Raw genomic sequence first — 71,729 nt, 5'->3', positions numbered from 1 at the left:
TGCACTGTGCCAAGGTCTTAGCATCATCACAGTAGCCTGTCAGCTGTATTTCCACTACTCGCCTTCCTCCATGACCCGTGCCTCCTACCAGCAGGTTTCAGCAGTAAGACGCTGCCTTGGCTCAGTCCTGATAAAGGAGAATAGTCCTGCTTGTTAATTATTTTCACCTAAATGGTGAACTTGAGTTAAACTGCACCTAACTTGAAACGTTATAATACCTGCCTCTCAAGTGTCATGAAGTTTATACAGATGAGACCTTTCTTAACTTGCACAATTGACTGCCCTGAGTGTGGGAATAGATTGCTAAAGTGGCAACCAGTCGGGACGTTTGAATAACCCACGGTAGGAAGTTGGAACCTCTACCCGGGGGTTTAACAGTATAAATACAAATAAAACTGCAATATAAATAAAGGGCCAAATCTACCATAAACATCCCCTTTTTAGCTTCAACTTCTGACAAAGCCAAGATTGGTATGAGCAGCATTACTTTTCCCTAAAACAGCATTAAAATGTATAAAATACTCCAAAGTAGAAGAAAAAGCAAGTCAGGGTTACTCTTTATTATTTTGTAGTTTTAATGCTGGAGAGTGTAAAGTTGATGTTAAAATTGAATCAGCTTAATCATAAAGCACATGTGTGTAAGTATAGGTACAAAGTGTTCACATTCAGTCAAAAAAATTCATCCTCACTGATGCAACACCATAAAATGTCACTGGGTGGCACTACATACACAGTTTCTATTTTTCCAGCCTGGAGGAAGACATATTTGCATAAACAACTTTTAAGTGATCATGTCCCACAATAAATCTGATTGCAGCGATGTTCTCGACCTTTTTCATTGTCTCTTGACAGATTGATGAGTGCGGAGGTGGTAATCCACTTCTCTATTGCAAAGTAGTCTAAGAGCTGACTTTAACGATTAATTTAGCTCAATAATTATAACTTGTAATGTAGGAAAAAAAATATATCTTGATGCTCGCCCACTCAGACAATGATTGGGTGTAATTGCGAGCTAACAGGGTTGTTGTGAGACAAGGGCACTGATCTTTTATGTATTACTTTCTTAGTGAATGTTATTAGTGAGTAGGTGGTCGTATAACTTTCCATATGAAGAACTTGATTATGTGCCAGGTTACTTTTAGGATAATGTCCTGTTTGATTAAATTGTTACTACATCACGTGTGTTTCTGCTGTTATCAGATAATTATAAAATACTAACTTCTATGTATCTTTAAACAAAGCCGTCCAGACTGTTGTTTTTTATACATTACTTTCACACTCTGTCTGTTTGACAGTGTTTGTCATCACTTTCTTGATGTGGTGCTATATCTGCCTGAAGTGGTCTTAAGTAGAACATCATATAACACCACAAGCTAAACAAATGTCCATGTGCTCTTCTTGTCTTTCAGGAGAATTATGAGCGAATGCAAGTTCTTGTCGATGAGCTGAAAAGCCGCACAGAGAAGGTTAAATTGGGTAGGTGTGGGCACATGAGGGATTACACACTACTTTAAGTAATTTGTTGTGTTTTTATTCAATATGTGCAAATTAGGGTCCAACATCCAGCAATCTGTGTATTGATGAAGTTGATAAAAAAAACCTTACTTGGCCATATCTGTCCTAGAGTTGCTCTGATACCGTCTCCCATACTGCCAAAGTAAATGCACCAATCCAATACCATAAACAGTTACCCCCCCAAAAATCAATTTGTTCTTTTTAACGCTTGACTATCCAAAGTGTTGCCTAACTGTTTGCTAACATGCTATTTAAATCGTTCAACCCAGGTGGTGGAGAAAAAGCAAGAAGACTTCACACTTCTCGAGGAAAACTCCTTCCTAGAGAGCGCATAGACCGACTGCTGGATCCAGGGTAGTTCCATCTACTTCCATCTTTGTTTTTAACAGATTCAAAATTCATTGCTGACTGACTCACACCCAGCAGAGCACTTACATAAGATTTGTAGTGCTCTGGTTTGGCGCCATTAAACAAAGCAAGAGGGCAGGGAGTCATAATGTCTTTGGGTGTACACACTTCCCTCTACACGGAGAACAGTGAAAGGAGGATAACGCTGCTGCCATCATACTGTTAACTGTAGACTTTTAAATTGTCACACCATCACGTTATGCTCCTGTGCACAAAACTTTGAACATCTCACATGAAAGAATGGCATTTTAAATTGCAAGCCAGACAATTTTTTTCCTCCTCTACATTTAAAAAAACTGTATTTGCTGATTTTTTAAAATGTTTTTTCCCTTGCAGGACTCCTTTCTTGGAATTCTCTCAGTTTGCAGCATATGAATTATATGGAAAAGAGGAAGTCCCAGCAGGTGGTATACTCACTGGGATTGGCCGCGTTTCAGGGTAAGCGCTATGAGCAGTGCTGCAATTTAACCTGAACATGTATTTTGATTAAAGCAGATGATTCTGTTTCCACTGATTTTGCTCATTTTAATACAGATTTCAGATTTTAAACTGGCTGCAGAAGAGAGTCTATTATAATAATTACACAGGCTGTTAACGTCATCTTCCTGAATTTAATTAGCTCTTTGTTTAATTTCCAATGACACTGACTACTCCAGGTGCACCTGACAGATCTCACTGTTCTCTCTCTCTTAGAGTGGAATGTGTGATTGTTGCAAATGATGCTACTGTCAAAGGAGGGACGTACTACCCAGTAACAGTGAAGAAACACCTTCGTGCACAAGAAATAGCTCAGCAGAACCATCTGCCATGCATTTATTTAGGTGAGTTTTATACATTTGTAACAGATTGGTAAAAAACAAAAGGGGACATCAACACGTAAATATGAAAATCATGCTGGACAGAAGGAGAAAAGTATATCTGTGACTTTATAAAATGTTCATATCAGAAGTTGTATTTTCACAGTATTTTCACTGGGTGTCTGTAATATCGTCAGAGGCCAGATGTAAATAATAATCACAATGTTCTTTTTTCAGTGGATTCTGGAGGAGCCAATCTACCCCGCCAGGCGGAAGTCTTTCCAGACAGAGATCACTTTGGACGCATTTTCTACAACCAGGCCAGGCTGTCTTCAGAGGGAATAGCACAGGTGATTCTCATATATTACGTTGATAAGATTGCATTTCACATGTTCATCATGTATCACGCTGTTTGTCTCTGTTGTACCGCAGCTGATTGTTGGATGGTTTATTTGTCTCCTTCGCAAAAAACTCCGAGTTGATTTATGGATCAGTTCTTCGAAGCTGAGAGGGTTGTCTGAAAATGATACCAGCGAGAGCAGAGAATATAAATTTAAATGAACTGCACTGCTCTGGGCTATTCATCTTCCCATTGTCTGCCAGCACAATATACTCCACCTTGCTATTGACTATTGAAGAAGAGACCTTCTTGTGTTTGAAAACGAGCATGCGTGAGGGCTGATAAATGCAATGGGTGCTGTAGAGACATCAGGTCTTGCACAGGTCTTGCTCTCACAGCTCTCCAGCAGACCCAGGAGTGATGAACATTGCTGAATATATTCCAACAAACTGAATGCCTATTAATTTATGCTAATATTGTCTCTCCCGATTATTAAAATGATTCATTATTCAAGGTTTTCACTCCATGGCATATATTCCTTTTTTTCCCCAAACCATATTCAGTATTGCCCCCAGACTCACCACTAGATTGCTGTATTACAAATTAAAGTCCAAGTTGCGAGTGCTCATTACATTTGTTTTTAATCAGATTGATAATTCAAATCTTTATTTATAAGGCCTTTTAAGTTAAAGGCCAAGGTAAAGCGTAAAATCAATACCGAGTCTGAATTTCTATTAAGCGCAAAACTACAAACTTTCTTGAAGTTGAGTTGACCTACAAGTTATATGGTTAAGTTCTTTTTTTCTTGCTGGTCATAAGAATCAGCCTTTTATTTCATATCAAAGCTCCCACATTGTTCCAGCTTGGATGTCTCTTGTTAATATTAGAAGACCTTTTTCTCTATTCTTTCAGATTGCCGTTGTAATGGGCTCCTGCACCGCTGGAGGAGCATATGTACCTGCCATGGCAGATGAGAGCATCATTGTGCGGAAACAAGGAACCATTTTCCTTGGAGGGCCTCCATTGGTTGGTCAAATCTACACTGTTAAATTGTAAAATAATAGCATGCAAGTTTGGCATATTAGATAGGCTCATAAATCTGTTATTGGATTAATGGTTAAAGTGGTAATCTCGAAGATTTCAGTTTTATTCTCTTTGGCGGCATCTGTGGCGATAAACGGTAATTGCGGGAGCACACTTCCCAGATATCCAGACAGTGCTGCATGTGTGACGTCCACGGTTGGCTCCGGTTCCTCGCTGACAGTCGCTTTCCTTTTTAGACTGTTTGCCTTCATCTGAACGTCGAGTTTTTCTTTGGATTTTCACTTATTTTTGAAGTTGTATCTGTAGTCATCGATCTTTTCTTTGTTTGTTCAGCCATAGTAGTAGAATGTCGCCACAGACACCCAGTCCATAGTCTATATACTGCAAATGCAAAGGCTCAATCACCATTGTGTTACCTCATTTGGCGATAGATAGACTTAACAGACATTTACCTCGAGATTATCACTTTAATATTAAAGGCTTTAGTTTTTAGCAACTTTACAGTTAAGCACAAGAAGAGAGAGAGGGAGAGAGAGAGAGAGAGAGAGAGAGGTGGTGAAAGACATCAGTGATATTGTGTTTGTTATTTCTGTTTGTTTGAGAGTCCTGAGATGACTTTCTGTGTTTACAGGTCAAAGCTGCCACGGGGGAAGAAGTGTCTGCAGAGGACCTCGGCGGTGCTGATCTTCACTGCAAGTATGAAAAAACAGCATTTTTCATTACATTGCATGTGTGGCTTTTACCAAGAGAGACTCGACCATAGTCCGTCTTGGTAACACATTACTTTTAAAAGTACTGCTGAAAACTTACTGATAGCCTTTATGTGGGCGATTAATATCCTGTGATATAAATTGTCTTACAAGTATTTTCCATTGGTGGGATTTACAATGAGTTTTAAAATGGACAGAAGGTTGTTCCACTCTTTGTAATGTGTAACCTCATAGACAAGGCAGTATATAAAATGTGTGCTTTAGATTCAGTTGTCAGGCAGTCCTCTACATCATTTTCATCATCTGTTTTTCACTTAACATATATTGGTATTTCTATAACAGAAAAAAAAACATATAGAAAATGTCCACTTTGGGGCGGCTGTGGCTCAGTGGTAGAGTCGGTCATATTTCAGTCGGAAGGTTGTTGGTTCGATCCCTGCCTGCTACAGTCTACATGCCGAAGTGTCCTTGGGCAAGACACTGAACCCCAAACTGCTCCCGTTGGCATAGCCATCGGTGTGTGAATGTGATGACTGATTGACAGTTGGGCACTTCACAAAGCAGCCTCATCAGTGTGTGAATGTGTGTGTGAATGGGTGAATGTGGCATGTTCTGTAAAAGCAGCTTTGAGTTGTCAAGACTAGAGAAGCACTATATAAGCGCAGTCCATTTACCATTTATCACATGACAGATTTAAATTATGTAGTTTTTGGAAAAAAAATCCATTCATGATTAAGAATTATCTAGAATAAAATACTTTTATATAATTTACATGTATGAAACACATGCGTCTATCAGTATTATTGTTATAATGTTCTTATTATTTATGAGCTTTCATCATTTCACGCTGATTTGTTGCTTCTTCTACAGAAAATCTGGCGTGACCGACCACTACGCTTTGGACGATAACCATGCGCTCCATTTAGCAAGAAAGACAGTGCGAAGCCTCAACTACAGGAAACACATTGACGTCAGTCCAGTGATGACAAACATTATCATTCACTATTTATTGTCCACCAAGTGAAGCTGTCTGTGCTTTCTGTTCTCATGCTGCTGTTTTTATTTTTCAGGTCACCACAGAACCCACTGAAGCCCCGCTCTACCCCTCGGATGAACTCTACGGCATCGTTGGAGACAACTTGAAACGCAACTTTGATGTCAGAGAGGTAGGTTGTCTCAGAGGAAGGAAATGATTAAAACATAGCAGAGCTTTTAGTATTCCTTCAGCTTCATCATGTGGGCGTAGTCATAGTTGTTAAGTACCTGATAAGCTATAAAATGGTCAATTTAAAATCCTTTCTTGGCTCTACTCAGACAGCTACTTAAATATAACTTTGCCATGACGACCTTCTGTATGTTTAATGTGTCTTTAGCAGAGCATTGCCATTTGTTTTAGATTTGTGTTATCACCAGTGAATAAGGATTATTGAACAAAGGCGCACTCGGCACCTCTGCTTTATATGTAAGATTTATGAATGCTTTAAAGGAACCTTGCTTTTACAGGTTCAGAATCCACTGTAAACTATGATTAGCTGTCAGGTCTGTATCAGGAGCCGAGTCAATAATGACAGCCGGCATCAATCACTCTGTTTCCTCTTCCTCTGGCAGGTCGAGCAAGATGTTTTCTTCTACTTTAAAGCCTGTGCCTTTGATTCTTGATGTGAGCAAGATTTACTGCTAACTCTTGAAATGTCAAACTGTTTGTAGTGTACAGCAGTATTGACAGTCCATTTAGGGTGCAAGATCAACTGGATGCTCCCTCTTTACAGAACAGCTTTTCAACTGTTAAAGCCTCTTTTATGAAGAAGAAAATCAGCAGCTGCTGGAACCAGTTATGTTTGACACTTAAGCAATAAACCTCGCTGCTGATGTGTGATGTGTACCATAAACATATGCATTGTAGTTTATTCTTGACTTGAGGTGACTGAATTCTTACCACCCGACTCACAACCAAAACAATGGCTCACAATAGTTCCCATCAAATACACATTTTACTCCTTTTTGAGTTGCTATTGCTTAAAACTGCTGTTCCTAGCCTATAGGAAACTTGGGATTTCTTGACAATAACAAAAATATAGAATATCACCTGGCTTACCCTTCATAACTTCAAAAATATTGTACTAAACAGACAAATCATTTGATTGCAGGTCATCGCCAGAGTTGTAGATGGCAGTAAATTTGACGAGTTCAAGGCCTTCTATGGAGACACACTTGTCACAGGTATGTTTCATTTTCACAAAACCAGCGTTTATGCCTTTTCCACACGAAATCTACTAACCATAGTGTTTGACTGTCAATGTGCATCTGTTTAGGATTTGCAAGAATATTTGGCTACCCTGTCGGAATCATCGGCAACAATGGAGTCTTGTTTTCAGAGTCTGCGAAAAAGGTAAATATTCTTTAGATTACAAAAACGTGGTTGTTCTCCTGATGCACTTAGATATTAACACTTGATCTATATTGGCCAAACTAGGCTCCCTAATTGAAATATCTGCATCTGAACCAAATAAACTATTCTGTACACACGGGCAGAAAAGTTCACACTTAGATCATGCGATGCAAGCTGTTGACTATTCTGGTGATCTAATGCAATTCACTACACACTCCTGTCCAAGAGCTTGCAGGGTGCACCTTTAAGGAATGTTGCATGAAAATGTACATGATCTACTAAAGCCGCTTTCCCACTGGTCAAAAAACTCACTAACACCAGGCTTTTTTGCTAAGTGGGAAAGGTTACAACCGGCATTCAGTCCCGCGTCAAATGACTCTGCAGTAGACCCGGGTAATTATCACATTAATGGGAACACAAAACCTGTCTCGACGCGCTAATCTCCGCCCCCTTTCCGGCGCAATGCTATGCTCCATCGGTAACTTCTGCGACTCCTTGTCATCTCAGCTACAAATTCCGCTCATCTCTCAGCTCCGAGTTTCATAAACAGACTGAATGAGTAATAGATACAATAAAGACATAACCACCGTAACATCTTCACTGTTTACTAACCCTGCCTCTGGCACATTTGGAACGTCAGACGGTGACGCAGCAGAAAAGAGGTCAACATGAGGATACTTCACTGGCAATGGGAATAGACACAATTGGCAACTATAAGCGGGTCTACTCGGGTCTGAAAAACCTGCGTCAATGTGCTAATTTCAGTGGGAAAGGGGTATCTGTCTTCATCACAATAAGAGAAGGTAAAATAATGTTGACTCGAGATTTTGTAAGACTTAATTGTATCTATAGATACGTCCATATATCGGTTTCTTATGTTGGCAAAAATCCAACATTATGCATCGCTCAGCTGCTAAAGAAAGATCCTTCAAGTCTTTTCAAAGTTGTTAGAAAACCTTAAAACTTGCTTGGCTTCAGAAATGTTTAGACTCATGTTACAGCTTCGATTCTGAAACATTGTGAACAGAGAGGCGACACTTATGTGGAGTGTAAAAAGCCGAGCATTAAAGTCATGTTGAATTTTCAAAGCAGGAAGCATTGTACTGGCACTGTGTCTCTCTAAATGTCAAGGACTAAAGCACTGTACTGAAGCAGTTCAGAAATGATTCTCCTCAGAGACTTGCTGCCTACATTGCCAGCCCACAATATTTCTCTCTTGAGGGAGCTTTAGTCTTTGTAGATGGTTTTTACTGACCTTCCACATCCAAGGTGCTCTCATACAATCAGCTCTTAAATTGCACTTGTCGGGGGCCATCTCATGAGTGCTCTGATGAATGGCATTGTAATAACGTCGCATTTAGAAACCATGGACGAGAGACAATCTTGATTTTCATTCAATATAATTCACTTAATTTGCAAGGCAATCTGCCGTGAACAGAGCTGAACTTTACGCAGGCTTATGAAAGATGAGGAGCTGAATTTGTGATTATAGACTAATACATTTTTCAAACACATCTTGAATTAGATAACAAGCCTGACCTGAAAAAGGTTTCTTGGATTCATTTCTTTCTGTGAGGTCTCAATGTTACAGTATGATCACTGGGTATCTCATCAGTGTAATTATGCTGCAAGGGACTGACACAGTGCTTCAGATGTGGAACAGACATGCTCAGAAAACATATGAAAGAAAAATCAATACAGCTGCTGCATTTTCAGATGTGTTTTCTAGACACGCCATCAACACTTAAGACATGCCTGCGCTTCTATTATGCTAACTGTTATGTTGTTAAAAGCTTCTCCCAGGCTATTTGTGTCTGTGAAAGGGAGAGCTCACAGAGAAAAGATTAGATTTCTGTTGTTGCGAAGCAAACTGATGGATCATTTCTCACCAAGTGACATTTTCCAATAGGCAGCCGTCTTTCACAATGTCTCCAACTTCTGTTTACGCTTTGCAATGCAAGGCAGGATGCTTTGTGAAAGAAAAAGCCCACAGACTTAACTGCCACAATAAAGAAAACACCTGAGTAATTCGGCAATACAAAGTATATGGAAATGAGATGCCTCCGCACGGGCCACAGCTTTTGTGCTTGTTTTCCTGTGCAACAGCTTCTGGCAGCTCTCTGTTGAGCAGGACGCCTTTTTTTTTCTGGCAAGGCTGCGGGCCTTTCAGCTCCTCCATATTCAAAGTCAAATACAAAAGCTGCAGTGAAGTCTGATGAGCTTCCTCCCAAGTTGATAAGTTTCCGTCCTGACTGATCTCAACTTGGGACGAAGATGATAAAGGTGAGGCCAGCTGCTCCCAGGCAGACTTTATGGATGTTTTCCTGAACATGAAGCAGTTTTTATGCTAAGTTTGATTTGGTCTTTCGAATCAGCTTCTCCACAAGTTTCCAGCGTTTTTTAAAGGAGCCATATCTTTTAAATGGATGTTCACATATTTTAATGGATTTCACATTTTTGGGTGTTTATTGTTCACAGTGAAAAAGTGAAAACTGCATAATTCCATGTTTTTCCAGAATGACATTTTAAAAAGGTCGCCTCTGAAATGGGCTGTTAAGAAGAGCTGCAGGTTACTACATAGAACCTTGCTCTCGCTGAAATCGACCAATCGTCATTCACCATCATTCAACTTACCATTCTGATACCTCCTGGCGATTCTGGCTGGTACATATAAGGCCGAATAACCGATCCTAGAGCAGCCATGTTTTCTACAACTTTGGAGTGACAGTGCAGTGCGGCTGGACGCTCCTCTACGTGGAATCGCACACATGGGGGAGGGGTTAACGCGGTCACTCCAAATACTGTCAGCCAATCGCGGCTAAGGTCTGACCTTTGAATGGCAAAACGGCTTGTTCGTTCCAGGAGGAAGGAGAGGCCCAGTAAATAATAAAATTAAAATATGTATACAATTTTCAAAATGAACTCCAGATCTGATCCAGACAGTATTGTTTGGGCGCTGGTTCAGCTCAGTGGTTAAATCGGTAGCCCATGTACAGAGGCTATAGTCCTCGATGCGGTGGCCCTGGATGTGACAATGTTCCCCCCGTTTCCAACACGACCCACTGTCCTCTCTATAAATAAAGGCATAAAAGAATACATAAAAAGTAATCATAAACAATATTGTTTGTGTGCTACAGCCCAAACTCTCGTCTAATACCTCGAGCGCTAAAGCCTGTGTGCTGTTATTATTTTCTCTGTTACATATTTATATCTTAAAAGAAAATACTATATTATCTGGTCCACAGAAATAAATCATTCCCATTCCTTAATTGTTTTTTTATGGTAGTGATTGTCTGTGTTTTTATCCTCTGGGCAGTTTTTCTGTCGCAGGGGGAAAATACCAGATTCACTGAATACTTGCATTTCTTTTCAGGGGACACATTTCATCGAGTTATGCTGCCAGCGAAACATTCCACTTGTTTTCCTGCAGAACATCACAGGTCAGTGGGAATTTGTAATATCCGATGTTTTGGGATTATTGAGAGTAGGGATTTTGTTCAGTTGGTGTGCTTTTAATTTCTCTTTCCATCATTACGTGGTTGAGTTCAGGTGGGAGATTGAAGGGTATTTAGTATTCCTTAACACTTCAGTAACTGATAATGATATGTTATTGTTGTTGCTATACCTACCCTGTATTTAACACTAGCTTGTAATTTGTCTTATGATAAGTGATGTGTGATTAAAGGCAAAGTGATATAATCACAGTTCACATCGTAATCAGCTTCTGTGACATGATATACAAATGATTTTCAACATCACCTCTTTAACACTGATTTATTTTTAACCCACTTCAGTACACCCTGTGCTACTGAATATAATACCACGGTAAACCCACTTCCTGTTTGCCGTCTCTCCTCTGCCTCTCCATCTCAGGCTTCATGGTGGGCAGAGAGTATGAAGCAGGAGGAATCGCCAAGGATGGAGCCAAGATGGTGACTGCAGTTGCCTGCGCCAATGTGCCCAAGATCACTGTAATCATTGGCGGCTCCTACGGTGCAGGAAACTACGGCATGTGCGGCAGAGCCTACAGGTATGAAGAAGTTAATGAGCGGTTTGTGTTGATGACAAAGACAGCATCTCAAGTAGACACCTGCTGTATAAATATGACCATCATTAGCTGTGTGAGTGTCAGTGCATGGTCTAAGTATACAGAATGGTGTTCAGAATGTGGAATAAAATACTTCAGGTGCCCATTTAGGTGGAAGTGACCTTTTGTTACGCAGGAGATATTCAGATTTGAACCTTTTCGATGCTAAAAACACATTTTATAACAACAAAATCCATTTTAATTACAGGCACAAGCTAGCTAAACACAAGCTGTTGTCAGAGTGAAGGATTGAATTGAATTAAACTTTACTCATCCTTCTCGCACTCAGCTCTTTCTCCTTTTCGTTTTCCATCAATTAGCATAATTTTAGAAAACGACTGGCAAGCATTGACTTGTTAAATTTAAATAAGCAAAGTAGATTTAGCAATTTTGGAAATTTATGCTGTCACCTTTGGTTTGACTTCTCAAAGTGTTTAGTATTCTCTGAGTAGTCAATGTCCCTGCCCTAGCTCTCTTACATCATGGTTTGCTGTAGTTTTTGATTGTTACACTCTAACCAAAGTATTTGATATTAGTTAAAGTGCTCTCAGTTTTGTTCTCTTTGGTGGCACCTGTGGCGATAAACAGTAATTGCGGGAGCACACTTCCCAGATATCCAGTGTTGCATGTGTGACGTCCACGGTCGGCTCTGGTTGTAACTCTTGATTTTCCTCTCTGACGGTCGCTTTCCTTTTCAGACTGTTTGCTTCATCTGAGCGTCGAGTTTGTTTTTTTTTCTTTGGATTTTCACTTCTTGTTGAAGTTGTATCTGTAGTCATCCATCTTTTCTTTGTTTGTTCAGCCATAGTAGATTACTGTTTACTCACAACACTTGCAGAGACGGGAAAAGCAGCCGCTTAGCTCCGCCTACCCTCTCTGGCAGACCAACCACTGCTGGGTGATGGAAAACGCGTCACTAACTGGGCGCCGCTTGTGTTTTTTTTCTGTGAAAGTCGCCACAGACACCCAGTCTGTAATACTGCAAATGCAAAGGCTTTCATCAGTGGGCCATAGGCTCAATCACCATTGTGTTACCTCATTCTGCGATGACTTAACAGACATTTATTTAAATGAAAATCTTCGAGATTATTACTTTAACGTAGATTTCCGTTTCTGTATTCTGGTGCAAACACAAACCAATTGAAGCGTATTATTTTCCGTCCACAGTCCTCGCTTCCTGTACATGTGGCCAAATTCCCGAATCTCCGTAATGGGCGGTGAGCAGGCCGCCACGGTCCTGGCCACCATCACCAAGGATCAGAAGGCACGCGAGGGAAAGGAGGTAACGAGTCACATTAATCATTTCCTCTCTGCTGCTCAGGAACGAAAAAGGAGCTAAAATTAGCTTTTGTGGATTTTCTGCCAAAAGCATAAACATAATGAATTTCTTACAGCGATGGTTTAACATGGCACTTATACAAGGATAAAATGATATCAGTGGTACGAGTTACAATGAGGACTTAGCCTGGAACAGTGCAGTCTTGAAATTACTATAATTAAACTGTGTCAGGTATTATGGGTGCATTAATAGCTTCAAAATGACCCCTCACTTCAATGCCCCTAATTGCATGCATTTAAATGAGTGATGTTTAAGATGGTGTAAAAATGTATGGCTTTAAAAGGACTGGAAAGGCAGCAAAACTAATCAGTACTTGCTTTTTTAACACATTTAGTATGTATGTTTTTTAATGTCTTTGTTCTACTGGAGCCCTGATGAACAAGTGATCATTTCTGTGGATATACGCAGAAGTACCGAGCAAAAAACACCCACAAAAACATAAATTCACGACCTTGACAAGTCCCATCATTTCTACTTTCTTCTGCCAATACATCAAGTGGACTAAAAGTAGCAGCAAAACATCAGTAAGAGCACATTTATCTTTATCTATAATGTGATGTATTTCTGAGAAAAGTGGAATAAATGGGACAGGGGTCGTTACAAGAAGGATTTAAAGCAAATCCTTCACATGATTGGATCAAACGCTCTCAGATAAAGCTAATGCAGTCTGATAAAACAGCTCTGCAATGAATCAAAACTTAATGAAGGTTATTATGTTCAGTTTGTCTTAAGCTCAGACATCCCTATCTTTGGCACAGCTCCTTACTGCCTATTTCTGTGTTTGAACGCAAATGAATGTAGTTTTTATTCCTGTTTGGACAAACTTTACAACACCAGTTCCTTTTGTCCCGTCACAGTTCACAGCAGAGCAAGAGGCTGCCATGAAGGAGCCAATAGTGCGGCGCTTTGAAGAGGAAGGCAGCCCGTACTTCTCCAGTGCCAGGTGAGATTTGGTGGTGACTCGTGTGACTGTGTGTCTCGGGCAGGTGTGTGATAAATGATGCACTGAAGGGTGCGATGTTGACTCATTGTATCAAGTTTTAAATATCATGTCCGTGAGACAAAGCTCTTTGTGCAGCCGTCAGCCTTTTGTTTGTGAATCATTTCAGTACATCATGCGATCCTGCTTTTCCAAGAACTGACACCACAAACAAACACTCTTCATGCCTGTGGAGTGAAGCTGTGTGCTGGTTCAAGTGTTTTTCTCCTCCATTAGATGTGTTGTTGTTGTTGTTCTGCTCAAATGAGCCATCTTTGCTTTCCATTTAGTCCTGCGGGCTGTTTTTATGTATGTGTATGATGAGCAGAGCATGTAGCAGATAATAGAACTTTTCAAAGAGAGTTTTAATGATATGCTGGAGAATCGTAGGTATATGTGACAGTGCTAGGAGATGATTCATATCTTAAAATATTTTACCGGATAGGACGTCCTTTAGAAAGTCTCTGTAACAGAATGTCCTGGCTTAATGAATAGAGGCTATAAACATACTTATTGCTGCATTCACACGCTCCTCCGATGTTCCGATTTCCAGAATTGGGAGGTCGTTCTTCCAACTTTGGTGTGCTAACGAGCTCAAAGTCACAACGTAAAGATGGAAGCTATGAAGATGCATTTCCTTACTCGGCACTGATCTCGGTCTTGCTTTATTGACTGCAAGTAACAGACACAACCTTAATACCATATTAGAGGAGTAATGTATATGAATTATTAAAAGTCTTACCATCAATCCAACATTTAATCCATCCATTATCTATACCGCTTATCCTGTTCCGGGTCACGAGGGGCTGGAGCCTATCCCAGCTGTCGTTCGGCGAGAGGCAGGGTTACACCCTGGACTGTCAATCACAGGGCTGACACATAGAGACATAAAAACCTTTCACGCTCACATTCACACCTACGGACAGTTTAGAGTCACCAATCAACCTAAGGACTTGTCTTTGGACTGTGGGAGGAAGCCGGAGTACCCGGCGAGAACGCACGCATGCACAGGGAGAACACACAAACTCCGCACACAGAAAGGTTCACTTTGTCTGAACCAGGATTGAACTAGGAACCTTCTCGCTAACTACTGCACCACATTTATTTTCCTACAGAATATGACATCAACTCAACAAGTTTTGTACCAAAATTTTCTCAAGCTTTCTGAATTGTTGTTCCAACCTCGGGGGCATTCACGTGACTTCTCCCAGTCAGAAACAGCATTTTTACATCACCACAGGAATGTAGGGATAATAATGATGCGCACAGTAAATGGAGATACTGATGTGGCAAAGAATCAAAACAGTTCATGAGGGCAATGAGTCAACTGAATTTGGCTCAGTTGCTCAGACTAAACTGCAGATCAAAAAGTGAAGCAGAGAATCCTTTTTTAAAACCTCTTAAAACTAGAAGATGAGCGAGGGAGACGAGAACACAAAATCTGCATCAGAAACCTTTAAAAGTGCGGCAAGAAGCATCCAGTGAGTGAGGTCTAACCTGCTTTTATTTCTCTTTTACAGACTCTGGGACGATGGGATCATCGACCCTGCTGATACTCGTCTGGTTTTGGGCCTGAGCCTCAGTGCAGCGCTGAATGCACCAACGAAGAAGACACGGTTTGGAGTGTTCAGGATGTAATGCTGATTAAGCTCACACAGGTGTAGACCTGCCTGTAAGAGTTGGACTTGTACTGTACGTAGAGTAGTCTTTGTAGATTGACTTTTCAGATTAATAGCCACAAACACTAAAAAAGAAAAGAAGGTAGAATCACACAACCTTGGATCCACGTGATTGGCTGGTGTGCTGTCGTTGTGGGACATTCCCACTGATACGTTGTGCCTTAACTGTTACTACTAAAGTGTAAATGCAAACTGTGCTGAACTGTTTCCTTCTCCTCTTTCCCCTCTTTGTTGGATTGGTTTTCTTTTTTATTAAATTCTGTAAATGGTGAATTATAAATGTGTTAAAACCTACACGGGCTGGCTGCGTTTTCTTTCAGGACACTTTTGGTGGTGTGGACACTGTTGAACTCGGACAACCACAGAGCTATCTTGGCACTTACACTTTCTCGTCGCGGGTCGCCGTTTCCAATTCCCGCTGGATGTCCTCTTCCGTATAAATGCTCAGCAGGGCCTGCACTTCCTCGTCGATCCATCTGTCGTAGGCTTTCCTCTGTGACTCCATCTCAAAGCACGATAAACAATCTCGAAGCACACTGATGACAGTGAGCTCGCAGCTGCAGTCTTTTAAAAGTGGCGGGTGAAATAAAACGCTGCGAGTACTCGACCAATCGGAAACCATCAGCACTGCAGGCCCCGCCCTGAAAGTTCCTGGACCTATGGAAAGTACGACCCTCTGAGCAGGGACTTTTCAGGGGGTGAATCAATTCCCCTTGAACTGAACTTAGACCCTGGTTCCTGCTTTTGAAACGCACAATTCCTCAAAAGGTTCCCCCTTCCTGGGGAAAGTTCCTGCTGTCTAAAAGCACCATTACTGTGGCTCAACATCAACAGATCCTGGTGGAGGAATAACACAGAGAAAAGAGCTTCATAAGGGGGCGCTGTTTAGCTATAAATATCCACCACAGCCTCAACGGACGGAACAATTAACTTTTGACAGAGGAGCAGTTTTGAATAAAATCTTAAGTTAAAGTTTCCCTAAGATGTGAAAGCTCAGTGCAATTATCTCTTTATGCACACTTAAAGTAAAGTCAAGTGGAAATATAGGGTTTTATTTTGTCTGTAGAGCCAGCCTGCTGTTTGTGTTGAATGTTTGGAATATATAGATTATACATAGTACTGTGTTATAGCAGGTGGGAGAAGGATGTGGTCTAATTCATCACATGCTGCAGACAGAGTGTGCTGTGTACTGACGCTGAGCCGCTGAGGAAGAGTGCTTAACTTTACCAGCTGGCCACTCTTCACTCTTTCTTTCCCTCTCGCTCGCTCGCTCTCTCTCTCATCCATTTTGTCAGTTTATCTCTTTAACTGAGCATGTTGCACACAGTTGGTATGCTCACACGGTGGTATAGACCATCTGAGTTCACTCTGGCAACAAGTTACACTTTTCCCTCCATAGGACTTTTACAGGCTGAGGATTAAGTCCAGCAGTGGATTTAAATGTCTGAATGTCTTCCGATGAAGCCAGCTGGTTAAAATGCTTAACTGGAGCTCTTCATGCTCTTCTGTGTATGACCGTGCAGCTGGTGGAGAGCCTCACCTTAGGGAGAGCAGAAATAACTCTGCCCGTGATGTGCGTGCGCGTGTGTGTGTGTGTGTGTGTGTGTGTGTGTGTGTGTGTGTGTGTGTGTGTGTGTGTGTGTGTGCACCGCCCACACGCACATCCTCCTACCACCAATTTTTCAAACCGGTTTGCTGGTTTCGCCTTCATCTTCTTCCTCCAAATGTCACCGTGGGAGGCATTACCAAACAGCATGAAGTAGTTTTAAAAGTTCAGATTTCATTGAAGGAAGCGAAACCTGCCAGAGATTTAATGATTCCAAAAAGTTTTGCATCTTTTCAAGGTGACAGAGGACAAAGAGGGGAAATGCAGCATGTTGATCAATCGGGTATTTGTGGTGATTTATGATTCCGCTCCGTCTCTCTTTTGTTAAATCTGATCCAACCTTTCACGCTGACTGGGATTGCTCTTAATTGCTGTAATGATCCCTCTCTGGGTGGCTTCCAGCTCTCCTTTTACAGCAGGGTGAGCTTGTCCTTTTGTCTGGACAGAATATCTGGCAAGCTTTCCATCTGATGTCAAGTATTTTGGCTTTGAGGTTGTGCCACAATTTGCAACTTGGAGGATGACAGCTCTCCCTTGCAAACACCGGATTTAAAAGGCAATTTGGACATTGTTTCCAGACACACACGCAGACTGACACTCTCATTAACAGCTTTGTGCAGTCAAACCTGAATGTATCTCAATCTTTGGAGGAAGCAGAAGCCACTTGATGAGGCCTACAAAACCCCCAAAAAGCATTAATTCCACAATCAAAAGTGTCGAACCTGGCACAAAGACTTTCCCTGTTAGGAAAGTGTGCATGCCGCATCAGTGCTGTGTTTCTTTAAAGCGTCATTTAAAAGATACATTGTGTCTGCAGCTGGAAAGGACACACCAGGCTGTTTCAATCAGACACAGTGATGCTGCATTCTAGCAGAGCTGCTCATTGCGGCCGGCCAAACACGATGGGTTGCTGTGCGTGGGTCGTGGGATCAGGGGATCTGGCAATCTTTACAACTTTTAATAAAACTTAGACTGCTGCCAAGAGAATGCCAGGTATTCCCACGTTACACAGCCACAACAAAGGATATATTTGCAGAGATTCTTGCTGCATTGTTGCTTATCCTCATCAAGGGGATGTGTTTATTCTCCCCTCATCTTACCAGAGAGGAGTTTTACTTAACTGGTCATCCAAAATGTGCTGTATGTCATTCCATATGTTGATTTTGAGTTAAAACTAAGCTTGTGTGAAGGTCAGAAATAACTGGCTCAAATGGTGTCAGCTCTGCACTCCTCTAGATTTGGCAAACAAAAGGTCGGCCTTGAATGAGTTTGTTTCCGAGTTGTTTTGGTCAGTAAGTGACTCTGTTCTTCCTCTGGAGGAGGGCAAGTAAGAGACGATGTCCTTTCTTTACAGGTCGACAAAATATCAACATCCTGCTGTGACTCTCCAAAGCAAACCTTTATTGCATGGCTTTTGTGAGGCTCAGTGTAGCTTCTGACATGAACGATAATATCACGATACAGCCATACATCATGATATCTTATAAACTTCTTCGGCCATAAAGTAGTCGGCTCGAGTCATGAAGTAGAGACGAGGTGAGTCACCGTCGATTATTGTAATGCACGAGTCAGGACGATGATGTATTGCTGTATCGATATTTTGTCCCCACCCGTATTTCATAAGGTGCTTTTCGACCTTTTGGTACCAGGAACTTCAAATAACTAAATGGTTCCTGTGGCCCATTGTATTCTGCGTTTCCACAGCGGCCGGGAACAAATCAGGCCAATGACGTCTGGAGAAGCAGTAAAAGTAACTGCACTACCCCACCAAAGATGATGCTATAAAACGCGACGAATGGGCCAGTATCATTTGTGTGACACTACAGTTAGCCTGTTAGCATGGAGGAGATTCAACTGCTGTTTTTGATTGTGCTTTATTGCATTGCAAATGGATTCATTGAATCAGTCGGCCCATCTGTCTCAGGCTTTCTTCTCTGACTCCGTCTGAAAACATGATAACAGTGAGCTTGCAGCTGCAGTCTTTTCAACATGGAGGGTGAAATAAAACGCTGCGGGTACTCGACCAATCAGAAAGGGTCAGCACTTCAGGCCCTGCCCTGAAAGTTCCTGTACCTTTGGAAAGTACTACCCCCCCGAGCAGGGACTTTTCAGGGGGGTAAATCTATTACCCCGGAACTAAATTTAGACCTTGGTTCCTGCTATCGGAACGCACAGAGTTCCTCAAAAGGTTCCTCGTTCCTGGGGAAAGTTCCTGCTGTCAAAAAGCACAATTGGTAAGCTTTTTCTCAGTATCTGCAGCCTAAATGAAACAATCTCCAGGCAGATTTGGTGACTAAACTGTAACTTAATTTACCTGGAAAATAGACGTCTACTGGGTTAGTTTAAGGTCAGCAACACGGTGTCCCAATGTGAACTTCAGCCTTCTTCTTATTCTTAACCCCCGAGACATTTTTGCTTCCCTCAGTGCCAATGTTTCAGTTTAATGATTCATTAATGTCAAATACATTCTGCCCAACCTGATTCAGGGGCTCATTCACTGTCTGACGGATCGGCTCGGACAGTTATGACTCATGTTGAAGTCACACCACAGCCTAAAAATAATCACCAGTGAGAATTTGGGTCAGTCTTAATGTCCAGCTCCTGGAGGGAAGAGGATTATTGTCTGATATAGAGATTTGTGGAAAATTCGGTTTTTTTCCTCCTCCCTCTCGATGAGTCTGCGGGCACCTGCTGAACACGAGAGAGGCGCTTTAAAAGGAACGAACAAACTCCTGGAGAGAACTGTTTGTGTGTTCATTCAGGAGCCGGTGATGTTTTTCAAGTTAAATACGACTAAAAAAACAACAATTCAAAATCTAGATACCTTCTTATTTCCAGTGAAGAGCAACTGTATTAATGTCTTTGTTAGTCCATGGGACAGTGGACAGTTAGTTTTGTGCATGTTGGCTTTACTTCCTCACTTTTGAGGTTGGAAGGACACAACTGCTGTGTGTAAAAATATAAACAACCACAGAGGGTGGCAGTGGTCGAAGGGTTGGTGGTTTGTCCTGTCCAAATGTGAAGAATCCTTAGGCAGGACACTGAACACCAAATATTTACATTGGTCAAAGCAGCACCTTGCACAGTAGCTCACTGCCATTACAACACATTGTTGCACATCCATTTGAAACACATTTGAGTATTTGAAATTTGAAAAAAAAAACCATACAAAATAAAAATACAAAATATGACCATGTTTTAACACCAAATAAGGACACTTTATGTTACATGGCACAGGAGAGAGCGGAAAGTCCCCTATTAAAAATACTGGCAGTTTATCTCCCGGCCCTCCAGACTGCATGCCAAAGTGTTCTTGGGCAAGATACTAAACTACACATTTCTCCTCCTGAAGGGATAGCCATCAGTGTGTGAGTGAATGGGGTGAATGTGACATGTAGTTTAAAGCAGGTCGGTGGAAGACTAGGAAGTGCATTCCAATTACCATTAACTCTTGAAATTAAAGTATAAACTGTATATTTCTCTTTTTTCCTCTATATTTATTCACAAACAAGGACGTGCAGTCTGTTACCCACACAAAGTGACACTGATTAATATTTGAAGGACAAATAAAAAGAAACCCAGCTGTTGATGCTGTTCAGTCGCCTACTTCAGGTGCTCACTATTGTTGTGTATTTCAGGCAACACCTGAAATACACAACAATCAAAAGTTGCTAACAAAATTGCATTGAAGAAAAATTGGCTTACTTTTTTGGGAGTAGAAGCCACAAAATATGTCTCACCATTTTTAACAGCTGCAGTATCTGAGAGTTTGAACACGTAATGCATCATCTTCTGTACCAGACTTCTGCAAAAGGTCCATCATTTCTTTTATAGGCATCACAAAGTAGGTAAAGTGTCAGGGTGATAAAACAATGTTAATTGATGTAAGTTTAAACTGTTAATGGGGTTTAAAATCATGAGAACACAAAGGAAAAACTAAATAATTCATTGCTTTGATAGATCTCTTGGTCTCAACACAAGTAGGTTATCTGTTTTGTGGCACATAAAAACACACTGCAATGCAGATGCTAGATAAGCAGCCCTATCTCTCAGTGCACACATGTATCTGAGATCAGATCAGGACAGATGCTCTTATTTCCCCTCCAACTTCTCTGTCCCGGCTCCTGGTTGTAGAGCCTGCGGGGGGGTGCAGCTGCAGCCTCTGTGCGCGTCTCGTGTGGTGGCCCGGACCCCGAAGTGACGGAGCCTTGTGCTGCAATCTACGTGTGCAGCGTCCGCGGACTGACAGGGCCGCAGGTCCAATGAAAACCAGTCGACATATTGAGGTTGTCAAATCAAAGCCAAAGGGGAGGCGCTGCGCGGTCGTCGTCTGAATTACGTCATGCACAAACAGCTGGTCGTTGGCAAAAAATCCTGAAAAAATGTAGACCAGCACAGCGACGGAGAACTGCACCCGGGCTGGAGCCCCTTCACTGAGGATTTGGCTTTTAACGATGTGGCAGCCGGAGCGCCGGGGCTCAGGATGTAGCCCTCCGAGGCTCCTCTTGCTTGTTTACACCTCCCTGTGCGCGCTCGGAGGTGAGTGTGTCCATTCAGTGTGTGTGTGTTTGGCTGTGATTCACGGGGAGCTGTTCCTTTTGTCGAGGTGCTGAAATCCTCCAGCGGCAGCATCGAGTCCAGAGTCTCCTGAACATCCACAGCTGCTGCTCCGCGTCTCGGCTACCAACAAGCCCGTTTTCATGAGCGCAGTCTGGCTTGAGTTACGTGACTCATTGGAAAGGTGGCTGCTAATAATGGCATCAACACACTGACAGATGCTGCTATAGGTTGTACGCTACGATGCTGAGGGCTGAATGTGGCTGGATGCTCTCGTTGTTGTTGCCTTTGGTTGGTAGTCGATTTGTTTCTCGTTGTTTTGCTTTGTTAAAGAAGGTGAAGACAAGTTGGCATGATTCACAATAGAACCAGGTTCAAGAGAGAATAAGGCAATGTTTATGTTCAAACTGGTTGTTTATTGTGTTTTAATGAAGCCTCATTAAGTTGAAAGGGAAAATATTTTATTGAATATTGAAGTGAAACCACTGAAATACCTTTAATTTCAGCTCCTTTTGTCCTAAAATATGAACAGAAAGTACAACATCCTTTCCCCTCTGCCTTTCTGTTTAAAAATATCTCATGTAGACATGAAGAGTGATTTTCTCGTGTTTTGTGTCCCATCCTCCGAGATGCCTTCGCTGCTTCAAGACATGAGGCGTGAAACAAAAAAACCTCAGCCCGTTATTGTAGGACAACAATGAATCCATACCTTCAGAAAATGCTGTACTGGCTGCGGGCATGGAAGAGCTTTACTAAGGTCCGTCTGACAGGGTTGCAGTCCCCTGACAGACTTGTTGCTGTTCTGCTCCATCAGTTCTGACAAATCTTTAGACTTAGATGAAGTCAGTGAGATCAATTCCCCTCCTCTCTCATCTGATCCCTGGCTTACTGGGGGTGTTTTTGTAGTATGTATCACAATGAGGGTATAAAAGTGATATTACTGAGAGGATTCAATGCTTTTCTTAAAGACAGTTTCTATGGCTGGTCCTTTTCTTTATGATCAGCCGGAAGGGCTCCGTTTTGCATTGATTTGTTAGTATTTCACGTGACAGCTCCATTGTTGACGTCTTTGTGGTTGGAAGAAGGAGATCCATAATTTTCAATGCTGTGTGTTCGATTTTTTAAATTCTGTTTGGGGTTGTGGACAACATGAAGCAGATGATTCACCAGGAGTGGGAAACGATTCTGCCTTTTCATCTTTGTTGTTTCTTCTTTCACATCGAGATCACACAGGAATCGCGTTAATAGAGGAGGGAATTTGAAAAGCAGCCTTTTACTTGCGCTGTAACCCCCAAAAAAATAAAGTGTAAAGACGATCCAGCTAAGCATGCGAGGATGGATCTGTACTTGAGATGACAAAAAGCAGGATTATGTCTGTATTAAGCCTCTCACGGAGTAAAACAGTGGTAGGGAGGCGCTCATTGAAGAGATTACTGAATTCAGAGCCGCGCTGTAAGAAAGCCTGAGAGCGTTCTGCAGCTTTTATGTGTCTTCAGATGAAAATGTCCTCACTTAACTGGCAAGCAAACATGCACATTTACATCATTTGGCAGGTTTACACCTTCACAGTTAGAGTGTGGAGGCTTGATTGTCAGTGAGACGTGCTGTTCATTGGGGTATGTTTCCATTACTGAATGTTGTTTTGTATTGCCATAGTGAGGATGTGAAAATAGATATGCAAGTTAGTGATTCCTAATGAATTACTGTGGTTTTCAGTCTTGTGTTCAGTGTGACAACAGCTTCAGACGCTGATATGTTCCTAATGTAGCCGGTTCTGTCAATCGATTCTAACTGTATCCACCTACATACCTTATACACAACAAAATATCCATTGTGACGCGAAATCTGGCAGAATAAAGGTTGTGGCAATAACACATTTCTTACAACATTGATCATTATATATTTACATTTTTGCTCCTTTCAAACTGCCTCGTAAAAAGCGATGCACTTGCAAAACCCATAATAGGGCTTGTGTCTTTGAGTTTTGAGCAAGTGTGATTTCCCCTTTATTAAATGTTTGAATCACTTCTGCTTTCAGGAAAGAAAAACTTAACAAATGGGAGATAAAACTGAAAAAAACCAACGATTTTATGTCACACAAAGCTCAGTTCCTACCTCCGGTAATCATCTCACAACACGTTTTGGGGTTCACGGCGCCAATGTTGGAGACCACAGATTTGGAGAGCGTGTGGATGCTTATTTTGGTGACTGTTTTGAACATGAAGTCATGTTGCCTGGAGAACAAGTCAATGAGCAATACACCACAATTTAAAGCCTTGTTTTGAATAGTAACCACAATCCATAACCAGCCTTGTACACAGACGATTACTTGAAAAAACACCTCTGTGGTTCTCTCTAATCAAAGAACAAAACATGCACTAGGTTTGCTGCAGATATCAGCTGTGTTAGTGCTACAATCCTCCTATTGAGTGATAGCATTTCTGTCAATAAATCAGTCATCGGTATCCATGTAATAAAAGATGGCCCTCAATGTAAGGAAGGCTCACATATAACGCAGATAGTGGACCAGAGAAAGGCTTGAATGAAACTAAAATCCAGTCTGGGAGCATTGTGTTGGATCAGGCTTTAGCTCTTGACAGCAAGATTGCTTCATTCTTCTGAGTTTCTGCCTCCTTGTTCTGCGCCTTTAGTATTCAAGGTTGCTTCCATAGGTGAGAGGCAGCGTGAGCTTTGAGGGCTGGTAATAGCGTGGGGGGAGAGGAGCAGAACAGAGCCATTTTTCTCTTCTTCCTGACACACATTGGAACACATCGCACATTGAAGAAAATCTTTTGGCTCTACGCATCCACGCCTCAGCTCCCCTGTCACTGTTGAGGGTCACTTGTTTTTTTTTTGTACTCCGTGTCATCATCGAGGTGAAAAGAAGAAGAAGCAATAGCAAAAAAAAAAGAAAAAAAGCCGGTGTAAATGACTGCATTAGCACAGTGAGCTCTCTTACTGTCTCACTACAACTCTTACATAAATTGGGCTTGTGCTGTTTTAGCGGCACAGGCTGTTCATTGCATCCTCAAATTGAATTTTTTTGGTACAAATTGCAGGTGAGATTTAATTATCCCCTGTAAAAGAAAGAAAGGGATGAAAGACATCGCCACAGGTTTTTCAAGTACACATGGTAGAAATGGTTTATAAGCAGAAAAATAAAAGGAGCATGTTACAAATGGAAAATATTATCCTCCAGCGAACCATCAAAGTGCCTCCATATTGTTCCCATGAAATACTGCTCCCTTCTTTCTTATCTACTTATGTTTATAGTCATGATAGCACTTATATTACAGATGCAATATGTTCTAGTGTAGCAATTATATGACTCAACCACAATTTCCCCTAGATTTTGCCCACCCGCTGGGTGTGCTCCACACCAGCCAGACTCATGTAGGTAATATGGGAGATTACACCTGTCACTTGTTCTGCAGCTTTTATACACGGAGCCTTTGGTGTATGTAATCCAAGGATTTGACTTTATGCAGGACGCGAGTGAGCCTGCATACATACATCTCCCTCAGCTGCTTTAAAAGGAGTTAAAGTCTGTGATCACATATTTAGATGATCTAGCTCTCTACAAACAGTTGGCCGGGTTCAAGGAGAAGCTTGTCTTTACGGGCTTAAGATGGAGAGACTGCTTATGCCTCTGTTCTGTTTACAAGAAAGATATTGCTGGAATGTTGGAAATGTTTTTATGTTGGATTTACTCTTTGTAAGCAGAAGTATAGAAGATGGTTGCCATGTAATTTTGTGCAGTTATCAAAAGTCCCCAGAGAAAGAAGTCTAATGACTTTGGAGATCAAGCAGATGATATCATGCTAACACAGCAAACCAAGACGGTAAACATGGTAAATAACTTGCAATACAAAAGAGTGTTAGCATCGTCACTGTAACATTTTAAACATGCTAACATGCTAAAGTAAGATGGTGAACATGGTAAGCATTAGACTGTCCCTGCCTAGCATTAGCATGTTAGCGCTGCCGTTGCAACAACCTGCATATGAACAACAGCATCTAAGGATTGTCAGTCTGAAAAAATTAAGTACACTACACTAAGATGGTACCTACACTCTACAGTCTTAGAAATAACATGTTAGCATTGACATTTTACACTTGTGAGCATGCTAACACTCTAAACTAAGATGGCTAACGTGGTGAACAAATTACTAAACCACGACATGTTAGCTGGCTAGCACGTTAAACTAAGAATACAGGCGGTTTCATCCCCGTATCTGCTTAGGTTAAGCATGTAAGCATTGTCACTGTAAACATTTTTACATGCTAACATGCTAAATTAAGATGGTAAACATTCCTGTAACTGCTTAGCTTAAGCATGTTAGCACGCTAAAACACTATTAAAATGGTAAAAATATTAAGCCTACTGTCTCTGCTTAGCTAAAGCATATTAGCACTGTCATTAGTCATTGTTAACTTTTTAGCACCCTTACGCAAACAGATAAAACTAAGATCGAATGTGGAAACACTACTCCTGCCAAACATCACAACATCTGCATGTCACCGTGAACATGTTGGCCAAATTTAGATGCAACTGTTTGCACATTTTCTAAATAAGTCAATGTTCCTTATACTCGTCCTCACACATATTTAAGAACATTTTCTGCTGGTTGTCTCCCCCACAGATTGCCTTTTTGTGACTGAGTACTTCACCCGCACGCCTCGTAAGCTGAATGCTTTCAACTCCTTTGCGAGTGTGGAACTGTTCCACTTCAATGTGCCTGATGACACCATGATGGCCGTATGGAACCTCATCACCTTCAAGGAGCAAGGCGGCACATTTGGAGACAGCTGCCCGAACCGCAACGTGACTGTGTAAGACACCAAGTTCTCCTCCCCTGAAGTTACTTGTGTTCAGTTAAAACCATTTCTTTGTTGTTCCTTTGGTACACTTAGATGCTGATGTCTGCTGCCTCTGTATAGTGCATAGATATTAATAAGCATCATATTCACTTTACATTTTGCTAAAAGGTTAAAGCAGCTGGTTAACGCTGAGCAGTGTCAGCTATTACCGACATCCTCGACATATGGAGGAACTGCTGTTAAAGCATTAGCTGCATTCAGCTTTAATTTTGCCTGTCTATTTTTATCATGTTGGTGAGCAGAGAGCTGGTTTCTCAGGTGACTCTTCTGTGTCCCTGTAATGTTGTGATTGACGTGACATGGTTATCACTTTGAAATGTGACGGGCTGGATATGATTATTAATGTTTTGGATTTGAATTTTTCATATTTGAAATAGAACAAGCCATCTGTGCTCAGGCTGTCAGCTGTTCCTATGGGTGAATTTCACATTTCAGCAGATGCCTCTGTTGTTTATGAAAATATCAGGCCTAACAGGGATTGTGTTTCTGCTCTGTGATGAACAGGTACTTCAGGTCTGGAGCTCCTCCAGTAATCAATCCTCTGTACACCCGCTTCCCTCGGGACACAGTCGTCCCAGGATCCTTCGCAGTGACTCTCACCTGGACTCTTCCAAACCGTACAACAGGAGCATTCAACGTGACCAGCCCGCTCCCTGGAGACTGGTTCCTAGCGGCACATTTACCCAAGGATGAAGGCAAGATCTCAGTCAAGGTGAGTCTGAACATTTTCACAAAATAAATCTTTAGTTTCGTGTTGAAATGAAAACCCTTTACTATGATATAACACAAGAGCCAACAAAGACAAAGCAAATAATGTAGTTAATGTTAGCTTTGTTGTGGGTTAGCAAACTCTCCCAACAGTTGCTGCTGCAAAGCTAACATAGCATAGCTAACGTCACATAAAGTAAGCTGAATATCTGAACTGCACTTCTTTCCCAATTCACAGAGCCACGTCACTGTACAAACATCAGATTTTTTCAGCAAATACAGAATGATAGCAGATTATGAAGGTATTTTCTTAAAGGTGTTTAAATCTAAACATCAGAGTCAACCTTCAATAAGACTAAGAACTGTTAGCCATACTGGTTATGCTGGAGGCACAATAATACATTCAGCTAAACACTAACATCAGCATGCAAACATAATCACATTTTCAGTCACAACTTGCAGACTTGCTTTTAATGTTTACCATGTTAGACCAGGATGTTAGCATGCCAACAGCATAACCAACTAACATGCAACGCTTAGTATACCTGAGGGTGGTGGGATTGTTGTAAACTTTGTAGGTATATAAAAACCAAACAAAGTATTGGTCAAGTTAAGATGTGAAAGTTAAGACATGAAAAAATTTCAAAAATTTCCTGGCAATCCATCCAATAACCTCATGGTGCTGGAAGAAATGACTATACTGTGCAGGAACCATCTGTATCAAATTGCCATGCACTCAGCTAATCTATGCAAGAGATGTTGAGATATTTTACCAGATAAGTGACCAAAAGTGGACCACCGGTCCAATAGATGAGCATTTCCAACCCTGTAGCAGGAGCCGGCATGTAGAAAGAATCCCACCCAGCCTGTTTAAAGCAGCAAATGAAAAGCTTTGATCTCAGCTTTGTTATACATCATTCGGTAATAGAGAGCGCTAAAAGGGAATCTTATTAATGTGAAAGTGTTATGTAATGTATCTTAAATGAGATCTACATCTAAAACATTTTCTTCACGGTGACTTAACTGAAAAATGATGTAAGTATCTGCTGGGATTAGTATTCCGGTTTGTGCTGCAGAGCTCAAAGAGGCAGAACAGAGTCAGAGACTTTCTCCTTCATCTCATCACGTTTTCCTATTTGGCCACATAAACACCTGCTGATTTCCATTTCAGCCGATTTGTATGTCACTGGCATGGTGTTCAGTCGTGCTTCCTTTGTGATTTCCTCTGGCTGGCAAAGGGGTACCTGGGATAAACAACAATCAGAAATATCATCAAAAGTTGCTATCAGAATAGCATGTACGGAAAAATTGGTTTGCTTTGGCAGCAGTGGGAATAGAAGCTGCTGTGGCTAAATGGTGACTGGCCTCCGATGACACACTGTGAAGATGGAAAAAAAATACCTATTCCAAATTATGCTCTCTGAAGCAATTCTCCAGCAGCCGAGATGTGATGTTTTCATTTCAGAGAGGAAACACAGGGTGGAAGAGAGAAAGAATGCACACTGCATTTATAAAAAATCTCAAGTCAAATGCTGAACTAAGCACACATGAGATAAGGATTCACAGAAGCAGCAGCAGAAGTGTGCTCCATGTTTTCTTTGACTTGCTATTTCCCTTGTTGCATTGAAAAAACGCTACATGGCTCTCTTAACACAACAACATTTAGATGATTTCTATTAGCCATAACTTTGTGTGAATATTTTCCTTAAGAAGAAAAGAAGTTACACTGGATATGTGGATATTACTCTATTGCTTGTGTATGAACTCCTAACTCTAACCATCCATACAAAGCTCGGTGTTCAAGACAACAAGATGTGACTACAGTAGTATATTATATTAAATGTTTACCCCTTCATCCAACGATCTTTGGGCGACCAAGCTATCATATATCAGAGTCATGATTCTGCCATTTAGTTTGAGGTTCTAGTAACATATTGATAAAAGGGAGGGTTGTGGGAATTAAGTGGAAAATATAAACTATCAGTACAAATTGGTACTTCTGGAGGGGTTTGTTTTCTCTCATAAGATCTTTAAAGTGGTAACCTTGAAGATCACAATTTCGTTCTCTTTGGCGGCACCTGTGGCGATAAACGGTAATAGCAGGAGAACACTTCCCAGATATCCAGACAGTGTCTCATGTGTGACGTCCCCGGTTGGCTCCGGTTGTAACTCTTGATTTTCCTCGCTGACGGTCGCTTTCCTTTTCAGACTGTTTGCCTTCATCTGAGCGTCCAATTTGTTTCTTTTTCGGTTATTGTTGAAGTTGTATCTGTAGTCATCCATCTTTTCTTTGTTTGTTCAGCCATAGTAGATTACTGTTTACTCGCAACACTTGCAGAGACCGGAGAAGCAGCCGCTTAGCTCCACCTACCCTCTCTGGCAGACCAACCACTGCTGGCTGATGGAGAACGTGTCACTAACTGGGCGCCACTTGTGATTTTTTCTGCAAAAGTCACCACAGACACCCAGTCTGTAATAATACTACATACTGCAAATGCAAAGGCTTTCATCAGTGGGCCATAGGCTCAATCACAATTGTGTTACCTCATTCGGCGATAGATAGTGACTTAACAGACATTTATTTACATGAAAATCTTCGAGATTATCACTTAAAGAACACAATTGATGTGACGTGACAAACGTAGTTAATTATATCAAATGTTTAATCCCTTCATCAAACCATCTTAGGGCTATCAGATGTTTGTTTCTGTGATTTCTGTTGTATCAGTGTTGTGATTCTGCTATTTAGTTTAAGGCTTTAGTAACACATTAATACAAATAAGGGTTGTGGGAATTAAGTGAACAATATAGACCCTCAGCATAAATTGGCTGCTCTGGAGGGGTTTGTTTTCTCTCTGAAGATCTTTATGCTTAATAATGAGCATTAAAACCATGGTTACAAAGTGGTTTGCTGCTGTATACTAGGCTTGCATCAAATTCAGGGTATTGGAAAGTCAGTTGTCTACAGTTTGCAAAATAGAGCTGTAAAAACAGCAATTAAATATAATTTCTTTTAACATAATTAATAATTTAAATTGTTTAAATGTTTGTTTTTTGTAAATAAGCCAAATTTCATGTGACCTTATAAAATACACGACTACAATCTGACGCAATCTCACACGTTTGCAATAAAACCTTATGTGAGCAGTATGTAAGTGAATATAGAGGAGCTCCCTTCTGTCTCATTGGTGTGTGTAAACGGGAGTATTGAAGATATAACACTTACTCAATTCAATTCAACACAACTAATTACGGACTCAAAGATGACTATAGAGTTCAATAAAGCTGAACATTAGCTCTCAATGGTTGCACTTATTGCAGCACTATTGCACTGGATTGCATTGGATTACTCAGGTGTATCTAATTTAGCTGGAAACCTATTGTATACCCCTGAGTTTTCCTTAAAATTACATTTTCTCAGCAGGTCATTGTGTCTAAAGGAGCTAAAATAAAGCAATTAGTCAGGGTTTCAATCGGGAGTTTTTGCGCTCTATAGCCAAAAAACGAATTTTAGAGGCTTTCACATCCTGTCATGACTCGTATCCTTGGGGAAGTAAAGTGATCCTGTGTATCTTCTGGCATCTAAATAGTGCAATTCAAAGATATAAAACAGCATTAAAAGCTGTCTGCACTTATAGCGTAAAAACATTAGCCTTGAAAAACCCATAATGGCTGCAGTTTAATTAAAACCCAATTTGCTCTACATGACGCATGTGCAGGTCCACCTGACAGGCTGTAATAAATCAAAGGGTCACCCCGGCGGCTCCCAGACTAATGCCACATGTCACAGTAATCGTGGCTCGAGCAGGATGGGTTGGTCACTGTTTGACAGAAATAAAGGGCCTCATTTGGCATTCACACCTGTCCTTTTGAATCAGGTGCGAAAGGGCCCCGTCCTTTCTAAAACAAATTTTTACAGCGGATCGTGTGCAGAAACAATTCACGGCCTCCTGCCTCCGAGTCGTTCCGTCTGCTCGGCTCATCTCACAGAGTAATGCACATCAAGCATTAATGGTTCAGAACAACACAGAGTGAAATAGAGGGTGCATGTTACGCTGTGTGGCAGGCAGAGCGAGGACAGAGTGATATTAATCCAGCAGGGCGACAGGCTTTATGCACACAGTCCATTAGGAATTTTCAGCCAGTCTGCATGATATCTAATCTCCTCCTTACCGGCTTTTAAGAAATATTGCTGAGTTAACCAGTGAAACACCATCTGAACCCCTGCTGTGTGATCTGTGCAGGGTCTGTCTGAAGAATGCCAGTATCTGTTCCAGCCCCAGCTCATCGTCCAGAGGCTGATCGGGATTTCGGTGCTTTATCCTGGATACTTCATCGACCAGATGATCCCTGTCCACAACAGATCTGCACTTTATAAGTAAGTCTCCTAACTGGGACTCCATAGAAACAAAAGTTAGAGTAGGTTGGCTTTTTGTGGACTATCGAAGAGAGAAAACAACACTTTAATTTCTGCACAGCCTACCTCCCCGGTCCACCCACTCGTCTGCCTCCTAAGTAATGATTTACCTGCAGTCTTCTCGATGAGCTTACCTTGGATTTTCATTTGAAAAAAAGATGCAATTTTCAAGTGTGTGCTTCTAGTCTGACTTCCTTTATTAACTTCCTCCTCTTGAAAAGTCACCTCAAGAGTGTAAACAAGAGCTATATGAAACTCTCAAGGTTTATATTTATTTCTTTTTTATGATCGTTTGAAGCCGTCGCTATAAAATAATGATGTGAGTGGCATTGAAATGTAAGTTTATTATTTAGTTATTAGTTATTTACATCTAAAGTAAGTTTTGTGTGTACGTCTGATTACACTTTGATTTTGAAAAGTCTTTTCCGTATACCAGTATTGCTATGTTACGTGTTTTTTGTCTAATAACAACCCAACCCTTGCCTTCATAACATTTATATATAATTGTTTTTCACATTTTGCTGTGTGATATACTGTATAGCCTAAGCTTGTATTTCTACTGCCTAAAACATGCTTCTCTGTGTGTGTTTTTGTCCGTGTGTGCAGAGTGTTCATCCCCAATTATACATCAAAGGTGAAGGTTCAGCTGGTAAACTGCAGCACCAGGAACAAGAGCAGCGAGAGTTGTCCCGTGGTGCTGAAGATAAGAGCGCGGGCGCCTCCGGTGCATAACTCAAGTGCCCTCGACTGCAGGGAGTGGAACCCTTGTGAATTAGACACCCTTGTACCTGCCTGGGAACAATGGTACTACATCCTGGTGGAGAGATATCTCAGTAACTCCAACGTCTACTTCCGCATCGGGGTGCAGGTCACAGGTGAGTTTGTTTTACACGCAGGGTGTCATGCATACTTACTGTAACAGGCTGAGTAAGCCTCCCTTAACCAAAGCAGAGATATGCACGTTTACTTTATCAGGGAAACAAAACATGAATGCATAAAAGACAACAATAAAAGAGTATTGATTAGACATTATCACTACGGCCATGCTGGAAGAGGCCCTTCATCATCTGATGCTCATTTCAGGCAGCTTGCAGATGGCATTTGTCATTGTGGTTGAAAAGCAGCATTTCCAGCTGAAACTGACTGAAGAACAAGAGAATGCTTAATGTGAAAACATAGTTTAATAGTGGCAGAAGCAGAGAAGAGTAATGAAGCCAATTACACAGTGCACAGTAGCTGCTCAATCCTTTTGTGAATTTTCTTTCTGTAAAATTAAGAAGTGTTGCAGTTTATTTCTAATTACATTGAGTTGCATAATCTGGTTTTAACTGTTGTCTAGACTTTAGAAACATAATAACACTACAGTAAAGTAACATATTATAAGGTAAAATGGCAGATTATTTGTATACTGGTAACACATCAATGTGCCGATCTCATTGTAATCCAGTTCATTTTAAAGTGATAATCTCAAAGATCTCAGTTTCTTTTACTTTGGCGGCCCTGGTGATAAACGGTAATCGCGGGAGCACACTTCCCAGATATCCAGACTGTGCACCAGACACCCAGTCTGTAATACTGCAAATGCAAAGGCTTTCATCAGTGGGCCATAGGCTCAATCACCATTGTGTTACCTCATTCGGCGATAGATAGAGACTTAACAGACATTTATTTACATGAAAATCTTCGAGATTATTACTTTAATTAAAACAGCAAGGGATTAAGTGCAGCCCCTTCTTTGTATACAGTAGTTCGTTTATTTACTCCCATTAGAGGTTTTCTGAGCTCGAGTATTTCACCAATTTGAAAATTAAACAACATTATTTAATGTTTCATTAGAGTTAATGTGTTGAATCTGTCTTTTCTGTGATTAGTTTTATGTGAATTGTAAAGATGTTTATCAAATATGTTTCCAGCATTGTCCATAATATTCCTCTTGTTGCTTTTGATGTGTAATATAAGACGGGGTTGTTTCTATAAATCCAAGAACTCATAAATTAGGCCAAACAGAAGCGCAGAGTAGAATGCTGCAGCATATCATATCCAATATCTAAAATTACACGGGCAAAGTACAAAGGATTCTTGCTCTCAATTTGCACAGGTGCTCTTTAGAAATGAGGAATTCTTGGTGGCATAATTTTGTCCTCGTATCAAAGCAAAAACCTCCAACTGTCTTAAAAGCGTATCCAAGAATCTCATGCTTCTCGCAGATATGTGCGGCAGATATTTTGGGTGAAAAAAGGGAGGCCACACACAGTCGGACCATTTAGATGCTTATAGACAAAGAGAGCGGAGCCCAAACTGAGGCGATTGGTGGTGGACTTCTCAGAGGCCGCAGGTGCCACGCTTAAGTGCTGCGTGCTGTTTGGAGGTTGTGGAGCCCTGAGATATTCTTTATGCGCGCTCCACAGGGATGGCTCACAAATCAGCAGGAAGTCGACTCCAATGTAGAGATCTCCCTCCCCCTGTTGGACACTATACAGTGCACTTTGTCACCATGGCAACACAGACACTAATTATTCACACTCTGTTTCTCCCCCCGGCCTGTCAGGCAGATCTTACTTGACCTTTTGTGGATTTAAATTGAAGAACACCTCAGGTTCAGGGAGCATCTGGTGTCCTCACCTCCCCGTGCTCCTTTTCTCTTATTGGTTCTCATCATGAGACGTCTTCATTCTCGTCTACAGGTATCACAGTGGCAGGCGAGACAGGAAGTGGAGAAACTGGGTTACACTTTATTATTTATTATTGTTGTTTATACAGTATTTTCACAGCAGGTGTCTTGCCCTAAATAGATCACTGGGCATCAAAGAGCCTCTCTGTGTTGTGCTGTATATGAAAGCAAAATGAAGCTAACTCCTTGGATTATGTGTTTTATCAAACGTTACATGAACTATATATGTGGGTTTTTCTTGTTCCTACCGAAGCTACATCTGCTGCGAGCCTGCGGTATTCTGTGTTTCAGTATTTTTAGGAGTGCTTCAGCTGCCTGAGCGGACATCAAAATACTTCAAACCCTTTCAGAGACAACACTATGCAAACGAGGCCGAGCTCGAAAAGCCTTTGAAATCCTTCCCCCTCGGGGATTGGTGGTATTTGACGGTACTTTGCCAGTTGCCATCAATGACCATTTCTCAGCGAGTTGCTTTGTGTTGAGTGAAAGCAGACGGTTTGCAATTACTGTGAATCTTTGTCTCATTAAAAAGCAGTCTACAGCACAGAACCTTGCTGTGTACATTGTGGGCGCCAGCCGAGGGGGATCGTTTCAATTTGCAAAAGACTTGTTTTCTTAGTTTTCTTTATAACGTAAAATAATTGACTTGGTTATCATCAGCTTGTTGATTTTATAGAAGATGTTAAGGTATATTTTGAAACCCTTCTGATCCAATTCACCAGAATGTTCAGCTCATGCAGGAATCCATTGATTTCCTTTGTCTATTTGTCTTCCTCTTTCTACTAGACTGCTCCAAGTCCAACTTGTCAAAGGACCAAGCGCAGCCGGGCTCCTCCATGAACATGCCTCAGTCTTTTGGGACAGCGATGGGTTTCTCTCTCTCTGACACGCTGTCGATGGCCGCCCTGCCCGGCCCGTCGCAGAACACCAGCCACCTGCACACCTCGGAAGACAGCATCGTTTACATAGCCCCCACCGCGGCCACCAACAAGTGCTGGCCCATCCGTCCCACTCTGCGCAATGAGCTGGACACCTTCTCTGTGCACTTCTACGTCTTCTTCGGTCCCAATATATCGATTCCACCGGACAGAGCCGCCGTGTTCGCCATCAACCTGATGCCTGTTTTAGACAGCGGAGGAGTCCTCAACATGGAGCTCAAACTCAACATGGTGAGTCGCTCTGATGAGACCTTTCCTGCTTGTTTAAAAAGTTAAATGTTCAAACTAAATTTGCTATTAGACAAATTGGTATTTTCATAAGGATAAACACAGCAAAAATTAAACTAAAATGTATTTTTACGCTTTGATATTTTATCTTCTTTAAGTAAGGTTATATTTTTGTTTAAAATTCGTCGACAAAAGCCAAAATTCTCATTTTTATCATCAAGAAAATAAGGTACATGTATTTATATTTAGTTTCAGCTTGGCCAGGAATAAGCGTTTTGTTATATCTTATCAATACTTCTGAAACTTGTAGGCATTTCCTATATTTTGCCTCATACTATACTTCTGGATAATCTGAAAAAATATACTGTATATTTTAGGGTTTTAAAGTTGTAATCTTGAAGATCTCAGTTTCTTTCTCTTTGGCGGCACCTATGGTGATAAACAGTAATTGCAGGAGCACACTTCCCAGATATCCAGACAGTGTTGCATGTGTGACGTCCACGCTTGGCTCAGGTTGTAACCCTTGATTTTCCTCACTGACGGTCGCTTTCCTTTTTAGACTGTTTGCCTTCATCTGAGCGTCGAGTTTGTTTCTTTTTCTTTGGATTTTCACTTCTTGTTGAAGTTGTATCTGTAGTCATCCATCTTTTCTTTGTTTGTTCAGCCATAGTAGATTACTGTTTACTCGCAACACTTGCAGAGACCAGAAAAGCAGCCGCTTAGCTCCGCCTACACTCTCTGGCAGACCAACCACTGCTGGGTGATGGAAAACGCGTCATTAACTGGGCGTTGCTTGTGATTTTTTCCTCCAAAGTCACCACAGACACCGAGTCTGTAATACTGCGAATGCAAAGGCTTTCTTCAGTAGGCCATAGGCTCAATCACCATTGTGTTACCTCATTCAGCGATAGAGACTTAACATTTATTTACATGAAAGTATTTAAGATCATCACTTTAATACTGTACATTTGGATAATTGGAGAAAAAAAATGTTTTAGGGTTTTAAAACAAACATTTTCATTCAAAATGTTGAACAGGGCTCTGTAGCTCATGCTGTATGCATTTAGATTAAAAGGTATTAGATTGTAATCGGGAAAGTAAATATGTAATAGTAACCATAGGGAAAACCCCGAGCCACAAAGGTGAATAATTGGGCTCCCTGCCTGCTTAATATGGATGCTCGTACGGTCAGAGGCTTTGCTGTGGGAGCTGAAATAGTTCGCACTGAAAAAGGTGCCAGTGTTCGATCTGGTGACATATGTCTCTAATGGAGAGCGGACAAAATGCAACAATCAGCCGGGCAGGATTTGATACATCTTTGTTAAGCTGTCCTTCACATGGTCATGGCGTTAGGATGCACCTGCAGCCACTCGGGAGGTCTGAAAGGAGCCACAGACGGGAGAGTTAAAGCCTGGCAGATGGACTTTTAAACACTTCACTCCTAATAGAAAACAAGCCAGCCCGCATTGAAACAAGTTCAGTGTGAAGTTTAAAACACTGACAAATGTCTTTGATTGCTCAGTTCAAAGAAATATCCTGACATTTTTGGGAAATATGCTTTTTTCGCTCTCTCTGTGGGAGTTGGATTGATATCTGTTTCATCTCTCTGCATTCAGAAAAGATGTTGGTCAAAGATATTTATAGCCACAGAAAGGAGGAAAAACACTCCCTTCCAACAAGCTCCAAAATAGCGAGTGAACAGACTCTGCGGTGGGACTGTTTTGTTGACGACTCTCTTAATTTTAAAATGACCTATTTACATGTTGACTTCTTTGCCAGCAGAGTCGCCATCAAAACATCAAAGAGTTAGGGAAGTGTGCAGAGTCAGGGTAAGTGAAGTTGCATGCAGCACTTCCTCTGCAGTGAGCCCATAAACTTAGCTAATAGTCACTTAAAAGCTTCGATACAGATTATAATTGCTCTTAACATGCATCAATATACAGCGGATACACAGAGCTGAAAGGACACGTCAATAAATCGATGGAGTAATGCCAAAAATCTGAATGGACCATTTAAAATGTGAATACTTGCAGGTTTTCGTCACTTTTCTTTGATATAAAACTTCCTAAGAGTGTGTACTGTTGGACAAAATGAATACATCTGAAATGAATGTCAAATTGGGCTCTTGGAACCTGTGATGGATAATTTTCTGTAGTATTTTAAGAGATTTAACAGACAAAGTATACATCTATCGTTCAAGATAATAACATGAGAATCATTACTAATAAAAATGCTTTGTTTGTTGCAGCCAGACATATAAAAATGACAGGTTTGAAGGTGTTCTCATGCAGCCTCTATGCAGTTTATCCAAGGCAAACCAGGTCAGTTTTATTTGTGTAGCCCAAAATCACAATTGGCCACAAAGGGGTTCAGCCCGTAACAGATGACAGAACTTTGACCTTTTGTTCGAATAAGGACAGCGTCCCAAAAAATACCCTTCAACTGGTGAAAAAAACAATAAAACAGAGCAGGGACTCCTCTCACAGCACAGACCATAGCCTGTATAAAAAGATGGACGACATGACAGTAAAGCCAAACATCTCTAGCGCCCCCTGCTGGCTGGCTGCAGTATAGCTCATAAAGCCCGCCTCCTCCATGTTAACAGATAAGACATGAGTCAAACTATTAAATCAAAATACATGCCAAATAAATGTTTCTCAAACATGGTTTCTGTCATTATAGTTACTTCTTATCATGTTGATTTATGTACAAGTTTATTTTTAATTTGATGCTGTAAAAGGATGATTGACAGATCTGTTGACAAATACGGCTCCTGCAGCTGGTTTGTTCCGGATTAGCAGAGTGGAGGAGGAACGGTGAGAGGAGACGTAACTAAAACAATCACTACAGTCATTGAAGTTTACATATCTGTGAACGTTAACCTTAGACCAACACAAAGAAGCTGTTCTGCTGTTAAATACGCCGACGTGCAGAATCCTTGCTGGGTTTTTTCGGTAAGTTAAGTGTGTGTTTTGGTTAGCAGAAGTGGCTACAGCGGCTCCACCCGCCGATCTCTACTGCGCAGCTCTGGCTCCAAATGACGTCACAATTGCAAGATGACAGCGCCCATCACTGGGGCTATTTTAGCTTCAATTTCATACAATGATAGCAGATGGAGACTCGTCGTCGATCTATATATACAGTCATTGGCACAGACAGACATTTGGCACCACCAAAGACACACTTGATACATTTTATGAAGAAAAAATTAAAGATACATGTTGAATGTGAGGGGCTAAGGGACCTGGAAAGAGGACCACACAAACACAAGAGACAAAGAGAGAGAGAGAGAGAGAGAGAGAGAAAGTGCAGGTTGATGCTCCTTGGGGATGATTCAGATCAGCATCAGGATAAGACTCTGACAGCCGGGAGAGAGAGAGAGAGCGAGGTCCCTGTTTCCACACTTTGTGATAAGCTCGGCTAAACACATCTTTCATCTCCGCTGAACACACGCAGATGAAATTGATAATCAATCTTCTCATCTAACCGCTGGTGAGATAACAAACAGCCTTATTTCCCGAAATGTCAGAGAAGAGCACCAATATTTGACTTTTAAGGAAATGAGAATAATTGGCTGTAGTTAATTTGATGGCTTATTGATTCATTGCTCGGATGCTGCGCTGATACGACGGGCTGGTGTCAAGTCTCACCTCACAGAAGGCTTGTGGTATTAGCAGTGAGACGTTCTCCGCAGAGACACTGTCATACTGTATTATTCTATGGACAGATTTCTCCCCCCTCTGCGCAGATCTGTCACTTGCTTGTCACAGGCGCAGAATCCAGTCAGCCGCTGCCGGTGGGGGACTGTTGCAGATTTGCAGGGCTTTAGGAGACAATAGCTGGAGCTGCTTGTCGGCCTCGCATCACTCTGTGTGAAAGATTGTGAAAGGGATGCGTCTGGATTTTACTCGCACTGATACCTCAGCTGGCAGTGGATTGCTTTAATCGCTTTAGATCCATTTTTAAGTTTTCTTTAGGTATGGCTCATGCTGAGGAAGAAGCTGTGATCAGTGTAATGTGTGTAAGTCTGAGACAGCATCGGTGTATGCCTTATAAGCTTTTATATGACACTTGTTTTTCACAGTAATACCACACTGGTGTCACCTCCTCCTGGGGACCCCCCCCTTGTCAACCCCTCTAGCGTGTTTACCTCAGGCCTCCTGAGTTGGAAGTGCCCCAAAACCTCCAGAGGAAGGCCCACAGGAGGCATCCGAATCAGATACCAGAACCACCTGGGCTGTTTCCTTCCTGATGTCTAAACATGTGTCTAACTGGGAATCTACACCGACACTGTAGCTTCAGACAAACGTGCGCGACACGGCAGCATCTATTTTGCAATCTACACCGGCTGCAACAACAGCAAAGATGAGTCTCAAAGTTAGCCAGCAACATTTCTAAATTGTGCATAAATTCTGCATTAATGTAGGATGTAGAAGTCAAATGAGAATGAATTAATAGGATAGGTATACCCAGATGTACGTACTTTCTAATTAATCTCACCTGCTCATCTAGTCTATCAATAACTTCAGCAGGAAACTGAAATCGAAGTTGGCCAAAATGAAGAGATCAGATCGTTTAACATGGATTCCTTGGTTGTGGGCATGTATTTACACAGAAGTCAATGGCTTTCTCCGCTTCACTGACGCGCAGCGGGGAGAAATAGACGTGACACGTAACACAAACGGAGCAGCGGAAAATTACTCGCGTATTACGCCCACCTGCCACGCAGCACACGCAGCTGGTGGAGACTGCAGCATTGAATAACATTGGAGCGGTTCTGTCCCTGCACACAAAAGTACGCTTCAAATACATTGGAGGACACTCTGGACCTCTGGAGGACACTTGTCTTTTTTTTTACCTGCCACCTTTTTCTTCTTTCCATCAATAACAAAAAAAGTGTAGCCTTTTGGTTAAGATTAGATCTGCAAATGCCTGCATTAGTGCACCGTCCGTCTGGTTATTTTACAAGCTGTGTTCAAAATGCCATACTATATACTTTATTATACATACTACATACTGCGTTCGGCGGAACTACTGTATGTAGTGCGGAGCTGTTTATTATTTTTATTATTAATTTATTTTGCAGCATGCTACACCAGGTGCCAGTTTCCGGTTTTGGAAAGCAGAAGTAAACAATTCCCCCGCCAACAGCAAAAAGCTGCTTCTTTAGCTATAGCGCCCCCTCCTGCTCTTCTGCTGCCATCTGCCATTTCAACTGCCGTTGTGATGTTCCAGCGCTTTGCATTGTGGGATACAGTAGGCGAGGTAGACTGGTCCGATGCATACTGTAGATTTTTTCTGAATCAGTACGACACCCGGGTATTTTTGGCATATTTTGCACACTACATACTACATTTTGGCCAAATCAGTACCTTCTGCTAGTATAGTATGGCATTTTGAACATAGCCACTGTCTTATTCTTTATTTGTTCTTCTATTTATTCATGTAAAATGTCACTTATGTGAAACGAGATTTGATCAGAAAATATTGCACTGAAGCCAAAAGAGAAAAGAAGTTTAATTGATAGATTTGGAGGGCGAGATTCTTACAAAACCTTTTTTTTTTTTTTAAATATAATGCCAAAAACAAGACAGTTTGATATTTTATTCAGCAAAATTAAAACTCTTCATAAGTCTATTTTAATGACTCTGTACTCTGGGATGTGCGGCGTATGGTTCTCATGCCAGCTTCTTCAATGTGTCTGCATTAGTTGGCATTGTTTCCTGCTGGCACTTGTCAGTGTAACTCCTGGGAAATATAGCGAAGCCACCTGAGCACACAACAGAGATACAACGGCCTTCTTCAAAAGTTTTTCTGTCTGCCTTTTTAATACACAAATGAATATAAAAATCATCAGTGAAAACAGAACAACAACAACCGTTTGGAAGATGGATATTTTCCTACAGTTGTTTGTTTCCGTCTGTAACCTCGAGCATCACGTTGCTGGAAGACGGCACCTTCTGAGTGATTTATCCCTCTGCCACTCACGTTCCACAATCCTGACTAACAGTTGCATAATGGATCCGGCACATAAATCACGATATTAAACGTGATTAATGTAACTTATTCGCATCATTGTAACAAAGTGCTTTCTGAGTCAAAGCAATAAATAAACCCCCAAACTAAATTAACATTAAAATCCTGGACATTAATTTAAAAGGGGGCACAAGAAGAATGAGATTAACAACAGTGCTCTTACATCACAAAGGTTGTAATCACAGGTTAATGGGCGGCACAGATGCAGAGTGCGGAGGAGCGGTCAGGGGAAATTATATGAGAGCTGGAAGAAGGATTGAGACAGAAAATGTATCAGTGAAATCTTAATTTGAGCTCCACACACTCAGGATAAAAGAGTTACCTGCAGCATGTGAACGGTTCAGTGATAGATTGGGAAAGCATCAAACATCACCAAAGAGTCATTTTCATCCTGAGAGCATCTTTGTTCCTTAATTTGACTTTCCTGTTGATCGTGGACAAGTTACATGTGACCAATATGAGCAATTGGAGATCAACATTTTGAAGGCTGAGGCAAAATGATTTTTGTCAATACAGTTCAAATAACCTGAATTATTACATGCGGAAATAAACCCTTTAACCTGTTTTGGCGACATAGTTTGCCTTTGTCGATTAGTTTATTAAACGGTAAGCAGATGCATACACATCATAAAAATAGCTTCACCTAAGACACCTATCCATCCATCTTGCCGCTTGAACTACCCTGTATCCATGGATACACATTGAGAACAAGCAAGCTCTACACAGAGAGCCCCCCAGCCGGCTTCCAAACCCAGAAGCTTCTACCTGCAAGTCAGTGGTTCTAACAATTACACCATCCTGCCGCTCTGCAGTACTTACTTGTTCATGCACTGTATATCTATTTTCCATTACATTAGGATCATTTAAAGAAAATCAAGTGCCAGGTTATCGTTTGTTTTGCCAGGGGCTGGATTCGAACCAGTGTCTGAACGTACTCATAAGCCCTTTTTACACTGCCAGTTCAAGGCGGGATTATTACACCTCTGTTCCGTTTTGTCTTCTATGTAAAACTCATGGAGGCGTAATGGTAGGGCGAAGTCGTTCCCCCTCTGAGCCGACATCGGGGGTATAACAGAGGCGTAACAGAGGCTCAACGGCGTTTGTGTAAGCCGGCAGGGCTGAACAACGCAGTGCGTGTGTATTTGAAGCACACGCTGTTTGTTTACACCTTGCGGACGTTTTGCTTCCGCAATGCAGGAACGCTATTTAAAAACACACACTGGTTGTGGCTTTATGCCGGCGTTGCTTGGTCCAATGTAAAATGATAAAGGTAGCATGAGGACGGAGCTTCGTTACAGCGCTGAGGCGGAACCGCAGTGTGAAACAGGCTTTTGATTCAACGGCCAGGTATTCTATCCATTGAGCTGATTACCCTGCATTCAAGGGTTTATTTGGAGTTTTCAAATCATTGTGGTTGTGCATAATTGTATTGTTAAATGGCTGGTGGAATTGGAAATGCTGGATGACTTTTCTTTGGGTGATTGTTTGGAATTCTGAATCTTATGTAGTTTTGAAGGGCTAAATGACTGTATTGTAAAGAGGAATACTATAGATTGTGTGCGAGAGGTTGGAATCGAAGCAGCAATCTCTGATGCAAGGGACAGGCAGGTGCTCTGTTCAATGAGCTAAGTGGATACCCTTCCTTAAGGGGTTCGTTTAAATTTTTGTGAGTATTAACATCTGATATTGATTTGAGAACAATAGGTCACATGACATGGAAGCTATTGTAAAAAAATCATTATTTTTCCATAAAATTATTAATAGACACTCCACACTCCCAGCTGTCATTGGGCGAGAGGTGGGGTTACACCGTGGACTGATCGACGGTCAATCACATGAGACAGGCAACATTCACGCTCACACATACAGACACCTCTTATCAAGTCACCAGTGAACCTAACGAGCATGTCTTTGGACTGTGGGAGGAAGCGGGAATACCTGGAGGGAACCCACACATGCACAGGAGGAACATGCAAACTCCTCATTGAAAAGCCCCCTACGCCTAAACTGAGATTCAAACCAGGAACCTTCTAGCTGTGCGGCGACAGCGCTAACCTCTGCAGCCTTAAGCCGCCTGATAAATGTGTATTATTTTCAGTCGTAGGGGGTTGTTGCTTAGAATGGCATCCTGTCAGAGCCTCACTAATGAGATACACACCATTTAAACACACTCAGCCTGAAGTTGTGATCTGTGTAAACCATTTAAAGATCCTCGTGTCCCTCTGGCTCTTAATCTCATTTTGGGGATTTTGAGGTGAATTGGAGTAAAAAGGTTTTCAGGCTATATCCATTGTGTTGAGAGCAATGATATCACATCATATCCATAACACACTTATTGATACCCCTGGCATATCAGTTAAAGTGAGAATAGGCAGTTTTATTCATTCTTATTGGTATATTGATATTTTTGGCTGGATTTCTCCTCCGTGCCTCCTCATGAACACTGATCTTATCACACACGATTTTCTATGTGCCAGGAGGAATAAGTAATGAGATTTTGCAGCACAGGAAAAGAAAATCTATTTCCTGTTTTTTGGTTTTTGTTTTTTTTGGCTCAGTTTCAAAAAGGTGGCAGGTAGGCAAATTACGTTGAGCGAGAAACACAATGAAGTCCTGAAAGAGGTCATGAGTCACTCTGTAGAGCTTTATCTGGGCCAGGAGGAGGGCCGGTTTCTCTCAGGCAACTTATCTTCTGTCTCTTCTCATTCAGTTGTTTCTCACTCATGCAGGCTTAATAGGGAAGTCTTTGAAAACGCCCATAACAATACTGTTGTTGTGGCTTTCTGGGCTTGATTGTTGCATGTACAGATTATGGGACAGTGATTCCTTGGGTATAGACCTGAACAAAAACCTTCCTTGTACAGAGAAACAGTGTTTTGTGTCTCTTGGGCAACATTAGCAAACCTGTATCCACTGTAACTTTAAGTGTGGCTTTGGATGACTGGATGGCTTACCTAGCGGGCTATCTGTGGTGACGTCAAACCTCTGTATTAGACTGTTTCCAGGTCCAAGCCACAACAATGTCTCCTATTTACAACATGCCGCAGTGCTGTGTTCCTTCCTGTTGTAACTGTTCTGAGTCTAAAATACACCTTCAGCTGTGTTTTTATTGATCTCCATGTGTTTGTCATGTGTCTCTGACGTGTTTGTTATAACAGGTGGTAAAAATAGATGTGAGGCGAAACTATGTTTGGCTTTTACCGGTGGACGCTACCATCAGCTAACCTTAGCTTAAAAGCGAAGAAATGGTTGGCAACCAAAACACGAAGAAGTGGGTTCACAGCTATTTAGTCTATGGTTCACAGCAGGGGGAACAGCTAAACTCACAACTCTGTTAGAATTGAATGTATTTAGTTCCAATTTTACTCTAAAACACACCAAAGTGATTGTGAAGAGATTCACAGGTTCCGCTCGTGTTTACTAGGTTGTTTAATAGTGACTGAAGGAGTTTTTGGATCTGGAAATGGATTCATGTCAGATGTGACATCAGACTTAACAAGCGGATAGTTAAATAATAATAATAATAATAATAATAATAACTTTAATTTTTATAGTGCCTTTCATGGGACCCAAGGTCGCTTTACAAGGAGGAACACAGAACACTCACAAACAGACTAGACACAGTACATTAAATGACTGGTGTTAAAGGCTGTAGGCTGTGTTGAATAGATGGGTTTTGGGGAGTTTTTTGAAAGAGTCCAGTGTGGGAACATTGTGGAGGTCGGGAGGGAGAGCATTCCAGAGGGTGGGGGCTGCTACACTGAACGCTCGATCCCTGAAGGTCCGCAACCTGTTGTGAGGAATGGAAAGCTGGCCGGAGGTAGATGAACGGAGGGTCCTTGACTGGGTGTAGTGATGGAGGAGGTCAGTGAGGTACTGGGGTGCCAGACCATGGAGGGATTTGTATGTGAGGAGGAATGTTTTGTAGGTGATGCGGGACTTGACAGGGAGCCAGTGAAGGTGGATGAGGGTGGGGGTGATGTGCTGCCAGGGTTTGGTGCGGGTAAGAACCCTGGCAGCTGAGTTAAGTACATACTGGAGCCTGGCCAGGGTTTTGTTGGGAACCCTGGACAGAATAAAAAGCTGACGTGAAGCCTGGCAGAAAGCTAACAGACCACGCCCTCAATTATGTTCAACTTTAGACCTTGCTAAGTAAGTCATTAAAATTGACCCCGAGCTACAGCTAAAGCTAATGCTACAGAGGCCTAAGCTCGTTTTTGTTCCAGGCTGGAAACCTCCTATAAAGTCAGGCATTTTACCATGGGCCTCTGTTTCGACGGACTCAGCTTTAGAGCCAGCCACAAGTGGCCAATCGAGGAACTGCAGTTTACGGCACTTGCGTCTTAATTTTCAGCTCAGAAGGTTGCTGCATGATATTTGGCACCGTTATGAAAAGCCAGGAGATCAAAGCCACAGTTCATACTCTGGAAACCATGAATGTGTATTCCTAATTTCATAGCAATCCGTCCTGATGTAAACAAAAATTCAATAAAAAACTACCATGTAGAACTCATGGTTACACGACAGACAAGGATTACCCAAGTTTTTAGGTACATCTGACTGGGAAATACCATTCTATGCCAAAATATGTGGTAATTCATCAAAGAGCCCTTTAATTTACCAACCAGAACTGTTGATAACACTTCAGCCTGCGAGTCAAGAGTCTCTGTTTGGGGGCCTCCTGACCCCATTAGGGCCCCCGGCTCTTGTGGGCCCTTCTGGTAATCCATCCTTGAGCGTTTTTCACTCAAACTTCATCTTGAAACTGTAGCAGAGAGTCTGGAGGGGGATAGGAGGGAGGGAGGGAGGGGAGTATCTTGAAATGCCAGTGGGCGTGATTGAGTCTTACTACCAAGAGGGTACCGACCAGATGGTGAATTTAGGAAGCCTGAAATCTCAGCACCTGGCAAACTGTTTGTTGAGTCATTGCATTAATCAAAGACTTTGCCAGCTCCCTGCATATACATAATGTTCATTCTGTGCTGGAGGGGCTGAAGAAGTCTTATTTATCCAGGAAATAATTGCCTAAAGTTATCCTTATACCAGGCACAGTTCCCTGTGCACTCAAAGCGAATGTGCGTACCGTGGTACATCTTGTTCTGTAAAGTTTAATCTAAAAAAGAACGACTTTTACTGTGCTTGACTGGCAGTTTCAGGTAACTTAATTGGACAATTTTCACAATAGTTCTGCTGCTGCACCTCCTCTTCATTCCCCAAAACAGAGCAGCTGTGAATAAATTAGGAGGAGTTTTGAAAGTGTCAAATTTGATGCCTGAATGCACACTGATGCTTTCTGAACACTTGCAGTAATTTCTGGCTGCTGGTTGTTCTCCTGTTTTTTTCTTTTACTGATACACCAAATTGGACTGTAGTGCTCTCCTTTCACCCCTCTGCAGAGTGAGCCAATTTGTGTAAGCATATGCAGCTCCCCACGCTTGAATAATTCTCCTGGATTTTTTTTAATGCATGAGCGTGTTAATGTATAATTGATGCTTTAAGGAGATAAACTGCCAACATCTTCATTAGGTGCCCCGGGCTGACAGAGCGAGAGCAGTTTCACTTGATTTGTTAGTTTTAAAGTTTACTCTCTCAGCTGACGGGAGAAATGAAACCTGTGCTAACGGCGTTAGCTCAGCGGGACGGAGCAGCAGATGGTTGATGGTTGGACGGATGAATGACATTTGCTTATGTGTCCTCCTGCAGTCGACGCTGAAAGGAGCTAATGTCACCGTGTTCGGCTGCCTGAACCACGGGATGCCTCTCTTCTTACGGGAGAACTCATCGCTGAAATGTGAATCAGGTACGTCAAACCCAACTTTTACGAAACATTCATATTACTGTGACCCTCAGACTCACTTCTGGACAAGATAAACCCCCTTTTCAGCTCTTTTAACTCCCCAAACCAGGACTATCATACACAATTAACTCCAACTGTTTGCTTAAACTTCAGCTCACACTTCAACTGACAAAATCTTCCAGTTTAATCACTTGAAGGAGCTCTGATTTCTTTCAGGACTTTCACTTCAGCTGACAGTTTAAGGTCAATTTATCACACACGTGGCTGACATTCAAACTCCTTTCAGTGTTTGAACTTCAAGCGAATCTATAACTCCTTTTAACACTTTTATTCTTCAACTTCACCTTTGTGCTTACACCTTAATTAACGCTTCGACTTCTGTTTGAAACGCTTTATTTCAACTTCTTTCAGTATTTGTATTTGGACTAAAACTTTAACAACTCAGTGTGTTGGGATTACAACAATTTTAAAGTTTAATTACATTACAAAAAGACCAAAAATGCAACTTTTTGTTGTATATCTGTACATCTCTTTAAGTTTGTTTCTTTCTGCAGAATCAGCGTCGGGGTTCTTCCTCACTGTGAACGCCTCCGCTAACATCACCAAGCTGAGGATCCCCTACCCACAAACAGGCACCTGGTACCTCAGTCTGCGCTCCCTCTGTGGCACGGAGCACGGGTAAGAGAGGCAGTACTGCTCCTTTATTTCTGCAGTTGTTTATCCTTTATGTTAACTCTGCTCTGCTGGTGAACTTCACTTAGCTGCATTAGTTTTATTATTCATTCATTATTAATTATTGATGAAATTGTTGGCAAAATATTTGAGTTGTTAAGACATAAAAGTCCAAGTTTGACAAGTTTGACTGTTAGAATCTGCCTAAAAACAGCTTCAAACAGTGAGCAACATGTTCCATCCTCTCTGTTTAATCTGTACAATGAGACACTTTGATATTTATGGGGTTTAAGTGACATCCTGAAGAGTCTGCTGGTTGTCTAGCAATTCTTGTTTGGTAAATCCACACTAAAACAAGAATCATATCACCATTATACAGTTTAAATAGCAAATAAAGTTCTTACTAGTGAGCTTTGTTGTTGGGTTTTGTAACCTTTAGACAGAGCCAGAAGAGCTGTTTCACTGTAAGACCTTATGCTAAGCTAATTGAGCCAGCTGCAAGAGTTAGCCTCATATTCGGCACAGAGACAAAAGAGTCATTAATAATAATAATAATAATAGTAATAATAATAATAATAATGATAACAAAGTAGTAAAGTAAAAAGTAAAGTTAATAAAAAGTTAATAAAAATTATTTGTATAGTACTTTTAAGTGCTGGGGATGCTGATTGTTTTCATTTTGTTATTATTTATTTTCTGTCTGTGTTAAGCACTTTGTTGTGCTTCACTTTAGATGTATGAAAAGTGCTACACAAATAAAGTCTGATTGACTGTCTGACAAAACATAAAAGCCCAACAATAAAATACACAACAATGTAGGAAGAAAACCAATGACTGTATATATAGATGGACGAGGCGTCTCCATCTGCTCCCATTGTATGAAAGTGTTTCCTCTCACGGTTCCTCCTCTACTCTGCTAATCAGGAACAGATCGGCTGCAGGAGCCGTATTTGTCAACAGAGCTGTCAATCATCATTTTTACAGCATCAAATATCTAATTAAAAATAAACTTGTCAGAAAAATGAATACTTGGCTGTAAATCAGCATGATAAGAACTAACTTTAATGACAGAAACCATGTTTGAGAAAAATGTATTTGACGTGTATTTTGATTTTATAGTTTGACTCATGTCCCATCTGTTAACATGGAGGAGGCGGGCTTTATGAGCTATACTGCAGCCAGTCAGCAGGGGGCGCTCGACATGTTTTGTCTTCACTTTTAAGGAGGTGTCATGTCATCCATCTTTTTATACACTCGATGAATAAAACAGGCAGACACAATAAAAAAGGAAGGCATAGCAGTCATACAGTATCTATCCTCTTATCTCATGAAGAAAAGGAATACGCTTTCATCCTAAAATGTTGAACTACTCCTTTAAAATGGAAACCATGGATTAAACGCTCTGAAGTCCACCCAGTCTCCAAAACATCATTTACAAGCACAAATTCACTAAAAACCAGTTGACTGAATGTTGCTCATAAATCTTTGACAGTCTCATAATCAAGTCTTGGCTCCGTCCCAGCACCCCAGAGCAACCTCTCTCAGAGACAATATTTGCTGTCAATTATAGGAAGACAATTGCAAAGTAGGACATTCAATATTTCTCAAAATCCCATCTTTGTATAACAATCACTAGTTTGTTTACCAAAATTAATAATTTAGTGCTGCAGTGAGGGCTCGCTGTTTAAATGGAGCAGCTTCCCTCATCCAGACGCATCTCCTCCCATCTGTCACGCAGCAGATTATTTTAGGACTGCTGGCTCACACCTAGCATATGACATGGGAGGTGGTTAGATTTGGGGGTTTTCAGTAGCAGACTTTGTTAACTTCTGTATTTGCTTATAATGAAATCTTAACAAAAGTCTATTCTGAAACTGGACAAAGGCCTGCAAAGGGAAAATCCAGCCTCAAACATAGTCAAATGTCATGAACATGAATAGTGAAAGTGATTTTCAGCAAGAGGTTCTCTCCTAATTATTTTGTGCTAATGCTGACAATTCAAAGAAATAGAAATGTATTGTTAAACAGAAGTTAAAAATAGAAGTTTTTTAAAGGGCACACCTCTTATCTCCTCTACTTTTATAAGTAAATCGTCCTCGCTAACCACAGATGAACAATGAACACACCCTCCGTCTCTGAGGGTGCTTTAAAGTCATAGTAAGACATGCATTAGGTGGAGAAAATGTTTCCATTAAGTTAACAAAAGCAGCGTTTTTTTATGAGTTTTCCGTGAGCCGTTCAGCAGATTGAGCTGTTTGAAGAATCCTTAATCACACCAAAATGTGAACAGAATGAAATGAAGCAGATTCTCTTTCCCGCGGACCACTTGGGAATCACAATTGAATTTGAATAACAAATAATAACAGATGGTGTGGGACACGGTCTCATCCTCACAAGAGAGCACTGCTGAGGTAGGGAAATATGGAAGGCATAGACGCAGCTATGTGTTAGATTTCCACCCGTTTCACACGTGTTAAATCAGTCAGGGCTCGTTAGGGGAGAGAACAGGTAGTGTGAATGATAGGTGCTACAATTAAGTTGATATAATATAAAAATAAAGAAGCGAGCAGCTGTGATGATTAAAAAAAAAGTTCTGGAAGACGGCGAAGAAAGACATTTGTTCCCTCCTGGAGTTTTATTCTTTGTGACTAATTGTATAATAGCAATTAGGAAAGATGCAAAGCAGCCTGAATATGCAAGATTTTCTTTTATCACATGTCGTGTGAGAGACAAACAAACTTTATATATGTTAATATGCAGGTGTTACTTTGTAGTCTACATTTAGCTGCATAAAAACAGACTCTATCAGGACGTGAATCTTTGGTTAGAATCAAACAAAGGAGCTGTAGACAAGTCCGAACTTATGGTCCGTCTTACGTAGGTCGAGTGTTCGGAGTAAAATTCCAGGTGAGAAACCTGATTGAGAGTCTTAATGAAGATAAAACTACCAAAGTTAAAGCACTTAAATCGCTTGTGCATAATGACTTTTATAATTGCTTTATGAACTTGGAGATTGGAGCCCAACAGAGTAAAGTCGTCTGACACCTGAAAACCTTTCAACAGCCTTTTGACCTTTTGAGAGCTGTAGTGATGACACTGCTGGAGGAGATAACACAACGGGGCTCAGAGACCCCCACCTGGGTTTACCTCTGAGGCTGTAATTTGGCTTTGAGGAGAATTGTTATTAAGTATGGTCCAAATGACAATAACATACTGATCTTTAGCAAGTATAATGTTTATGATCTCAACCATTTAAAGACGCATGTTACTGACACATGCGGCTGAGTACAGCTGAGGCTCATTTGAATGTGATTAGTTTGCCGTATTTATAAACAACAGAATTGGACAAATTGGAGGTTTGGTCCTGATGATGGTGCTAAATGAACCGTGAAGAGATCAGCAGACTCGATACAGTTCATCATTAAGGGGACATCAATCTTGGATCCTATCGGCTATAGTCTCACGACGATATAGCCTCTGGGGATACTGGTGTACATGCCGGGCGTGTAGCCAGCGGTTAGCAACAGAAAAAGACTTTGACTTTATTTAACGGGTCTTACCTTTGCGGAAAGAGAGTAAGAGTGAAAATGAAGCTTTGCCAGGTCTGTCCTCAAGAGGTGAAGAAAACTACTTTAAAATGCTCATTTGCTGAACAGAGGTCGGATTGATCCGATGCATTAGATGAAGTTGGGAAATCTGAACGCTGAACAACTTTTGTGACACCATGTTCAGGGACTTTTAGATCCAGAATGTTAGCTGTTAGCATGCAGATGTCTGTTTATAGAGATTAGCAGATAGCCACTGATGGGAGCCTGGATGTCATTACGGCAGATTGTGTTACGCCTGCTTTTGCTCTCCACGCGGACTGTTTTTCTTGCATACGCCGCAGCCTGCTGATACCTGATTGGTCAATATTACTTGGACTACAAGCATAGTACAAACAAAAACCAGAACACTTGCCATCCCTAAAATCCATGTGCATGCCTACAGATTCTACATTTCCATGTAGAATCTGTAGGCAGTCTGTCTGTAGGGGACATGAGTGTGCGTACCAAATGTAATGACAATCTACAAATGTAAACTTCATGTGAGGAAAGATGATGATAAAGATGTTTCAGCTTGGGGCAACTGAAGACTTCCTGACTTTATATGTAGAGACATGAGTCTTCAATAACAGCTACCAACAAATTAAAAATTGTTGCAAACTTGTAAATTTCTACCTTCAAACTGGTAGAAGTGTGTCTAAATTCACCGATGGTACTGCAGTGATGTTCTTTATGATGATATTTTGGTATTTCTGTGACTTTTCCAGATTTGAAGCCTGCACCAACATCACCGCAGAGGTGTATATGCGCTCATACCTGACTCCATGCATCAATGACTGTGGGACGTACGGACAGTGCAAGCTCCTGCGCACCAACAACTACCTTTATGCTGCATGTGAATGCAAAGCAGGTGACTTATAAACTGGCTTTTCTCCTCTTTGTTTGTTGGTTTTAAGTGGTTTACAATATTAATGTGAACAAATTCAGATAAGGTAATCCACTTAAGTCCTCTTTATTTTCAAATGGTATTCACGTTCACCCGTCCCCCTTATGGATGCCTGTCGCTAGCTAAACAAAGCGAGCTGTTTGTTAGGAGTGGAGACATTATTATAGATATGGTTTACACACAACAAGGGCTTAATTATTAATCAGTAATTAATAATTAGCAAAAGTGTGACCATGAATAAATAATTGGAAGTGACTTTCAGCAGTCAGAGGCTTCTTTTGCACGAGAGATAAGATAAAAGTTTCTGTGAGGAAATCGGGTCATTACTGCAGCTAAGAATTTCTAATGTGAAAATACATCACGCTGAGCGACACTTAAATGGGAACGAGCAAGGTGGGATGGTACAGGTTGCCTTCCTGAACTGAATCCAGCATTGAATGTATGTGCAGCTGCTCCATGAATCATACAGCAGCCTTGTATTAATCTTCTAATAGAAGCCGTTTGGATAAGACAATAAAACCGGTTCTTAATTACGCGCAGCTTTTCAATAAAAGATGAGCTTATGAAGCTAAACAAAGCTCGTCCTCGGAGGCTTTTTTAAATCCTGCCTTTGATCTTCTTTTATCAGCGCCGCTTTCTCTTCATTGTCATACTTCATATGTGTGACTGCTTCCTGGCATGGCGCTTTTGCATTCAGCTTTTGCCCTTGGCCCCGTCTCACACTGCAAACCCTCCGTTCAACGGTGCTTACGAATACTTAATGCACGCTGTCTCATCCGATGAACCACTTGATAAGGATCCAATTCAAGTAGCAAAGCAGGATGGAGTTCAGACCAGGAGGCTTTATTGTGCAGGATAAACAACTTCACACGTTTCTGTCTCTGGTTATTTTTCACAGTGAAATGTGTGTTTGTAAGAAAGGGCTTTAAAAGCATTCATCTTGTAGAGAGATAAATATTTTATCCATTTTAAGAGATACTGTAAATTCTAAAGGGGCGAGCTTTGGAAACAAAATGATTCATCCTCTGTAGAATTTCTTCTTATCTGTTTAGTCAAAAGCTTAAAGAAGACTTTCCTGAAGTTTGTTTAGAGTTTAGGAAAGAAGGAAGTTTCTAACCTATGAAGCCTGCAAACACAAGAGCTCCTCTCTCTGATCTCTGCTTTCTTAGATCATGATACAGTACAGTACTGACCTATATGTGTTTGTGTGTGTTAGGCTGGGACGGCTGGGGGTGCACAGACAACTCGGAGGCCTACTCCTACAGCTTCCAGCTCCTCTCCACCCTGCTGCTCTGTCTCAGTAACCTGATGTTCGTCCCTCCTGTGGCCATCGCTATCCGAAGCCACTACCTGCTGGAGGCGTCCGTCTACATCTTCACCATGTTCTTCTCCACTGTGAGTGACTGCCACGCAAACAGAGCGGTGCATGTACAAAAACAGAGTTGACCTACAAAATATTTTTGGGTCTGATACCGGCACAAACAATTGGGAGACTGCATAACTGCTCCATCTGCAGCTCAACTTAGCTGACATCTCAGATACTGAGAGAATGAAATATGTTGATTATAAGCACAGCTGATGATTTTAGTTTGAATGCGAGCTCCAGGAACCCTGCAGAATTTTAGATCCATTCTAGCCACCGGTTTTACCTTGTAATCTAATTACCTAATAATTGGCTTTGCAAATGTTTAATATGAGGGAGGATATGAACTGTGTTGTTATGCTGACCTGAGGCCTGTCTGAAAAACAAAGTATTCACATTCATTTGAATGGGAGCAGTCTATTGGCACAGTGGAGGTGCCAATGCAGGGCGTTTCAGCAAAACAACACAGGAAGGTCAAGCAACAAAGTTGAACTGTGCTCAATTTTTGCTGCAGTGAAATGTCTGCTGGCAAGGCACTCCTCTACTATCCTCGAGTATTTTGGTATCTGACAAGCCTTTAAAAGCATTTCTCTGTTACTCTCAAGATTACTGTCAAACCAGAAATCTAATATTTATGTTGTATGATTGAAACTAAAAGGTAGAAACATGTGTAGTTAGCACTTTAACAAATGCAAGAAATGATGAAAGCACGTACAAACAAGAAAGCAAATGTTTTCAGAATGTGATCATGTTGTGAGAATGATGGCTAAATGAAAAGGACACGTTTGAGCTTTTTAGATCATACCAGACAGACTGTCACTTAACACTGATACAATACAAACGATACACTACAAATGATACAATATGATATGATGCAAACGATACGATATGATACGATACGATAAATACCTTATGATACGATACAAAACAAACAATATGATACGTTATGATACAAACGATACGATACGATACGGTACAATAAATACGATATGATACAAACAATACAATACAATACGATAAATATGATATGATACAAACGATACAATACGATACAATAAATACGATATGATACGATAAATATGATATGATACAAACAATACAATAAATGTGTTACAATACAATACAAACAATGTATATGTAACAATATGATATAATACCATATGATACAAACAATACCATACAATATAATACGATTTAATACGATATGATACGATACGATAGATATGATAAAAATGAATGCCAAGAAACATTTACTGAACGTTTAACCTTATTTTCTGTAGCAGCTTTGACGGATGTTTTTCTGACACATGAGCGTGTTGGTCTAACCGCTGTCTTTTCCTTACCTCCTTACAGTTCTACCATGCGTGTGACCAGCCGGGTATTGTAGTCTTTTGCATCATGGAGTACGACGTCCTGCAGTTCTGTGACTTCCTCGGCTCGCTCATGTCGGTGTGGGTCACTGTCATTGCTATGGCCAGGCTAAAGTCTATCATCAAACAGGTAGGTACCTACTGTCAGTCCACTCTAAATTATACTGAAGGGAGATTGAAAGGGAAAATTACTAAGAGCATTGATTGTAGGCAATGTTCTCCTGATTCAGACTGAATGACTATTTTTACTTTCGTAAAACTCGTGAGCTTATATTTTTTGGTATGGGAAGTCGAGAACATAAAATAAATAATCAGCATCCAACTGGATTAAGTCATGACAACATGTGGGAGCCCTGAGCCATTCTTCCAAAGCTGTGAACATGTCAGTAAGTGTTAAAATCCACTTTTCTTAGCACATTGTAATACATGACACACCCTGACAGCACCATCTGACACAGCTAAATAATTAGTGTGCTGAAAATGTGACTCTCACAGTGCTGGATTGTGCTCCTTATCAGTCCACACACAGAATAGCAAATACCGATGGTGTCGAAAAATTGGCAACACTCAGAAGATGTGAAGATAAAAGTTTCCCAAATATCTTCACTACCTGTTTTATTACGAGTTGATTGTGTTTCAGCGTTTTACCTGGCTCCAAATATTTCACCTGCACTCCATTTAAGTGTTGTTTCCTCTGCACCTTTAGTAACACCAGAAAAGCCTCTGATTGGCTCAGTTGTGTCTCTAAACGAAGAAGAAGCAGCCAATAACAGGAGCAAGTTGAATAACTGTTTTATGTAAGCAGTGACTCAGACGTCTGGAAGCCGACATCTTCTGTCCATAGCGCGTGTCCACCGCCAAGTGTTGCTGAACCTAAGCCGAGAGCTCCACCATGCTGGTGGTCGACAACTTGAGATAAGCCCTGAAGCAAAGAGGGATTTAGGGACTGAGAAAGAGAGCTATGGAGCCATGAAGGAGAGCTATAAATTAGGGCCGTATAAGCCTCAATTTTTAGTTATAAATTAAAAAATCAATGTGTTAGAATCAGCGGAACGTGGTGCTGAATTCTCTGCTCGTTGACATATTGCAGCAAACACTAACAGGTGCACCTTCTCCCTGGGTCACTCCCTGGCTGAGCACCAAGATGGAGCAGTCTCAGGGAAAGTGTGTGTGTGTGTGCGTGTAAGTATGTGTGTCCATGTCCATAAATGAGACAGAGCGAGGGGGAGGGGGAGAGGGGGCGGAGCAGTGGGAGGGAGGGAGAGTATACGAACATCTGCTGTCCTCTAGAGTTTTCATTTTTGCTGAGCGCTGCAGTACGCAGTCACTAATCAAATCGCACATGTCAGGACTGGCAAGTGGAATGTGTGTGCTTGTGTGCTGGAGAGACAGTGTGTGTTTGTTTGTTTGTGTATGTTTGTTCCTTTATGTCCATGACCACAGCAGCAGTAGAGGGTGAAGGACCCAGGAGCACCTGATTGGTGTGTGCATTTCTGACTTTTGGATATTTGAAGGTGTAAACGTCCTCAAAATTACGTCTTGCGGAGTCGTTTTTGCTGGTTAACAGAACAAAAGAGCTTCGGGAGATTAGTTAATCTGAGTTTGCTGAAGGTCATTGCGTCATAATCATATAAATCAATTTAAAGGATAATTACATTTTATTACAACTTGGATCTCGTCTTCATGGTTTCGGCTCTTTTTTTACGGAGCAATTATGAACATCAAATTACCTGCTGGAGGACATGAAACGTGCGTTCAGACGATCAGAAAACTGTCACCAGATGATCTTAGACGCTTTAGATGGAGGTTAAACTGAAAGTGAGCGCACCCCAATGTCTGCTGCACTGAAAAGTGGGAGTTCCCAATTACAGGAAATGCAGAAGATAAAGGTTGAACCAGGTTGTTGGTCTGTAAACTGTGATTAATTTAAAAAAACAGAATTCTTTTGCATTCATTTCATGGTTTGCCAAATATAAGTTTGGCTCTTCAGGGGGATTACAGTCTGTTTCATTGCCAGACTGCCGACTTTCTTGCCCTGCCAGACTTCTTTTTACTGATGTTGACACATCTTCAGATTTTGGCAAATAATTTGACTGAATAAAACGTTTCAATTATAAAATGTTGGACTGCATTTATGCAGCACCTTTCTAGTCTTCCCACGACTCAAAGTGCTTTCACACTGCATGCCACATTCACACACTGATGGCAAAGGCTACTGTGCCAATCTCCAAAAAGGAACCTAGCACGTTTGGGGTTCAGTGTCTTACCAAGGACACTTCCTCATGTAGACTGTAGCAGTCAGGGATCAAACCCCAACCTTCCGATTGAGAGACGACCTACTCTACCACTGAGCCACAGCCGCCCCAAAGGAGATATCACTGATAAGATGATTGCCACAACTACAAAAATCCAACCTGCAATATTTGGCATTTAAAGATACAATCTCGAAGATTTCAATTTTTGTGCTCTTGAGTGGCTCCCACTCGCGATAATCCATCATTACAAGAGCACTCTTCCCAATTTAACCAGACGTCTACGGCTGGCTCCCATAGTCACTGTTGTTAACTCTTGATTTTCCTCGTTGACGGTCTCTTTCTCTTTAGACTGTTTGCCTTCATCTGAGCATCCAATTTGTTTCTTTTTCTGTGTATTTTCACTTATTTTTGAAGTTGTATCTGTAGTCATCGATCTTTTCTTTGTTTGTTCAGTCATAGTAGATTACTGTTTACTCGCAACACTTGCAGAGAGCGGAAAGGCAGCCGCTTAGCTCCGCCTACCCTCTCTGGCAGACCAACCACTGCTGGCTGATGGAAAACGTGTCACTAACTGGGCGCCGCTTGGGATTTTTTCTGCAAAAGTTACCACAGACACCCAGTCCATAATAATACTATATACTGCAAGTGCAAAGGCTTTCATCAGTGGGCCATAGGCTCAATCACCATTGTGTTACCTCATTCGGTGATAGAGAGTGACTTAACAGACATTTATTTACATTACAAAGTTCGAGATTGTTACTTAAAGTCCATGAAATATAATTTTTGGTAAGTAACAATAGCATTAATCTATCATTTCCAAATTCACCAAATTAAGAGTTTAGATAAATCGCCGGCGCTGCAGCGGGGTTATTTCGGAGGATGATATTGAGGATGTTGTTGATGCTGATTAGGATATTCATGATGGTGTTGATAATGACACCATTCTGCTTCTATACAGCCTGCATTGCCTCAGCGCACTGCCTGTCGACACCTGTGTCCGATCGCACTTGAAGCTGTTTGTTGGCACTTACTGACTTTGTTCCCTCCTGTCTGGATCCTTGCTTGTGTTGTGTTAACTCTCAGATGTACGTCGCTTTGAAATCGTAACCTTGTAACAGTGTAACATTTAGTTTGGCACGATGTGACGTTTTATAGTTAGAACGAATAAAAAAATCAGCAGTAAAAAAAAAAAGATCAACAGTGCAGTTGAGATATTAAATTATAAAAAAAGTGGTAGAGTTTATATTTAATGAGATTTGCTTAAAAAGCTACAAGTGGACCTTTATGCTCAGATGCTCGTCAGAGGTTCCCAAAGGTCAAGCATGAACATCCATGTTTAAATTATTTAACATATTCAGTGACTCTAACATGTGTTCGGCGTTCTGCACGCTGTAATCCACGCCTGCACAGCTACAATATAAATCCATATTACTGTACACTGTTAGGCGTGAAAATATACGGCAGATAAAAATAGACTTCCTCTGAGTTTTCAAACCAGCTCCTCTGTCACACAGACAGATAATGATTCATTACAGCAGAGCCCCGGCCTGTGAGCGCCCATGCATTCACTCCTTCATATGATACATGGTATAATGCATGTATACGTGCATGTTTGGGTGCTGCTGAGCGACCCAGCCGTGCAGTATGACTGATGACTGGTGCTGCGCAGAGTCCTCGGGCTGCACCACGCTGCTCCTCTCCTCCTCGGTCTGTGCCAATTAGTCCTGTTCTCCTGCAGAAGGGGTCATCCCTTCCCCGCTTGAAAAAATCCCAGATTCCTCCTCACGCTCCCCAGCAAACAGAGGAGTGCAGACCTCAGGCACCCCGGACAGGCAAAAAGTTCTCCCAGAGCATGTGGAGCACAGCTTATTGATTATTTTCACTCTCACTGTATCTATTTTATATCCTGTGGCTTTATGTCAAATTGTGAGCTTGACAAAAAAAAGTTAAACCAGTTTTTTTTATAGCGTGGGCCTCTGGTCTTACTGTTTTGTTTTCATTGTTATGTGGAAACTCACACAGTGTTTCACTCTGCAAGCAATGTGAAAATCCAATTTTGTCTGAACAATGGCCACAGTTATTTTCGGTATTGTCCGTTTCCCCGCTGTTGTTAAAATAATGGCTTTTACCTTGTAGAAACACAGATTTGCCTGCTTCGGTTGGAGCCAGCTCTTGTAGTGGCTGTTTTTCTTAATGTCAATGAATCCTATAAAAAGGATAAAAGGAAACTTCACTGCCCCATTTGTTCCTACAGAGGATGTCAATCTATAACAATGCATTGTAAGTAGGTTGTTTCATTTATTTAAAAAAAGACTCAAACAGCAGGATGTCGTGTTTTGTTAGGGACTATTTCCAGCAGTGGATTAATACACAGTGTTGGAGCCGAAGTGTGTTTTTTATTTTGTGTTTATTTGATCTTGCCATGAGACAGATACTGAACAGTGGGTGGAGCCTGTGTTTATGTGTAATAAAGCCAAGGTGCCATGTGATTGCAGGCAGGTGTGCGAATGGAGGCATTAGTGTTGTGACACTCGTGAACAAACCTAGGACCTGGTGACTGCACCAAAGAGCCATTCTTTTTACAGTTGTGCCCAAATTTCACTGCCCGCCCTAGATCCACTCTCCTTTATGCCGAATTACCACAGGCAGCTTTTTCCAACTGCACCTCTGCTACACCAGGTCACATGCAGCAGAATCATGTCACCACAACATAGTGTCGACGCTGAGCAACATAATAACCCTTCGCCAAGTCTGTTGTTTTTTGGTCGACCGCTCTTTAGAGTTGTACCTTAAATAATTGGCGAATCAATGATTAATTGTTCCTAGTGTGCAGAATTTTAAAGTAGTGCAGGCACGTCCGCCAGTCTGACCACTCTCTCTCTTCCAGTAGTTTGAACGGAGTCATGAGATCCGGCTCCCTTCAAAGAGCCGTAATTCCCAACACTAGTCAGCGTCTCGAGATGTTTAAGTTGAGTTTGTGATTAAATATTTTGGACTGATTAATGGACATCTTGATTTCTATATGACAAAGACATGTTCGATAAATGGATGCAGCATCCAAAATGGAAAGACGGCTAGAGCACGCGTGCGAAACGTATTCCACAATTCCCTCAGTGTCCGTTTGAAAATGAGTTTTGTTTAAATGAAGGCGCTACACACAGAAACTGTTCATGATATTTGAACCAGTGTAACCGAGTGGCTCAGTGATGTGTTTATAATAGTGTTTGGACAACAACAGAGGTCTGTGACACAGAGGAATAAGCTGTTATACATGTTAGTCGGAGAAATTAACTTTCATTGTTCTTGTGTGATTGGTTGAAAGTAAGAAGAACCTTGAATGTTGTATTAAATTAGTATGTTTTTTTGTAAGTAAGTTTGCTGGATGGTCAACATAGCAAACAAACATCAAACTGTTTTCAAGGTAGATTTCGTAATGCATTACCATAGAAACCATTACGACAAGATGTTCCAAGTCTTCCTCACTGTATTATTATTTTTCTACTTTAACTGAACTGAATTTCACCCTTCTTGTCAGTAAAGCACATCTTCCTTTTTCCTGCCTTTTGTCAGTTAAATTCTCTCCACTAAACCTCCACGAATGCACAAGCAAATCCAGAAAACCAACAGGACACAGGTGCAGAAAAAACGAAAGCACAATATCCCCACATCCAGAAACTGGCACTGACATTGCAAAAACATTTGTTATGCAACTGCAAAGCTTTTGTCACAGTTCTTTCTTTCATGTCGGGGGGGAAATGACAATTTTAACAGTATTTTTCTCTCCAAAAGCTGCAGTGTTGTTCTTTCCTGACCACACATACATCTTCTTTTCTCACTGTTGGAGTAACACTGTCGACAGTGTTTATGGGGGGCTGTTATTGATCCGTGTGTTTCCTGTCAAGGTGCTGTATCTGCTGGGGGCGATGTCTCTGTCCATGGCTCTGCAGCTCGACCGTCACGGTCTGTGGAACCTGCTGGGACCCAGCCTGTTTGCTCTGGGCATCATGGCCGTGGCCTGGGTGAGAACAACACACATTTACTGCACTACAGCGAAAAACAGACTTATTCTCTCACCAGCCTCTGCTATTAACATTTAAAGTTAAAAAATCTTATAGTCTGCAGCAAAAATGAAGGAATTTAATAAAGTAATATATTAATTTCAGCTTCTTAATCCTGTATTTCACAGATTAAAACTCTTTTTTTCCCACCCAAAATGTTAATTCTTGCAGTGTGTGAACAAGCAGTCAGGACCGGATAGAAGATAATTAAATTTAATACATAATGTGAGTTTAACATTCATGGACAAGCTTGTTGAAACATGCAGATGAAAAGTGTCAGCGCTGCCCTTCTATTGTTCCTCGTGCCACTAAGTGTAAAAAGGACTTAATCCATCATTTAAGCTGCGGGCTGGAACATGGGGCACGAACATGTGCGTGGCTAAAAACTGTGGCTTTCTGACCAATAAAGCTATTTTACATGAGCATGGCAGCGGCTTTAAAAGTTTTGCAGCCTGTGGGTATTAGTCATGGGTTGTAGTTCCATTATAAGTCAGCTTGTACTTTCACTGACTCTTCTCCGAGTCATAATGTGCTCCCTGAACTGAGAAGATAAAAAATAATAGTCTTTCAGGCAAGGTTCTTGGAGGGGGGGGGAGAAAAAAAAACCTTTTAACACCGAACCTCTGACATGAGTTTGAAAACAAGGTTTGTGGCTTCCTTGGAGGAGGCTTTGAATAAAGTGTGGGAGTTGTAGCGCTGAGAATTATCTTTGTGTGAGCTGGAGGAGGATCCTACAGAAGCGGTGGAAGATGAAGAGCTGTTTAAATCTGCCATGTAAAGCAGCGACAAAAGGAGGAGAAGGTATATGTTACTATAAGCGCGCGAGGTTTATTCTAAGATTAAAAGAATTCATAGACACGTTCTGTTTCATTCACATGTGAGTGTATGCAAAGCTGGTTCTCCTACGCCTTTGAAGCATTCATAAATCAATTATAGATGCTTTTTTTCTCATATATATATATAATGCAAATATTATGGTCTGCTATACTGGCAATTAAACACACTCTAACTCGCCACAATACTAAACTCTGCACAGCAACTTTTCCATAAAAAGCGACAGTTTCAAAGAGCGCCGGCTCCTCCTTTGATTAACCGTCGCTTCATAATTTATCAGCTGTTCAGTAGCGCACGTCTGCATTTCAGCATCCTCTCCTCAGTCTCCCGTCGAGCCTTTTCTACAAGAGCCCTTTTCATTTCGGCGTGTCATGTTTCTGCAAAGCCTGGCATTCTGGATGTTCCCAGACACAACCGAATTAGATCAGTCAAGCGGGAGGGCACAGAGCGCCTGCCGCTTTTGCAGGGGTGTCGTGAGAAGCGAGAAAGAGGGTAGAAGTTCAAATCTGTCACTGCCAAATATCCCCGAGTCCTCAATCTAAAGGAGGCCACTAACTTATGCACAGGAAAGACAATCCTGGTCGGAAATTGTTTGTATTAACTAGAAGAAGCTCCAAAGGGACTTTTTGTGTTTTTCCTCACTTGGCTTCACATAGATTATTAGTCTTTAACCCAAACTGTATTCAGCATAATAACTCAATCAGAGGCGTTTTGCCGCTAGAATACATGTAATTATTTCTGTCATTCATGAACAGCTTACATTTCCCCTGACAGTGTGGGGGTTCTTTATGGAAAAGGGGAAAAACATAATCCAGGCAATCAGTGTTTATGAAGCGATGAAAATACACTGAATGAAATAATGAAGCACTCTCTGAACGCTGTTTAGGAAGAAATGAAATGTCCAAGTCTCTCTCTGTGCTGCACGCTCTGCAACTCTGCGCCACTTAGAGAAAACATGAGCTCATTCTCTCTATTACACAAATACAGACATCATATCCAGTTAGCACCAAACACAACATGAGCCTAAACAACACAACAGAACCAATGATGACCAGCTGAACCCGTCTATCAGCTGATTGTGATCGCTGTGGTGGACTTTATGCTGCAGCGACGGCCGTGAATACAAATATCAGACAATAAAAGCAGATTTATGGAGAATCCCGTCCCTCTGTTCCTGCGATCAAAGTAAAGCGCCTGCTGCTCCCTCACTGCAATCCCATCGGCCTCCGTGTGTGAGTGACTGCTGCCTGTATGATCTTCCACTTCAATATCCTGTTTCTACAGGACATGAGCTGATTAAATTATGGGAATGAGAGCATTAAGCTCAGGGCCACAGGGATCAATTACAGAATAAATAAGTGCAAAATGCTTTCTTTTATGGCTCCTTGGAAATTGATACTTAAGTCTTTCTTATCAGGTTTTATGAAAATGACTAATTATCCATCCATCTATTATCAATACCACATGTCTTTAGACTGTTTGAGAGAGCCGCAGCACCCAGAGGGAACCCACGCATGCACAGGGAGAACATGCAAACTCCACACAGTAAGGCCCCCTACATCCGAACTGAGATTCAAACCAGGAACCTTCTAGACCTTCTGACTTATCCATTTGAGTCTAATCACAGGACATGAAAAATTGTTCGGCACATCCATCCATTATCTCTACAGCTTATCCTGTTCAGGGTCGCAGGGGGCTGGAGCCAATCCCGGCTGTCATTGGGCGAGTTGCAGGGTACACCCTGGACTGATCGCCTGTCAATCACAGGGCTGACACATAGAGACAAACAACACACTCACACTCACACCTATGGGCTACTCAGAGTCACCAATGAACCTATGGAGCATGTCTTTGGACTGTGGGAGGTAGCTAGAGAGAACCCACGCATGAACACGCAAACTCCACACAGAAAGGCCCACTTCATCCCAACTGGGATTCGAACCAGAAACCTAGCTGTGAGGCGACAGCGCTAACCACTGCACCACCATGCAGCCAATGTCCGCTGATCACTTTTAGCCTAATCACAGAACATGAAAAATAGTTTGGCACATTTTATCTTTAATTTCTGTCATGGGAGCAAAGAGCATTTTAGGCTGCATTTAGAAACAAATGCAGAGAAGTCGTTTTGCCTCGACTTAAGATTTTTTTTGTTTTTTAAAGACTATTTTTCAGTCTTTATGCCTTCAGAGAGAGGACAGTGGATAGTGCCAGAAATAGGGGGAGAGAGAGTGGGGACGACACGCAGCAAAGGGCCGAGGGTGGGAGTCAAACAGGGGGCCGCTGCATCGAGGACTGAGCCTCTGTACAAAGAAACGTAGAGTTCTCACCATTCCATAAAGTATAATAAGACTTTTCTAACCCATATTATATGCAGTAAGACCAGTGCAACAGCTATTGCTTTATTTAAGGCAAGGCTACTAGTATAAATGAGCTACCAAACCAGTACTGCAATATACAAATATTAGCAAACTAGATAACACCGCCGTCTTTTCAGCCCGGCACACTCTTCAGAACTTTTAACTCGCCATCGGGCGCCTTCATCCGTGAGGGGGACAGCGTGCTGCAGTTCTGATTGACAGCTGCTCAGCCAGCTAGTTCGCCGCTGCCTGCGGAGGTCTTCCTTCGTCACAATAATGTACAAAAGAGACATGCGCGAACATGTCCGTACAACACCTGTGTACGTTGCCTATGTGCAGCCCAGAGGAGCCTTTTACCAGCTTCACCTAGAAGTGAACGACTGGTTCTGTGTGGTTGTTAATCACAGGAAATTCAACAAATATGGGAAACATAAATAATTAATATGATCTCTGTATGCAAAGTTATTGGCATTGTGCCCTTCTTTCCTTCCCTCTAGATATTAACAGCTTCTTCTCCACCAAAATCCACTCGACCTCTCATTTTTTTAAGTAAAGGAACCCTCCTAAGAAACAATTGTTAGATCTCTATGAGTGATTCATTGAAACACCTAAGTGACAGTTGAAGTTAAGCTATAAAATGCATTCAAACTTCATGTTTTAATTGTTGAAGTTGTTCTGTGTCTGTTGGCCCAACAGACGGTGCGCACCATCCGTCGGCGGCGTTGCTACCCGCCCACTTGGAAGCGCTGGGTGTTCTTCCTCTTCCCGGGCACCATGATCGCCACGTCGGCCGTGGCCCTCTACGCCTTCGTGGAGACGGAGGAGAACTACTTCTACATCCACAGCATCTGGCACATGCTGATCGCGGGCAGCGTGGGCTTCCTGCTGCCGCCTCGCGCCAAGCCCGACGCCAAGGTGACCCCGCTGAAGCGTAGGCGGGGCTGCGGCTATCAGCTGTGCGTGAACGAGCACGAGGAGCTGGGCCTGGTGGACCCCGCCATCATCTCCATCAACAGCATCTGCACCAGCTGATAAACTCCCCACCCCCGCCTTTTACCTTAGAGACACTTCATTGCCTTCTTTTACTTGGGAAATTCACACACGGGAAACTAAGCCACAGAACTTGAAAAAGCAATGTAAATACTTTACTGCAGATGTGACACATTGGATTCCTGTTTTTTTTTTGGTTGTTGTCATGGTAATTACTATCAATACGACTGTAATTATTATAATCTATAGTTAAAGTTGTTCTGATGACTTGTGGGTGTACAGTGACACACTGGTGTTTGTGAATATGTATTTAAAGTCAAAGCTGAAACACTGCTGCTATCTGACGGTGACTGTAAAACTGCTTCTGTTGGTTATTTATTGGAGTTCTTCTGAACAGGCCAGTTACTTTACTGTGGGGGCACAGATCAGGGGGAGACGCGGGGGACATTTAACAAGGGCACGGCTTTTCTGAAATTCTTTTGGAATATATATCTTTTGCACTGAGACACAAAAATGTTATTCTGTACATTTTTATAACAATATAAACTACAGTGGGCATCACAAATGTAAAACCTAGTTGTCATGTGGAATGTTAGACTGTCTTTTTTGCAAATGCAATGTATCGCTTTTACACGAATGTGCTGATTGTTCTCCAAGGGAACAAATCCAAAGTCCAGCTGCCTGTCGAGAGAGGAGAGGGGGAGGCAGGATTATTTCAGAGACCTCAAACCAAGACCTCACCTCCCTGTTCTTTTCAGACAGGACCATGTGTGACTCCACATTCATAAACAATAAATGTTTCCTTTCTTTGCCTCAGTATTACTTTTGCTTTCCGTGCCTTTAACTGTAGTGCAGCTGGTGAACTTCCCATAAAGACATCAAATTGCAATTCCTGCCCTAATGGAAGCCCGTGGTACTCAGACAGTGCGATGAAATGCTGTCAACAACGTCCTCCTAGGAATAGAGCAGGAGATAAATAATTCTCCTTAGGAGCAGCGGTATGAGGCAGCTTCAGAGCAAACTGGAGTCTCTCTGCTACATGAGGAAAGAGAGACTTTTATGACTCTTTGCTTTATGCCTTATTAGACGTGATCCATCAGCAGCTCCTCGGTATTTATCATTCTGTACGCATGCACGGTCTTATCAAATACTTTGAGAGAAGAAAGATGAATGACTTTATTCTTTTTTAGGCAGTGTATATACTGTATACTGTACCACAGCAAAGATTGGGAGGTAATACCTGGCCTTCACATCACACTTGAAACACACTAGAAACAAATGTAAGACAACACAGCCAAGCTAGCAGCTCTCGCTTTTATTAAGCCAGATATTTGAATGAAAAAGCTCACAATGATGATGCCAACATGTGGATGTTAAGTAATTTTGCACCTTAGTTCAATATGTTAGCATACAGAACCGGAATCTGGGTTTATTGCCTGGTAGGTTTACACTACCAGGAATTGTTTTTGTGTTTTGGTGCAGAACAATTATAACAGAACTAGAATAACTAGGTCAAAACCTCGTATGTGGCTGACCGCATCAGGTCAGTGTACGCTTTTGTGGGCAATGTGTTATAAGGACTGTCCTTATGAGGCCGATGACAACGTTTTTGAAAGCAGGTGCGTACTGTGGACGTAGGTGAGGACAGTGGACGAGCAGCGAACAAAGTATCCAGAGCCGTATAGACATAGAGTCGCGTCAGTGGAGGTCCAATATGTTCCACGATCCGCCATTGCGATGTCACGACTCTCTCTCTCTATGGCTCTGAAAGTACCGTCACTCACTCACTCAGTCAGTCAGTTACTTAGTCAGTGACATACAGACCCATGTGTAGGGCTGACCCCGGCGGTCAGCCAAAAATAAGTAAAAGACTTAAATAGAACAAGATAAAAAAATAGGCAATGAGAATAAAAATGTAACAGCAGCAGAGGGGAAGAAACTGTTCCTGTGTCATAAGGTTTTGGTCCTAATGGAGCGCAGTCTCTTGCCAGAGGGGAGAGTCTCAAAGAGACTGTGTCCGGGGTAAGAGGACTCGGCGTCAATCTTACCTGCACGCCTCAGGGTCCTGGAGGAGTACAGGTTGTGGACAGCTGAAGCTTATAGTAATTATTTTTTGCAAGCATTTGGTCACAAACCAAAGCACAAGATAAGATATGACCAGAGGATGGCTGTAGAGGACAGATCAGGGGATCAAAGAGACTACAGTTCATCTTATGGGAACCAGACCTGTGTTGAACAGCATTCACGCCAACCTGTCGAGTTATTGTCAACATTTTATTGCAAGCTGCAGTGATGTTTTGCCTTCAACAGAGAGACTTCAACAACTTCACTACATCCTTCATCCCTATATGACTGCCTGTGCACCCAAACACACTCGTGGTAATTTCTCCACAAGGAAATAACTGCATGTTGTAAGCCAACTCTAACAGCATTAAAAGAACACATCATTCTAGTACAACAACTCCAAGCGGCTGTCCCAACACGCCCACCTGCTAGGAATACAAAACAAACCAGTAGTAATCATTGGGAAACACCTAGCATAGGAATCTTTGTACCAAATTTTGTGGCAATGAATCAATTAATTCAGTAAATGATTAGATATGTAAAATAAAGTGAAAGCTTGGACTGCTGTGTGCACTCGTAGAAAAGCCAGAGGGTCATCCTCTTGGGATCATGAATATCTGGATGAAACGTAACCTGCTCCCAGATATTTCTGGACCAAAGTGGTGGACAGACCAACTGTCCGACCAGAACTGCCATCCACAGAGCTCTGCTGCTAGCTTGGCTTAAAATCAACACCGGCTTTAAGGGATTCGTTTTGGGAAATGTGTCAATATGCTGTCTTACCAAGCCTTGGAACGGAGGGATTCCACATATTTATAAACATCTGTTCGATAGGAAGCTTCACTCCAAGAAGTTAGCTTACCACAAAGACAGCGAATCAGCTAGCTTGCTTGTTTGTCCAGCACAAAACTTGCTGTAAAAACACAACTTGTCATTTTGTACATTAAGTTCATTGTGCAGATTAAATGAACAAGATATAATATAACTACAGACTTTAGAGCGGCTGGTGTGTTGATTTTTAAATCTTTGGACAGAGTCAAGCTAGCCTTCTGTTCTCAGTCTTTGTGCTAATCCAAGCTAGCCATCTGTTGGTTGTAGCGGGCAGATATGAAACTGGCATCTCTTCTTATCTATTGTCTTAAAAGCATGTGTTCCTTTATGGAGATGCAAACAAACATAAACTAAGAGATAAAGTTGTGTTTTATCAGTACAGAGTAACATAAGCAAGGACTATAATGTGGTTCATTTTTAGTGACACAAGCTAACACCTACACCCACATTTAAAGACCCTATCGACACTCATCAACCTCATTAAGGTCTGCAAGCGAGGCATTTATTTACAAGGCAAGATAGCAGAGGGAAAAAAGTAATTCCTCAATTTTACACGACGTGCCACTACTGCAGCTATAATTATACATCAGTTCTTTACTTGCAGTGTTTCTGTCGAGCGTTGAAAATGTGTTGGAATGAGGTCAGTGAGGGCATTTCAAGTCCTTACATTAACCTCTCTTTTCTCTGTGTTCAAAAGGAGAACGGCAGAAAAGGATGTCTACAGTCAAGCTGCTATAAGACACAGTGTAATTGCTTTGCTTTAAGTCATTTTATACCCTTTATGTCTCTTTATCATATTAAAAACTATATTAAAACTGAACAAGGTACAACCTGTACATTCTGTACAATGAAAGGAGCCTTTGTTGCTCGTTCCATCTCATCTAACTAGAAATAGAAATTGGCTCTTTCCTGCTTTTTTAGTGCAGGCCGATAATTCAAGGAACACTGTTAAAAGGATTCTGGTGATACTGAAAGGAGAATTGAAGTGCCATTGAAATGCAAAATGAAACACTGGTGAAATCAACACAAAACTTTCCGAGGCTCTATATATTCCAGGGCATTTCTCAGTCACTCCCCTGCCACTTCAATGAAAAGCCAAGTAATGGAAATTCATGTAATAAGAGACTCAATATTCCAAGTGCAGAGAGCACCCCTTGGCGGAAATAAAAGGCCTGTGACTGTACTTAATGAGACAAATTAGACCAAAATGACAAGGTCTTAGATATTGAAATTTCAAACAGTAGATCTTCCTGTTCGCCCACCACACATGAAATCAAAGCAAGTACCTTCTTTGTATTCATGGATTCTTGGCGAACATATCTAACAGGATTATTACTCTGACACACCATAACCTACAGCACTGGAGTAATTTCAGCTGCGCTTATTTGCATGGCTGTTTTTCCCTGGGTAAATCCTTCAGCCTGAGTGCAGATCTACAGTACTGGGATGAAATATTATGCGCCGCACAAAGAGGAAATAAGGTTTACTACCTTACGTTCTGGTCCAACTCATTCTTCCTTTAATTAGTCTATGTCCATGTTAGCATCTTTATGAGGCTGTATTTGCATAGCATAGTTTGAGCTAAATGCTAATTTTACACCGCAGTCATGCTCAAAACAATGCTGAGCAGAAAATTGTGACCAACGCCCCTTTCACACATGCACTGCACTCCTGAAAATGTCCCGACATTGTCCGGGTGGGCTGCATGTGTGAATGCAAACAGCCACATTTTTCACCCCGACTTAATGCAGACTTTTTCCAGCCGGCCTCCTAATAAAATGTCCGAAAGAAGTCGGGGTGATCCGTGTGAACGCAGCAGGTAATAGTCGGGAACATTCACCGCGATAGAGTGTGCGGGGTGATGGCGTTTATATTATGCGACCCCTGCTAAACAAGAGGAGCTGCACAAAACCGGATAATTAGAATACTCAGGGTTCAAGAAGAAGGATCATGCAATGTCTGCATGCTGGAGGGATGAAGAGATTTTGGAGCTTCTGGCTGTGAGGGCTGATACCGTAATTGTTCGCTAAAAGCTATGGTAAATGCAAAAGTAAGGAGGAGCTGAAGAGAACAGGAATGTTATTACTTTTGGGGTTTTGGAACGTAAACCAAAAGTCCAGGACATTTTGGAAAATTGGGAGATTGGCAAAGAAATTTCAGCAAAAAGCATGACTAAAAGCTTTTAACAATTGTAGAGAGATACCGAGTTGATTCTGTGCAATGAAGATGTTACAGTGCAAACCCGGCACTAACTTTCACAGAATCCTTTAAAGGGAACACTTTGCTGGAACAGTAAATTTTTAACACGTTCATAAAATATCAAACACCGTTATAACAGCTGCAGTATCCAGCCTGACAGCTGTGTCTGCTTTTGACTTATACATGTTTGTATCAGCTGTTTTCAAACACGCCTTTCAGAGAGGCGGGAAACACGTGTGTGCAATGAAAGACATTCTGTATGAAGTTAGACTTTAAATGTCGAAAACACTTACTATATGAAAACATCAGAAATAGACTTCACTTTGACTGGTACTTGGATGCACTTGGCCTCAGAGGCTAGGGCCTGGACACAATTCTGCGAAATTCCAGGTACTTTGAATATAAATGGACTGAAGCCAGAAAGAGCCAAACAGACAGGTCATATTAATTAAATATACTAGTGAACATTAAAGTGACCACCTCTAAGTTCTCACTTTTGTTTTATTTGGCAGCACCTAATGGCAATAAAAAGGAATTGTGGGCGCATGTCCCACAGAAACCAGACGTCGACGTTTGGCTCCCTTTGTAACGGTTGTAACTCTTGATTTTCCTCACTGACGGTCGCTTTCCTTGACTGTTTGCCTTCATCTGAGTGTCGAATTTGTTTCTTTTTCTTTGGATTTTCACTTATTTTTGAAGTTGTATCTGTAGTTATCGATCTTTTCTTTGTTTGTTCAGCCAAAGTAGATTACTGTTTACTCGCAACACTTGCAGAGACTTGCAGAGTCTAAAAAGGAAAGCGACCGCCAGCGGGGAAAATCAAGAGTTACAACCGGAGCCAACCGTGGACGTCACACATGCAACACATACCGTTTATCTTGGGGCCGCCAAAGAGAATGAAACTGAGATCTTCGATATTATTACTTTAAAGTAAACATGCATCAACAACAAATACAAAGGGTCGACTACTTTGCAGGAAATACTCTTGAAAATGAGCTTATTACAAGTATTGACAAACTGTCCACTTACTCTGATTAGAATTGAATTTTCACTTCAATGTCAACAAAGATTCACTTCATGATTATCACGAAGCCAAGTCCTCTAACAGAGAAGTAGTTT

General features: G+C 41.5%; 3 protein-coding genes across 3 annotated transcripts in view; all 3 read left to right on the top strand.

Moving 5' to 3' along the window:
- The window catches only part of mccc2 (methylcrotonyl-CoA carboxylase subunit 2), a 15,975-nt gene extending 394 nt beyond the window's left edge, over nt 1–15,581 (top strand). The window contains exons 2-17 of the mRNA XM_069683108.1: nt 1,410–1,476; nt 1,785–1,869; nt 2,260–2,361; nt 2,617–2,744; nt 2,958–3,070; nt 3,973–4,086; nt 4,736–4,800; nt 5,685–5,784; nt 5,885–5,980; nt 6,962–7,034; nt 7,127–7,203; nt 10,577–10,643; nt 11,077–11,233; nt 12,458–12,572; nt 13,487–13,572; nt 15,129–15,581. Of these exons, the coding sequence (XP_069539209.1) occupies nt 1,410–1,476; nt 1,785–1,869; nt 2,260–2,361; nt 2,617–2,744; nt 2,958–3,070; nt 3,973–4,086; nt 4,736–4,800; nt 5,685–5,784; nt 5,885–5,980; nt 6,962–7,034; nt 7,127–7,203; nt 10,577–10,643; nt 11,077–11,233; nt 12,458–12,572; nt 13,487–13,572; nt 15,129–15,246 (1,563 nt within the window). The 3' untranslated portion in view covers nt 15,247–15,581. The remainder of the gene's footprint in view (nt 1–1,409; nt 1,477–1,784; nt 1,870–2,259; nt 2,362–2,616; nt 2,745–2,957; nt 3,071–3,972; nt 4,087–4,735; nt 4,801–5,684; nt 5,785–5,884; nt 5,981–6,961; nt 7,035–7,126; nt 7,204–10,576; nt 10,644–11,076; nt 11,234–12,457; nt 12,573–13,486; nt 13,573–15,128) is intronic.
- Nucleotides 15,582–21,347: 5,766 nt separating this feature from the next.
- LOC138609767 (post-GPI attachment to proteins factor 6-like) lies at nt 21,348–32,622 on the top strand. Its single transcript, XM_069682416.1, has 6 exons — nt 21,348–21,432; nt 26,094–26,283; nt 26,836–27,043; nt 31,284–31,417; nt 32,063–32,331; nt 32,540–32,622. Exons 1-6 carry the CDS (start codon nt 21,348–21,350, stop codon nt 32,620–32,622), a joined length of 969 nt encoding a protein of 322 aa, XP_069538517.1.
- On the top strand, nt 32,254–66,332 carry tmem8b (transmembrane protein 8B). The gene is made up of 9 exons (XM_069683116.1): nt 32,254–32,331; nt 34,914–35,296; nt 47,033–47,129; nt 47,681–47,804; nt 52,111–52,253; nt 53,506–53,684; nt 55,006–55,152; nt 61,180–61,296; nt 65,223–66,332. Exons 2-9 carry the CDS (start codon nt 34,964–34,966, stop codon nt 65,556–65,558), a joined length of 1,476 nt encoding a protein of 491 aa, XP_069539217.1. The 5' UTR covers nt 32,254–32,331; nt 34,914–34,963; the 3' UTR covers nt 65,559–66,332.
- The last annotated feature ends 5,397 nt before the right edge of the window (nt 66,333–71,729 follow it).

The sequence above is a fragment of the Semicossyphus pulcher genome, unplaced genomic scaffold (genome assembly GCF_022749685.1).
Source record: "Semicossyphus pulcher isolate SPU_LCO1_2020_fin unplaced genomic scaffold, fSemPul1.0.p SCAF_6, whole genome shotgun sequence".
Taxonomy (NCBI): domain Eukaryota; kingdom Metazoa; phylum Chordata; class Actinopteri; order Labriformes; family Labridae; genus Semicossyphus; species Semicossyphus pulcher.
The sequence above is the reverse complement of the archived record's forward strand: the minus strand, read 5'-3'. Positions and strand labels throughout refer to the sequence as shown.

What these genes read in the sequence shown, in the direction of transcription:
- LOC138609767 (XM_069682416.1), top strand. Translation starts at nt 21,348, where the DNA reads ATGTGGCAGCCGGAGCGCCGGGGCTCAGGATGTAGCCCTCCGAGGCTC. An exon ending in AAGGCAAGATCTCAGTCAAG is followed by an intron (nt 27,044 to 31,283) that starts GTGAGTCTGAAC and finishes TGATCTGTGCAG; the next exon opens with GGTCTGTCTGAAGAATGCCA. An exon ending in AACAGATCTGCACTTTATAA is followed by an intron (nt 31,418 to 32,062) that starts GTAAGTCTCCTA and finishes CCGTGTGTGCAG; the next exon opens with AGTGTTCATCCCCAATTATA.
- tmem8b (XM_069683116.1), top strand. Translation starts at nt 34,964, where the DNA reads ATGAACATGCCTCAGTCTTTTGGGACAGCGATGGGTTTCTCTCTCTCT. An exon ending in ATCGCTGAAATGTGAATCAG is followed by an intron (nt 47,130 to 47,680) that starts GTACGTCAAACC and finishes TTCTTTCTGCAG; the next exon opens with AATCAGCGTCGGGGTTCTTC. An exon ending in TAAAGTCTATCATCAAACAG is followed by an intron (nt 55,153 to 61,179) that starts GTAGGTACCTAC and finishes TTTCCTGTCAAG; the next exon opens with GTGCTGTATCTGCTGGGGGC.